General features: G+C 42.5%; 1 long non-coding RNA gene across 1 annotated transcript; it reads left to right on the top strand.

Moving 5' to 3' along the window:
* The first annotated feature begins 33,643 nt into the window (after nucleotides 1-33,643).
* LOC131705256 (uncharacterized) lies at nucleotides 33,644-36,217 on the top strand. Its single transcript, XR_009310267.1, has 3 exons — nucleotides 33,644-33,759; nucleotides 34,674-34,802; nucleotides 35,472-36,217. It is a non-coding gene; the product is annotated as an uncharacterized LOC131705256 (long non-coding RNA).
* Nucleotides 36,218-72,089: the final 35,872 nt, after the last annotated feature.

The following is a 72,089-nucleotide window of genomic DNA, read 5'->3' as shown; positions in this document are numbered from 1 at the left end:
CAATTGTGTTTATTACTTTAATAACATCTTCCTACTTACACTTTGACTTTTTGTAAAAAAAAACTTCCTTATGTCCATCTTTATTTTTTTGGTTGCTATTATGCTTTAGTCACCTAAAGCCAAATTGAAGTGATTAGCTAACGTTAGTTGAATGACGATATCAAAACATGCTCACGCACTCTCTCTCTCTCTCTCTCTCTCTCTCTCTCTCTCTCTCTCTCTCTCTCTCTCTCTCTCTCTCTCTCTCTCTCTCTCTCTCTCTCTCAAATTCAAATTCAAATTCAAATTGGCTTTATTGGCATGACAATAAAAATAATTGTGTTGCCAAAGCACATACATGGCATAACCAACTCAAATATACAGACAAAGAATTTTTCTTAATACTAACAGTATCCCTCCTCCCTCTATATTAATACAGTAAACAGAATCCCTCCCTTCCCCTCTATATCAAACAGTACCCCCTTCCCCCCTCTATATTAAACAGAATCCCCCTCCCTCCCTCTATTAAACAGAATCCCCCCTCCCTCAATTAAACAATACCCCCTCCCTCCCTCCCCTCCCTCTTTCTATATTAAACAGAATCCCTCCCTCCCTCCCTCTCTCTTTTCCCTCTCTAGTGTGACGTGTTCACGGTCTGTCCCTCAGGCTATGACAGGTCTCCACGTATTGACCGGCCAGTCTGGCTGTGTGTTTGTCTTCCCCCAGCAGGATTGACAGCTTCTGGGTATCACACATTTTTGGGAATTCTGGGACTAAATCACAGAATTTGGGGAAGAAAATGTCCCTTATGTTTTTATATTTTTCACAGTGTGTCAGGAAGTGAATCTCTGTCTCGACCTCTCCTGTCTCACAGTGACCACAGTGCCTGTTCTCCCTGGCCAGCCAGGTTTGCCTCTGTCGGCCTTTTTCAATGGCCAGGTTGTGGTCACTGAGCCGGTATTTGGTCAGGATCTGCCTCTGCTTTGTGTTTCTGACAGTTACCAGGTATTCTGCCAGGGTGTAATTTCTATTTAGGGTCCGATAGCACTCTAGTTTGTTTTGTGTTTTAGTGTTTGTATCCCAATGGTCCAGATAGGAGTGTTTCAGGTGTTTTATAATTTGGTTGACACTAATTGGAATTGTTTTTGCAGTGCTGTCCTGAAGCTGACTGATGTCAGTGTTGCTCAGCTCAGTGAGCTTCAGGACCAGCTGGCTGAGGGGACTCTTTTCTGGGCTGAGCTCTTGGTATTGCAGGGCTTTATGATGGAGTGAGTTTGGGTCACTAGTTTTTAGATGAATCCAGTATTTTAATGCTCTTTTTTGGATGTTAATAATCAATGGATAAAGGCCTAATTCAGCCCTGCATGCATTGTTTGGTGTTTTTCTTTGTAATCTCATGATGTTTTTACAGAACTCTGCATGCAGGGTTTCTGTGGGGTGTTTGTCCCATTTTGTGTAGTCCTGGTTGGTGATTGGACCCCACACTTCACTGCCATAGAGAGCAATTGGCTGAATTACACTTTCAAAAATTTTGAGCCAAATTTTGACGGGGGGATTTATATTGTAGAGCCTCCTCTTTATGGCATAAAAAGCCCTGCGTGCTTTCTCCTTTAGTGCATTCACTGCCAGGTTAAAGCTCCCTGACGCACTGATGGTCAGACCCAGGTATGTGTAGCTGCTGGTGTGCTCTAGGGTGGTGTTACCTAGAGTGAAGTGGTACTTATTTCCCTGAGATCTGGCTTTCTTCTGGAATATCATGACTCTGGTCTTGTTCATGTTTACTGCCAGGGCCCAGGTCTGACAGTACTGCTCTAGCAGTGCCAGGCTCTGCTGCAGCCCCTGCTCTGTGGGTGACAGCAGGACCAGGTCATCTGCATAGAGCAGAAACTTGACTTCAGTGTCATGTAGAGTGAGGCCAGGGGCTGCAGACTGCTCCAACACTGTGGCCAGCTCATTGATATAGATGTTGAACAGTGTTGGGCTCAGACTGCAGCCCTGTCTCACCCCACGCCCTTGTGTGAAGAATTCTGTTCTTTTGTTGCCAATTTTCACACCACACTTATTTTCTGAGTACATCGATTTTATGATGTCATAGACTTTACCCCCTACACCACTTTGAAGAAGTTTAAGAAATAGTCCTTTATGCCAAATTGAATCAAATGCCTTTTTAAAGTCTATAAAGCAAGCGAATATTTTTCCTTTATTAGTTTGATGGACGTGTTTATTGATTAGGGTGTGTAGGGTGTAAACATGATCAGAAGTGCGGTGTTTTGGTAGAAATCCAATCTGACTCTTACTCAGGACACTGTGTTCGGTAAGGAAGGCCAGTATCCGGGCGTTAATGATACTGCAGAACACCTTCCCCAGATTACTGCTCACACAGATGCCCCGGTAGTTATTGGGGTCGAATTTGTCTCCACTTTTATATATGGGTGTTATAAGCCCTTGGTTCCAGGTCTCAGGGAAATACCCAGCTCTCAGTACAAGATTGAGGAGTTTGAGCAGGGCCTCCTGCAGCTTGGGGCTGCTGTGTTTGAGCATCTCAGCGTTGATGCTGTCAGGTCCACTTGCTTTTTTTGATTTGAGGGCCTTGAGTTTATCACTCAGCTCCTCCACCGTGATTGGGGTGTCGAGGGGGTTCTGATTGTCCTTAATACAGGATTCTAAATTTTTTAGTTTTTCACAAATGGCATTTTGAGTTTTTTGTTCTTTGTTTTGTATTTCTTTGTAAAGGTTTTCAAAATGTTTTTTCCAAATGTTTCCATTTTGGATGGCCAATTCTTCTTTTTTTGTTGAATTTAGGTTGTTCCAGGTTTCCCAAAAATGATTTTGGTTTATTGACTCCTCAATTTCGCTGAGTTGTTTATTAATATGGTCTTGTTTTTTATTTCTTAGAGTGTGTTTGTATTGATTCAGTGCCTCACAGTATCTGAGGCGTAAATCTGGGCTGTCTGGATCTTTATGTTTTTGATTGGATAGCTGTCTTAGTTTTTCCCTTCTAGTTTTACATTCTTCATCAAACCACTTTTCTTTGAATTTATTCTTTTGGTTGTTTTTCCGATTTACTATTTTTAATTTAGATTTTTCTGCTGCTTTTCTAAATATGTTATTCAAATCTTTTACAGCCAGAGTTACTCCTGTTTTTGTGTGTTGATACTGTGTGTTTTGAAATGTGTGTATTAGGGTTTCTATTTCATTGGTGCCAATTGCTTCTTTGTATATTTCTGTGCTGTTTGGAGCCCATCTGTAGGAATGGTTTAGATTGTACAGCTTACAGGGCTGTGTCTGTGTGTTGTTGATCTGCTCTGTTCTTTTTATGAACACAGTGATTTGACTGTGATCTGACAGGGGGGTTTGTGGTCTGACAGTGAATGCATTAATAGAGGAGGGGTCCAGGTCAGTGATGGCATAGTCCACCACACTGTTACCAAGAGCTGAGCTGTATGTAAACCTACCTAAAGAGTCCCCTCTGATCCTGCCATTCATGATATAGAGGCCTAGGCCTTGACAGAGATTCAATAATTGTCTCCCATTTTTATTTACCACACTGTCATGGCTATTCCTGTTTGTGGTCATGTGCGTGTGGTATAGAGGGGATTGTCCGAATATGTGGCTGTTCCCCTGTGTGTTCATGAAGTCAGGCAGAGTGCCTGTTCTGGCATTAAAGTCACCGCAGAGCAGCACACTTCCCTGGGCCTGGAAGTGGCAGATCTCTGTCTGGAGATCATGGAAGGTGTCTTCCTTGTAATAAGGGGAGTCCGATGGGGGGATGTAGGCTGCACACAGGTAGATATCTGTTTGGCAGGTGACAATGCTATTACTCATTTTTAGCCACAGGTGGGTCTCTCCTGTTCTTATTGGTCTAATAGAGTCGGTGAGCTCCTCTCTGTACCACACAATGATCCCCCCTGAGTCTCTGCCACGTTTTACGTGTGAGTGTTTCAGGGAGGGCACTATAATCTCCCTGTAGCCTGAGGGACAGTGAGTGGACACATCAGCACGGCACCACGTCTCGTGGAGAATAATTATATCTATGTTATTTATATTTCTGATGAATTCAGGGTCTGTGCTCTTCAGCCCAAACACTGACGAACACAAACCCTGAATATTCCAGGAGCTAATTGTAAGCGATCTCATATTTATAATTTAAGCTATTTATAATTATTATCTAGAATAAAATATAATGTCAGAAACATTGAACATAAATCGGTAACATGTTTTACACTATTAAGTATTTTCTTATTATTTGTATTATTTTCTTATTCTAATTATTATTAGTTGTACATTTCTTTTCTAATACATTTAGAGTGGGGTGTACTTAGCTCATGATTTTGAAAATTAAGTTCAGGAGCTGCCGTATCTCCCCCATCTCAGAGCTGGCTAGGGTCCTTGGTTTGGAAGCAGCTGCTGCATAGCTGTGTTGCTGCTGCTCTGTCTGACTGCTGTGCTGGAGCTGCTGCTGTTCCTGGATCCCTCTGGGCTGGGCTCTGCTGGGCTGGGTCCCTCTGGGCTGGGCTCTGCTGGGCTGGGTCCCTCGGTGCTGGGCTCTGCTTGGCTGGGCTCTTCTGGTCTGTTGTAGTGTGTGCTGCCGGTGTCCAGGCTGCAGAGGCTGGTGTTCTTGGGGGGGTCTCCTCGTAAGCACAGGGCTGCGCTGTCCTTGGTGGTGGTCCGGTGTGCTCCTGTTTCGGGGGTGGCTGGCGGGGTCTCGGCCCATGGCAGTGTCCTTTAGGTTTTTGGCGAAGATCCTAACGCCTTCCTGGTCGAGGTGTACATGGTCGTACAGGTGCAGCGTGCTCAGGGTGGGGTGGTGTGCCAAGTGGACATTAGGCAGAAGGGCACAGCCTCTGGAGATGTCACTGTTGATCCTCTGAATAGTGTGCTGGGGGACGTCCTCTCTGGGCAGCAGGGTGGAGATCACTATCTTCGCACCAGGGAACTCCTTTGTGGCCTTCTCCGCTACTCTCCTTACCGACTCGGCCACATCTTCCCCCTGAGAGCCCAGGTCGTTGGTGCCAGTGTGGATGATAATGTGCTCGGGGTCTCTCAGGGTCGACTGGCACAGCAGCTGGAGCGCCCTTTCTGTAGTTGGGCACCAGAATTTTGCTACCCGGCTGCTGGGGAAGAGTCTTCGCTGGTTCAAGTACTTCCCGTTGGAGTCGATAAGAATGGCTACCTTGGAGCTGTATATTTTATTAGCCTGTCTACTCGAGGGAGTCTGTGTCTCTGGGGCAGTGTGTGTGATGTGGGAGGGAGGGGCAGTGTGTGTGGTGGGGGAGTGGGGGGTAGTGTGTGTGGTGGGGGGGAGTGTCTCACTGTCGGGGTGTGCTGGGGGAGTGGGGTGTGTGTTTGGATCAGTGTGTGTGGTGGGGGAGTGGGGGGTAGTGTGTGTGGTGGGGGGGAGTGTCTCACTGTCGGGGTGTGCTGGGGGAGTGGGGTGTGTGTTTGGATCAGTGTGTGTGTGGGATGATGTGGTGTGTGTATCGGTGTCGGTGTCAGTCAGACAGGCCCTGCTTGCTGGAGCTCCTGTGTTCTTGGGCTGGCTGTGGTGTTGCTGTTCTGGGTGGGGGGGAGGAGGTGTGACTCTGAGTAGCTGCTCTCTCAGGCTCTGTATGCTCCTCTCTTTGCGCTGCAGCTCCTCTCTCAGCTTGGCCAGCTCGTTTCTCAGGGCCTCGTTGTCCTGCCGCAACTCTCCCATCTCAGCTCCCAGCTCCCTGATGGAAGCCCTGGCCTCGTTCCTCACCTGCCTCACCTCGTCTCTTATCTGCTGCACGAGGTCGTTCTCTGTCAGCGTGGTCAGGGTGAGCTCCTTGAATTCTGCAAACTCCACCTCCAGCAGTGAGAGGCATTCCTTCAAGTGCTGCACTGTGCTGGGCAGTCTGGGGGTGAGCGGGGGGGTGCGGGGGGCTGCAGTGGGGGAGCTGCAGGGGGCTGTGTCTGCAGTGTGGGGGCTGCAGGGGGCTGTGTCTGCGGTGTGGGGAGCTGGCTGCTGTTCTGGGTCTAGTACCTCTGGATTTTTTTTCTCCTTCTCAGCCAGTTCTTTTAGAGCCTGGAAATCTTTCTCGAATAGTTCTAGGCTGGCCTCAGTTCCCTGAATCATAATAGTGCCATTATAAAACACATTGATGCTGAGCCTTGTGCTGTCAGGGTCAGTTTCATCTCCTATACGCAGTTGCCTTCCTTTGCAAATCCCTCCCAGCTTGATATTACTATGTGCTGTGCAGAGGGCTGTGTGCCAGGCAGTGGGGTGCTGTGTATAGAACAGCAGGTTGGTTTTGGTCCTCTTGCCCCCAGCCAGGCTGCAGTCTGTTATCAGTGTCTCTGGGGACTCCTTCATTAGCTTGTTCTTATACAGCTTCTTTGCCTTTGCACTGGTGACCTCATCAGGGTATCGGATTACACTGCTAGTCTGGCCCCTCCCACTCTGCAGGTCTAAATTGATACATTTATCCATTCCGACCAACTGCCAAAAACCAACCGGTTTCAGCTGCTTTCAGTGACTGAGAGTTTTTAGCTATTAGGTTTTAGTTAATTTGTTATATTAAAAAGGCTTACCTTTTATTTTCCTCTTCAGTTCTTTTCTTTTTCTTTCTTTCTGTTTATTTCAATTTGTCTGTTTCTTTCTATTTCTTTCTGTTTCTTTCTCTTTCTTTCTGTTTATTTCTCTTTCTTTCTGTTTCTTTCTTTCTTTCTCTTTCTTTCTTGTTTAATTTTCCTGGAGGTCTTATTTCTTTTCTTTTCCTCTTCAGTTCAGTTCTTTTCTTTTGCTTTCTTTCTATTTCTTTCTTTCTCTTTCTTTCTTTCTTTCTTTCTTTCTTTCTTTCTTTCTTTCTTGTTTAATTGTTTAATTTTTCCTGGATGTCTTATTTCTGTAGTAAAAGTTTTCCATTTGTTTTTTATTTGTTCTTACTGATTTATATTCTTAATTCTCACAATTAAATTTACTCTAGATTAACATTTTTTTAGTTTAAATTAAGAGCTCATCTTGCTGCTGCTGCCTCTCTCTCTCTCTCTCTCTCTCTCTCTCTCTCTCTCTCTCTCTCTCTCTCTCTCTCTCTCTCTCTCTCGCGCGCTGAGGATTGTGGGATTGTGGGAGGAGCTTGCGGAGAGGCGGTAGCGTTTGAACGCTGGTGCGGTAGGAGAGTGTTTTCGCTACTATATTTTTTGCAAATTTATATATTTAATTGTTAATTGTTTAGTTCGTTTATATATCTTTGTTTCGTTGCTTTGTTTGTACTTTCCCGTGTATAGAGTAGTGTGTGTGTGTGTGTGTGTGTGTAGGTCCCGTTATGGGATCTCACTCTGGAGGGCTGGGGGCTCTCAGCCGCCGACACGGGGTCAGCTGCTTGCCCGATGCCGGCGTGTCGGTGGAGGAGTGCCTGCTGGCAGTGGGAGAGGTGGTCGGGTGTGACAATATAATATCGGCATCCCGGATGAATAAAAGGTTTGTCGTGTTTTTAAAAGAGGTATCGCTGGTCAATCAGCTAGTGGAGGAAGGTTTTTCAGTGAAAGGAGATTTTATTCAAGTATCCCCCTTAGTAACCCCTGTTACCAAGGTAATCATGTCTAATGTGCCGCCGTTTTTAAAAAACGAGACCTTGGCAAATGAACTTGCCCGATATGGCAAACTGGTGTCCCCAATTAAAAATATACCATTAGGGTGCAGAAATACAAGTGTTAAGCACGTCCTGTCTTTTCGGAGACAGGCGTTTTTGCTGCTGAATAACCCGGGGGATGTGATTGATGTTGCTTGGAGCTTCAGTGTGGAAGGGACGGGCTGCGTAGTGTTTGTCAGCTCGGATACAATGCGGTGTTTTAACTGTGGGGAACAGGGACACCAGAGGAGAGCCTGCCCGAGAAAAAACAAAAATGAGGAAAGGCAGGAGCAGGGTACTGATGGCAGGGAGGAGGCTGGGGATGTTGGGGGTGAGCGGGAGGATGAGGCTGCTCCCCCATCGCAGCGCCAGCCGGAGTCTGCAGAGACCAGAGAGCCGCCGATCGGGATGAAGCCGCCCACACCACAGCCGAGGCTGAAGAGACTCAGCCACGGTCCGGCACAAAATAAAACTACCGAAAATGATGAGGGTTTTGTGATGGTAGCTAAAAAAAGACTTAAAAAACAAAAAAACAAAGAAGTTGCAGATCTGCCTAACAGCGAGCGGGGGACGGAGCAGTGCCCCGAGCCTGTGCTGGAGGGGAGCCTGCAGTCTCAGGCAGGGGGGTCTGTCCCTCCTGATATGGAGGGAGAGGGGAGCGGCACGGCGACGGGCTTACAACCCGGCGCGGTGCAGCGCTCTTCTCTCTCTGAACCCCAGCAAGCGGAGGCAGAGGCAGCGGTGACGGCTGTGGCTGTGCTGGGAGGAGGAGAGGAGAGCGGCGCGGGGGAGCTGGCAGCCGTGGACGGCGGAGCAGACAGCGAGGACGGAGCAGAGGAAATGGAGGGCGAGCTCTCTGACTCCTCGCTTATCTCTGACATCCCCGATAGCCAACCCGTTAACAGGGGGAAAAAAATCTATACCCTAGATGAATTTAAACAGTTTATGGAGAGTACAAAAGGGAAAAGGGGGGTTGAAATTGAAAACTTCTTCCCAGATCTGCGATTATTCCTCCACTCAGCACACATCGTCACACGAAAGGCAACATTAGAGGAGTTCGACCAGCAAAAAAGGTACCGTCTTAAAAAATATGTTCAAATAATTAAGAAAAAGATCGCTAATGTTGCCAAACAATAATTTTAAAAATGGATACTTCTTTTAAGAATTTTTTTATTGTTGCTTGTTTTACTCTGTCAGTTTTATTTTTTTTAGCCGCTATGGAAAAGTGCGTTTTTATTTCTTTTAACGTGAATGGCTGCAGACAGTCTTTTAAAAGAGCGCAGCTGTGTGAGTTTTTAGAGCAGAAGCGGGCGGGGGTCGCTCTGCTGCAGGAGACGCACTCAGACAGGGAGAATGAGGCGGCGTGGCTGGCAGAGTGGAGGGGGCCGTGTGTGCTGAGCCACGGCTCAAGCACCAGTGCAGGAGTGGCAATTTTATTTAAGCCCAGCCTAGGAGCAACAATTTTAGATATTGAAGAAATTGAAAAGGGGAGGTTATTAAAAGTGAGAGCAAGGTTGGGTGGTACTGTATTTGTTTTTATTAATATTTATGCACCAAATAAAGGAAGGGAACGCATTTTAATTTTTAATAAATTAAAGCAAGCTCTTTTAAATATTGATAATGATGATGTGGTGGTGGTGGGAGGAGATTTTAACTGCACTATTGATTTTACAATGGATAGAAATAATGAGGAACCCAATCCCCAATCCTCAAGTGAATTAGCTGCAGTTTTTCATTTCAGTGGCCTGGTTGATGTCTGGAGGTGTCTGCACCCCAATGCAAGACAGTACACCTGGTCTCATTGTCGCGCACAACAAATATATAGAGCCAGGTTAGACCGCTTCTACACAACACACACTCATTTGAATAAATTCATTAAAGCCAATATCATCCCCAGTAGCCTCTCTGACCACCACTGCCTGTTAGTTACAGTAATACTCACCACTGACTCTCACAGCACCTCCTACTGGCATTTTAATTTAAAGCTATTACAGGACACACTTTTTGTAAAACAATTTAATGACTTTTGGAACATTTGGAAAAAAGAAAAAACAAATTATAAAAATATTAGGCAGTGGTGGGACATTGGCAAAACGCAGATTAAAATCTTTTGCCAGCAGTACACACTCAATTCAACCGGGTCACTGAACGCAGCAGTGAGAGAGCTGGAGTTGAAAATTCTCCAGTTAGAGAGCAGCCTGGACACAGATCACCAGGAGCAGACCCTGCAAACGCTGAGGGAGCAGAAACACATGCTGGGCAGCCTGCTGAAGGAAAGAGTGAAGGGGGCGCTGGTGCGCTCTCGCTTCATGGGGCTTAAAGACATGGACACCCCCTCCAGTTTCTTTTTTGGCTTGGAGAGGAGGAGAGCAGACAGCCGGAAGATGCACTGCGTCCGGACGCCTTGCGGCAGGGAGCTGTACAGCCGGGAGGAGATCAGCAGGGAGGCAGTAAAATTCTATTCTGAACTATACAGCAAAGAGCCTTGTGAGCAGAAGGATACAGACCTGCTGCTCCAGGATTTGCCCACCCTGAGCGAGGAAGAACAGAACCAATTAGACAAGCCACTAACATACCAGGAGCTGACCACTGCTGTTACACAGCTTTCAAATGGAAAAGCTCCTGGCATTGATGGACTGCCCACTGAATTTTTTAAAAGTTTCTGGACTGTGATTGGTGAGGACTTTTTGCAGGTGCTGGGAGAGAGCCTCCGAGATAAAGAACTGCCCCTCAGCTGCAGGCGGGCAGTAATCACACTACTGCCCAAGAAAGGAGACCTGTGTTTACTCAAAAACTGGAGACCTGTTTCGCTTTTATGTTCTGATTTTAAAATTTTTTCAAAATGTCTGGCCAATAGACTAAAAATGTGTATAGGAGCTGTAATACACACGGACCAAACTTACTGCATACCGGGACGTTCCATTTTTGATAATTTGTTTTTAATTCGAGACTTTTTATCAATGGCTAAGACATGTGATTTGAATGTTGGGCTGGTTTCTTTAGATCAGGAGAAAGCGTTTGACAGGGTCGACCACACATACCTTTTTAAAACCCTGGAAGCCTTCGGGTTTGGCCCTGTTTTTATTTCTTATATCCAGCTTTTATATTGGAATGTTTTTAGCATTTTAAAGATTAACAATGGGCTGAGTCAGCCCTTCCCAGTGTGCAGGGGTATTAGGCAGGGCTGCTCCCTGTCTGGAATGATTTATTCACTGGCCATAGAGCCCCTGCTGCACCTGCTGAGGGGCCGGCTGGTTGGCTGGGCAGTGCCCTCCTCACCCTCCTCTGTCGCAGTGAAGGTGTCCGCTTATGCAGACGATGTGAACGTGTTTGTGTGCAGTGACGGAGACATCAAGGCACTACAGCAGAGCCTGCACACATTCCAAGGAGCCTCTACAGCAAGAGTTAACTGGGCAAAGTGTGACACCTTCCTGTCAGGCAGTTGGCATGATTGCACCCCCCCCTGTCCGGCCTGAGGCGCTGAGATGGGACAGGACAGGTATAAAAGTGCTGGGGGTGTTTTTTGGAGTGGAGATAAACATGCAGAAAAATTGGGAGGGCCTAGTGGACAGGGTGAGGGGGCGGCTGCAGAGATGGAGGGGACTGCTGGCCCAGCTGTCCTTTAGGGGAAGGGTCCTAGTGATTAATAATCTGGTGGCCTCCATGCTGTGGCACAGGCTGGTGTGTCTGAACCCTCCCCGGGGCATGGTGCAGGAGATCCAAAGAATACTGCTGGAGTTTTTCTGGAGCGGGAGACATTGGCTGAGGCCAGCGGTCCTGTATCTCCCCACTGATGAAGGGGGGCAGGGGTTGGTCTGCATTGCCAGCAGGGTGGCAGCCTTCAGACTGCAGGCGGTTCAGAGGCTCCTGTACGCTGGGGAGGAGGCTCATTGGAAGAGGCTAGCTTGTTTTTTCCTCAGCAGAGTAGGGGGGCTGGGGATAGACAAACACCTGTTTTTAATTGAGAGTGCCAGACTAGCTAAAGTAGGTCTCTCTTCTTTTTACTTGAGTGTTTTAGATGCCTGGAGGGCAGAGGGTGGCGAGAGTTGAGGGGTCCCTGACAGGCAGGGTCCTGTTGGAGGAGCCCCTATTTTTCAATCCGCTCTTCCCTGTACGGTTCTTTCAGTCAATGACGCTCTGTGCCAGCTTTGTGAGGGCAGGAGTGACCAGGCTGAGACATCTTATCAACTTTGAGCTCTCCTGCTGGCTGACTGCTACACAGCTGGCTGGGCGGCTGGGCTGGCACTCTGAGAGACTGGCAGAGAAAATGGTCAGTGAACTGAGAAGTTGTCTTTCCCCCGAGCTCAGGGAGGCTGTGAGAGAGGAGATGTCCAGCGGCACAGGGCAGAGACAAGACTTCATCTTTCCAGGACTGCTAGTGTGTCCAGCAGTAGGTGAAGGAGAGGAGGGTGTAGGAAACAAGGGAATGTTATTAAACCTAGACACAGTTAAAGATCTAACTCTTCATACAGCAGAGAGTAAGAAGATCTACCAAATTTGTGTGAAGGCATCACATTCCCACCAGTTGAGGGGGTTGGTGGATTCAAGATGGAGGGCATGTTAGGAGGTAAAGGAGGGGTGCAGGCCAGTATGGAGGGTGCTGTATAAACTGCCCCTCACCAAGAGAGCGGGGGACCTGCAGTGGAGGATCCTGCACTGTATTGTGTCCACCGGCAGGTTTCTCCACAGAGTTGATGCTAGCATTAGCTCAGAGTGCTGTTTCTGCTCTGCAGAGGAAACAGTGTTTCACATGTATAGTGAGTGTGTCAGGCTAGGACCACTCTTCCATCTTCTACAGGAGCTCCTGCAGGGCCTAGGCGAGGAGTTCACAAAAGAGCTTTTTATCTTTGGGGTTCCCTACAGTTTTAAAAAGAGAAACAGGTGTGTTTTAATTAATTTTATAATGGGTCAGGCAAAATTGGCCATTTTAAAATCCAGAAAGAACAGTATCTCTGGCGCCGGGCTGACTGATGTTGTGTTGCAGTTCAGGGTTTTGGTGGTCAGCCGGATAAGAGTGGATTTTGAATTTTTTAAACTAAATAATAACCCGGAGGACTTCCAGGAGAGGTGGTGTGTGGGAGACGCCTTGTGTGCTGTGAGTGAGGAGGGGGAGCTCCAGTTTTTGTTCTAGTTTTAATTTTATTTTTTATTGTTTTACAGTGTTTTTATTAATTTTGGCTTTAATCTGTTTTTAACAGAAAGAAAACACTGTGTTTTTTTAATTGATTTTTTATGATCCTTTTATTTTGGTAAAATCTATTTTTAAGGAGAACATGATGTATTTTAGGATTTTTTAATATTGCTAAATCTTAATTTTGTTAGGAATGTTAAATAAAGGATCTTAAAAGTCAAAGTCTCTCTCTCTCTCTCTCTCTCACACACACACACACACACACACACACACACACACACACACACACACACACACACACATAATGATTTAGCTGTGAAACAAGCTAGCTAGCCACCAAGGACGTTGGGTTAGCAGCTAGCAATGGGTCGCTAACGTAATAGGTAGGTAGGTAGGTAGCTTTATTCTTTCAAACTATGTTGCTGACGAGCTGACAATACCTTCAGCCGCGGCACCTGGCTTTCATTCAGTCAGTGGCTCACACTCATATCAGCCTGACCGGCAAGCGGCAACTTCAGATGAGCGTCTTTCCAGAGTCCAGCCTAAACCAGCGGTTCTCAACCTTTTTTTACTCACGCCGCACTGACATTTATTTGTATATCTGTCGTCGTCCCCCCCCCCATTAATTTGACTTTTTATATATTTTTTATTACTGCCTATATAATATAGTGCATTTATTTAGCCGCCTGGATAGTCACACTGTCCATTCAATCAAATACATATGTTCGTGTTCGCTTTTTACACACACGATACAAAAATATCAAGCAAGGAGTAAGTTAGTTACAAAGGGAGGAAGGAGGATTGAAATAATATGACAACGCATTAACCAACAAACACAAACATCGAATTAAACTGATTATATTTATTCTTATTTTTTAAAATAAATGTGAAAATTGTGGCACAATGTACACCGTTTAAGAATGACTAGAATTTTTTTTTTTATTATTTTAAACCCGGAGATTTACCTTTCACTCCCGAGTCCTTGTGCACTTTCGCACTTCAATGAAAACAACACACTCTGCTAGTCCCTGACGTCAGCCACGCACTGAGTCCGTGTTACAGTGATGCAGTATGGAAGGGCCAAAGTCAATCAAATTAGCGTTTTTTTTTTGTTTTGTTTTTTTTGGAGGAGGGAGGACTAACGAGCGGGAGGGGCGGGGGGCTTGAGAGAGTTAACCCTTTGTGGAGCAGATAAAATGACTTGACAAAAGACGTTTAAGATTTATCAAAATTATTGGTAGGGACAATTCAACGGTCCCTTGACATTGGTAGGGACATGTCCCTACCATCCCTAGCTAAATCTACGCCGGTGCCGGAGGTCCATTATTATTATTATTATTTATTTCTTAGCAGACGCCCTTATCCAGGGCGACTTACAATCGTAAGCAAAAACATTTCAAGCGTTACAATACAAGTAATACAATAAGAGCAAGCAATACAATAACTTTTGTTCAAGTAAAGTACAAGTTTGACAAACCACAATTCAATAATACAGCAGGTAATAGTGATAGTTACATCAGGATGTGAGTAAATACAAAGTACTACAGGTTAAAAACTTGGCAGATTACAGTATTCTGAAGTACAGGATTAAATGCAGTAAAATAGGGGCTGTTAAGAGCAAAATAAAGCACATTTACATGAAGGGTGATAGTGTCCCAGGATACAAACAGAGGAGTTCTACAGGTGCTCTTTGAAGAGGTGAGTCTTAAGGAGGCGCCGGAATGTGGTCAGGGACTGGGCAGTCCTGACATCTGTAGGAAGGTCATTCCAACACTGCGGAGCAAGGGTGGAGAAGGAGCGGGCTTTGGAGGCAGGGGAGCGTAGCGGTGGTAGAGCTAGTCTTCTAGTGCAGGCGGAGCGGAGAGGTCGAGTGGGGGTGTAGAGAGAGATGAGGGTCTGGAGGTAGCTGGGTGCAGACTGGTCAAGGCATCTGTCCATGCAATTTATATATAGGACAGTCTTAGGTCGCCTGCGGATACATTAGTCCAATCAATGCGTCTGAACCTGGTGTGTAATCCCAAGGTAACTGCTCACAGTTAACACGTTTTAATAGACAGATTTATATATATATATGTATTTGCATGCCCCGGTAGCTAAATGCTTAGTTACGGCGCTGGGCAAAACCAAAGCCCATGGCCAGTATACAATATTTTTCTGTATGCATTATTTTCTGTTGAGCACTACTGACACCGTTGAAACGGTCAGTCTTAGGTCGCCTGCAGATACATTAGTCCAATCAATGCGTCTGAACCTGGTGTGTAATCCCAAAGTAACTGCTCACAGTTAACACGTTTTAATACGTTAATTCACGTTTTAAGTAATACAGTGTCCCCTTCAGACATGTTAAAGGAGAAATTCGGAAATAACATACAAAACTATGCGCGAGTAAATACCATCCTAACTCCTAACATCCAAAAAAAAAAAAAAGAAAAAAAAAAAGAACAATTATATATATAGCTACCTAGATTGTATTGAATTAACAAAACAAATAATAATAATTAACTGAGAGGTATTGGAAGAAAAAATACACCTATTTTGTTTATAACTTTTAGAATGTTTGTATGCTGTAGCTGCAATATTGAGTCTTTCCATCCACCTCCGGTTGCTTCATTCCGGAGATCCATGCAATTTATATATATATATATATATTTGCATGCCCCGGTAGCTAAATGCTTAGTAGTTACGGCGCTGGGCAAAACCAAAGCCCATGGCCAGTATTCAATATTTTTCTGTATGCATTATTTTCTGTTGAGCACTACTGACACCGTTGAAACGGTCAGTCTTAGGTCGCCTGCGGATACATTAGTCCAATCAATGCGTCTGAACCTGGTGTGTAATCCCAAGGTAACTGCTCACAGTTAACACGTTTTAATACGTTAATTCACGTTTTATGTAATACAGTGTCCCCTTCAGACATGTTAAAGGAGAAATTCGGAAATAACATACAAAACTATGCGCGAGTAAATACCATCCTAACTCGTAACATCCAAAAAAAAAAAGAAAAAAAAAATAACAATTATATATATATATATATATATATATAATATATATATATATATATATATATAATTGCATGCCCGGTATCTACGGTATGGAGTCTTGCATGCCCCTGTAGCTGCAATATTGAGTCTTTCCATCCACCTCCGGTTGCTTCATTCCGGAGATCCATGCAATTTATATATATATATATATATATATATATATATATATATATATATATATATATATATATTTGCATACCCCGGTAGCTAAAAGCTTAGTTACGGCTCTGGGCAAAACCAACGCCCTTGGCCAGTATACAATATTTTTCTCTATGCATTCTTTTCTGTTGAGCACTCCTGACACCGTTGAAACGGTGAGTCTCAGGTCGCCTGCGGATACATAAGTCCAATCATTGCGTCTGAACCTGGTGTGCAATCCCAAGGTAACTGCTCACTTTTAACACGATTTAAGACGTTAATTCACGTTTTAAGTAATACAGTGTCCCCTTCAGACATGTTAAAGGAGAGATTCGGAAATAACATTCAAACCTATGCGCGAGTAAATACCATCCTAACTCCTAACATCCAAAAAAAAAGAAAAAAGAAAAAAAATAACAATAATTAGTTACGGCTCTGGGCAAAACCAACGCCCTTGGCCAGTATACTACTATGCATTCGTATCTAGGTGTATATGGTAGCTAGCGTTGTGTTGGAGCAGCAGGACAAGCTCGCCATACCGCCCGCTGCTTTCCTGCTCACCAAAACACAACGCACCCAGGGGAGAGATACCATGGTAAATAGGTAACCTATTTACCATGGTAGTAGGTAACCTATTTACCATGGTATCCCTCCCCTGCGGCGGCTGCTCTTGATCTCGGCTGCTCTTGATCTCCGTGAACGCACCCGCTGTCACATTGAAGCCCTTGAAAACACAGCACAACATTCCCTAATAACACTTGCAATGCATTATGACTTAAAAGGTATGACTTTAAGTCTATGACATTATTATTTATTGATTTTATTTTGTTTTATTTCTTTGATCACCAACTGCCACGACAACACACTCGTTTTTTTTTTTATGCAGTACTCCTGACGAACTTCACCCATTGACCGCATCGTACCGGCTCTTAAGGTAGCTTGTGTTGGAGCAGCAGGACAAGCTCGCCATCCCGCCCGCTGCTTTCCTGCTCACCAAAACACAACGCACCCAACGCAACCTATTTACCATGGTATCCCTCCCCTGCGGCGGCTGCTCTTGATCTCCGGCTGCTCTTGATCTACGTGAACGAACCCGCTGTCACATTGAAGTGCTTGAAAACACAGCACAACATTCCCTAATAACACTTGCAATGCATTATGACTTCAAAGGTATGACTTTAAGTCTATGACATTATTATTTATTGATTTTATTTTGTTTTATTTCTTTGATCACCAACTGCCACCACAACACACTCGTTTTTTTTTTATGCAGTACTCCTGACGAACTTCACCCATTGACCGCATCGTACCGGCTCTTAAGGTAGCTTGTGTTGGAGCAGCAGGACAAGCTCGCCATCCCGCCCGCTGCTTTCCTGCTCACCAAAACACAACGCACCCAGGGGAGAGATACCATGGTAAATAGGTAACCTATTTACCATGGTATCCCTCCCCTGCGGCGGCTGCTCTTCATCTCCGGCTGCTCTTGATCTCCGTGAACGCACCCGCTGTCACATTGAAGCGCTTGAAAACACAGCACAACATTCCCTAATAACACTTGCAATGCATTATGACTTCAAAGGTATGACTTTAAGTCTATGACATTATTATTTATTGATTTTATTTTGTTTTATTTCTTTGCTCACCAACTGCCACGACAACACACTCGTTTTTTTTTTTATGCAGTACTCCTGACGAACTTCACCCATTGACCGCATCGTACGGGCTCTTAAAGTAGCTTGTGTTGGAGCAGCAGGACAAGCTCGCCATCCCGCCCGCTGCTTTCCTGCTCACCAAAACACAACGCACCCAGGGGAGAGATACCATGGTAAATAGGTAACCTATTTACCATGGTATCCCTCCCCTGCGGCGGCTGCTCTTGATCTCCGGCTGCTCTTGATCTCCGTGAACGCACCCGCTGTCACATTGAAGCGCTTGAAAACACAGCACAACATTCCCTAATAACACTTGCAATGCATTATGACTTCAAAGGTATGACTTTAAGTCTATGACATTATTATTTATTGATTTTATTTTGTTTTATTTCTTTGCTCACCAACTGCCACGACAACACACTCGTTATTTTTTTATGCAGTACTCCTGACGAACTTCACCCATTGACCGCATCGTACCGGCTCTTAAGGTAGCTTGTGTTGGAGCAGCAGGACAAGCTCGCCATCCCGCCCGCTGCTTTCCTGCTCACCAAAACACAACGCACCCAGGGGAGAGATACCATGGTAAATAGGTAACCTATTTATCATGGTATCCCTCCCCTGCGGCGGCTGCTCTTCATCTCCGGCTGCTCTTGATCTCCGTGAACGCACCCGCTGTCACATTGAAGCGCTTGAAAACACAGCACAACATTCCCTAATAACACTTGCAATGCATTATGACTTCAAAGGTATGACTTTAAGTCTATGACATTATTATTTATTGATTTTATTTTGTTTTATTTCTTTGCTCACAAACTGCCACGACAACACACTCGTTATTTTTTTATGCAGTACTCCTGACGAACTTCACCCATTGACCGCATCGTACCGGCTCTTAAGGTAGCTTGTGTTGGAGCAGCAGGACAAGCTCGCCATCCCGCCCGCTGCTTTCCTGCTCACCAAAACACAACGCACCCAGGGGAGAGATACCATGGTAAATAGGTAACCTATTTACCATGGTATCCCTCCCCTGCGGCGGCTGCTCTTCATCTCCGGCTGCTCTTGATCTCCGTGAACGCACCCGCTGTCACATTGAAGCGCTTGAAAACACAGCACAACATTCCCTAATAACACTTGCAATGCATTATGACTTCAAAGGTATGACTTTAAGTCTATGACATTATTATTTATTGATTTTATTTTGTTTTATTTCTTTGATCACCAACTGCCACCACAACACACTCGTTTTTTTTTTTATGCAGTACTCCTGACGAACTTCACCCATTGACCGCATCGTACCGGCTCTTAAGGTAGCTTGTGTTGGAGCAGCAGGACAAGCTCGCCATCCCGCCCGCTGCTTTCCTGCTCACCAAAACACAACGCACCCAGGGGAGAGATACCATGGTAAATAGGTAACCTATTTACCATGGTATCCCTCCCCTGCGGCGGCTGCTCTTCATCTCCGGCTGCTCTTGATCTCCGTGAACGCACCCGCTGTCACATTGAAGCGCTTGAAAACACAGCACAACATTCCCTAATAACACTTGCAATGCATTATGACTTCAAAGGTATGACTTTAAGTCTATGACATTATTATTTATTGATTTTATTTTGTTTTATTTCTTTGATCACCAACTGCCACGACAACACACTCGTTTTTTTTTTATGCAGTACTCCTGACGAACTTCACCCATTGACCGCATCGTACCGGCTCTTAAGGTAGCTTGTGTTGGAGCAGCAGGACAAGCTCGCCATCCCGCCCGCTGCTTTCCTGCTCACCAAAACACAACGGACCCAGGGGAGAGATACCATGGTAAATAGGTAACCTATTTACCATGGTATCCCTCCCCTGCGGCGGCTGCTCTTCATCTCCGGCTGCTCTTGATCTCCGTGAACGCACCCGCTGTCACATTGAAGCGCTTGAAAACACAGCACAACATTCCCTAATAACACTTGCAATGCATTATGACTTCAAAGGTATGACTTTAAGTCTATGACATTATTATTTATTGATTTTATTTTGTTTTATTTCTTTGCTCACAAACTGCCACGACAACACACTCGTTTTTTTTTTTTTATGCAGTACTCCTGACGAACTTCACCCATTGACCGCATCGTACGGGCTCTTAAAGTAGCTTGTGTTGGAGCAGCAGGACAAGCTCGCCATCCCGCCCGCTGCTTTCCTGCTCACCAAAACACAACGCACCCAGGGGAGAGATACCATGGTAAATAGGTAACCTATTTACCATGGTATCCCTCCCCTGCGGCGGCTGCTCTTGATCTCCGGCTGCTCTTGATCTCCGTGAACGCACCCGCTGTCACATTGAAGCGCTTGAAAACACAGCACAACATTCCCTAATAACACTTGCAATGCATTATGACTTCAAAGGTATGACTTTAAGTCTATGACATTATTATTTATTGATTTTATTTTGTTTTATTTCTTTGCTCACAAACTGCCTCGACAACACACTCGTTATTTTTTTATGCAGTACTCCTGACGAACTTCACCCATTGACCGCATCGTACCGGCTCTTAAGGTAGCTTGTGTTGGAGCAGCAGGACAAGCTCGCCATCCCGCCCGCTGCTTTCCTGCTCACCAAAACACAACGCACCCAGGGGAGAGATACCATGGTAAATAGGTAACCTATTTACCATGGTATCCCTCCCCTGCGGCGGCTGCTCTTGATCTCCGGCTGCTCTTGATCTCCGTGAACGCACCCGCTGTCACATTGAAGCGCTTGAAAACACAGCACAACATTCCCTAATAACACTTGCAATGCATTATGACTTCAAAGGTATGACTTTAAGTCTATGACATTATTATTTATTGATTTTATTTTGTTTTATTTCTTTGATCACCATCTGCCACCACAACACACTCGTTTTTTTTTTTATGCAGTACTCCTGACGAACTTCACCCATTGACCGCATCGTACCGGCTCTTAAGGTAGCTTGTGTTGGAGCAGCAGGACAAGCTCGCCATCCCGCCCGCTGCTTTCCTGCTCACCAAAACACAACGCACCCAGGGGAGAGATACCATGGTAAATAGGTAACCTATTTACCATGGTATCCCTCCCCTGCGGCGGCTGCTCTTGATCTCCGGCTGCTCTTGATCTCCGTGAACGCACCCGCTGTCACATTGAAGCGCTTGAAAACACAGCACAACATTCCCTAATAACACTTGCAATGCATTATGACTTCAAAGGTATGACTTTAAGTCTATGACATTATTATTTATTGATTTTATTTTGTTTTATTTCTTTGCTCACCAACTGCCACGACAACACACTCGTTTTTTTTTTATGCAGTACTCCTGACGAACTTCACCCATTGACCGCATCGTACGGGCTCTTAAAGTAGCTTGTGTTGGAGCAGCAGGACAAGCTCGCCATCCCGCCCGCTGCTTTCCTGCTCACCAAAACACAACGCACCCAGGGGAGAGATACCATGGTAAATAGGTAACCTATTTACCATGGTATCCCTCCCCTGCGGCGGCTGCTCTTCATCTCCGGCTGCTCTTGATCTCCGTGAACGCACCCGCTGTCACATTGAAGCGCTTGAAAACACAGCACAACATTCCCTAATAACACTTGCAATGCATTATGACTTCAAAGGTATGACTTTAAGTCTATGACATTATTATTTATTGATTTTATTTTGTTTTATTTCTTTGCTCACAAACTGCCACGACAACACACTCGTTATTTTTTTATGCAGTACTCCTGACGAACTTCACCCATTGACCGCATCGTACCGGCTCTTAAGGTAGCTTGTGTTGGAGCAGCAGGACAAGCTCGCCATCCCGCCCGCTGCTTTCCTGCTCACCAAAACACAACGCACCCAGGGGAGAGATACCATGGTAAATAGGTAACCTATTTACCATGGTATCCCTCCCCTGCGGCGGCTGCTCTTCATCTCCGGCTGCTCTTGATCTCCGTGAACGCACCCGCTGTCACATTGAAGCGCTTGAAAACACAGCACAACATTCCCTAATAACACTTGCAATGCATTATGACTTCAAAGGTATGACTTTAAGTCTATGACATTATTATTTATTGATTTTATTTTGTTTTATTTCTTTGCTCACAAACTGCCACGACAACACACTCGTTTTTTTTTAATGCAGTACTCCTGACGAACTTCACCCATTGACCGCATCGTACCGGCTCTTAAGGTAGCTTGTGTTGGAGCAGCAGGACAAGCTCGCCATCCCGCCCGCTGCTTTCCTGCTCACCAAAACACAACGCACCCAGGGGAGAGATACCATGGTAAATAGGTAACCTATTTACCATGGTATCCCTCCCCTGCGGCGGCTGCTCTTCATCTCCGGCTGCTCTTGATCTCCGTGAACGCACCCGCTGTCACATTGAAGCGCTTGAAAACACAGCACAACATTCCCTAATAACACTTGCAATGCATTATGACTTCAAAGGTATGACTTTAAGTCTATGACATTATTATTTATTTATTTTATTTTGTTTTATTTCTTTGATCACCAACTGCCACGACAACACACTCGTTTTTTTTTTTATGCAGTACTCCTGACGAACTTCACCCATTGACCGCATCCTACCGGCTCTTAAGGTAGCTTGTGTTGGAGCAGCAGGACAAGCTCGCCATCCCGCCCGCTGCTTTCCTGCTCACCAAAACACAACGCACCCAGGGGAGAGATACCATGGTAAATAGGTAACCTATTTACCATGGTATCCCTCCCCTGCGGCGGCTGCTCTTGATCTCCGGCTGCTCTTGATCTCCGTGAACGCACCCGCTGTCACATTGAAGCGCTTGAAAACACAGCACAACATTCCCTAATAACACTTGCAATGCATTATGACTTCAAAGGTATGACTTTAAGTCTATGACATTATTATTTATTGATTTTATTTTGTTTTATTTCTTTGATCACCAACTGCCACGACAACACACTCGTTTTTTTTTTTTATGCAGTACTCCTGACGAACTTCACCCATTGCCCGCATCGTACCGGCTCTTAAGGTAGCTTGTGTTGGAGCAGCAGGACAAGCTCGCCATCCCGCCCGCTGCTTTCCTGCTCACCAAAACACAACGCACCCAGGGGAGAGATACCATGGTAAATAGGTAACCTATTTACCATGGTATCCCTCCCCTGCGGCGGTTGCTCTTGATCTCCGTGAACGCACCCGCTGTCACATTGAAGCGCTTGAAAACACAGCACAACATTCCCTAATAACACTTGCAATGCATTATGACTTAAAAGGTATGACTTTAAGTCTATGACATTATTATTTATTGATTTTATTTTGTTTTATTTCTTTGATCACCAACTGCCACGACAACACACTCGTTTTTTTTTTTTTATGCAGTACTCCTGACAAACTTCACCCATTGACCGCATCGTACCGGCTCTTAAGGTAGCTTGTGTTGGAGCAGCAGGACAAGCTCGCCATCCCGCCCGATAACCTATTTACCATGGTATCCCTCCCCTGCGGCGGCTGCTCTTGATCTCCGGCTGCTCTTGATCTCCGTGAACGCACCCGCTGTCACATTGAAGCGCTTGAAAACACAGCACAACATTCCCTAATAACACTTTCAATGCATTATGACTTCAAAGGTATGACTTTAAGTCTATGACATTATTATTTATTGATTTTATTTTGTTTTATTTCTTTGATCACCAACTGCCACGACAACACACTCGTTTTTTTTATGCAGTACACTCTTAGAAAAAAGGGTACAATATAGAACCCTAAAAGGTTCTATCTGCTGGTATAGATTTAGAACCATTTTTAAGTGCTATATGGAACCTTTTAAAATGGTTCTTTGGAAGAACCCTGCATTAGAGGTTTAATAAAGAACCACCACGGTTCTTATATTAATGGTATAATACAGAACCATATTGGTTCCTCTGAAGAACCTTCTTTTGAGGTTTAATATAGAACCATAAGAGTTACACTATTGAACCTTACAATTAACATTCTATGGAGGGTTGTTTGGTTCATCTGAGAAAAAACAAATGTATACCGTTAAGAGCTCTTCACATCCTTTAGAATCCACCAACCTCAGAAGTGTAAGTGCTTTGATAAATCACTCAATTCAGGATGCCAACAATTTATTTATTAAACATTTATATAACAATTTATTGTTTTTACAGGTTAAACCATTAGAGTAGTTTCAGGTTTAGTTATATACAGTTTTACACCGTTTTATTCAACCTGTGTGTTTTTAATAATTAAACCATATTATTTACACAGTGAAAAAAAGGGTCTCGCAGCAAACTGGAAAATAAATCTATGCATCCCACAGATTTTCCTGAAACTTACACAAAATACATTTTCAAGAACATGTAATAGACCTTGAAAAAGCTGAGATAAAATGTATATTGAAACTGATGAACGTGGGTTTCTTTTTTCTTATTCATTTTTTGGTGGCACAAATTAGAAGAGCTACAGTACAGTATTTAGATCAGAGCTTATTATGAGTTTATGATATCTATAAATTAAGACTGAATGTTTATTCGTTTTTTGAGATCAAAACTTCTATTAAAAACAATTTACATTTGTTATAAACAATTAATTTTCTAATCAGCCATTTACATTTAAAATAAATACTTTTTTTATATGTACAATTACATTTTTATATCAAATATTCTGTTTTTGTAATCAAATTAAATAGTTGACACAATAAATTCATTTAATTTCAGATTAAATGTTAAAATGGCATTCCATCAGATCAATATAATTATTCCCCAAGTAAAAGTGCAGTTATTTGACTGTACATCTTTAACACTGGCAAAGGTACTTTGTCAGAGATACTCAGCTTCATGAAGTACCTTTCCATGAAAGTCAGACCATTTTTTAGAGCTTTAGGATACTCAATGCCCAAGGAAAAATAAAGAGAAAAAATACATTCAACAGCAAGGGTGATATCCATTCCTGGATAATCACTGAGTATCTCAATTCCATCAACACAAACAGAGATGTCATCTGCTGCCAATGGGCTTGTTGTTCCCTTGAAAACGATAGTTGGCGTAGGTGATGGTGGTACCTGTATAGATTTTAAAATAATAATTAATAACTTTATTCAACAATAAATTATGTGAAATTGTACTTCAGCAGCATCTCACCATACCTACAAGCAGTGGCGGCTCGTGTGGTGGGGCTGCGGCTACTTTAAAGGGATTTCGTAATATTCCTCCCTTTAAAAACATTTTAACTGTCGGATCTCACTTAAAACAGCGAGGAACGTCTTAAACTCCTGTTAATTGCCTACAAGTCTCCCTCATAATTCATTAAGTACACATTTATGGCAAGCCAAATTAAGAGATACCTTTAAATATTTAACAGATATCTTTAAATATTTCAAAATATCCTTAAATCAGTTGAATATATCTTAAAATATTTTGAAATAATTAGAGATATCTTAACATATTTTAAGATATCTCAAAATGGTTTACAGATATCAGGAATTAATTTGGAGATATCTCAAACTCATTTTGAGATATCTCTAAATGATAATTTGACTTTGTATTTAACATTGAAAACATCAATTCAGTTAAGCTACATTTAAAAAGTAGAGCTCAATTAACTTACTTGGTCAACAACAAACAGATTTTCCCTCTCTCGAAACAAAGCTGGCAACAGCAACAATGCAGCATTCATTCTCAGTCCTACAAATAGGGTATCAGATCATATACAAAGTACAAAGCAAACGGAAGAATGTTGAGCAACCCTGGTCTGAGAGGTACAGGATCTTTGGCTTTGCATTCCACCAGTGCTCTCAGTTACATTCATGAATTCATTATTTGCTAAACTGCACAGATAAAGAATAGTTTAAATGATTTAAAGGTACCTAAAAAAAAACACACACACGACTGTAGCTCTCCAGGACCAGGACTGACCACCACTGATACAAACGTTATTGTGGATTGGAGCAAAAAAATGTTAAGAACAGTATCAACAAAGTTTCTAAAAATCTGTTCATGCAGGTTTTTCGCATTGGTTTTTATGCCCCTGTGAGAGTTAAATACCAGCTATCTTCCCCATGAAATATTATGCTCCAAGTGTATGAAATGAAGTTGCATCATTTTCTGTTTAATAGTTATTTATAGATCCTATTCTGAGATAGGTCAAAACAATTTGATGTACAATAAATATTTCTTATACATTACCATTTCCCTGTGTCTTATCTGAAGCATCTTCAATGTAGGACATCACAGTAGTTAGAAGATGCCCACTAGAAAGTCTGAAAATAGCATCTACCATTCTGGATAGGCCACTCATTAGGTTCCGTTCCAAGTTTACTCCAAAACGTAGTTCTACTTCGTGCAACAGCTAAAATACAGATGCTAAAGTTATTATTATATTTATTTATTTATCATATGCCTTTATCCAAGGCGATATACACAGCTGTAAAAAAGAGTTGAATACTTACAAATAATGTAGTAGTTAAAAAAATCAATAAATAAAACAAAATCAAACTAAACTGAATGAGAGCAGAAAGAAGTTGCATGGGAAAAACCAGGAGCAGTGGAGTTTTGTAAAAGCTGGAGCAGGTGGATTGCTGATGCAGAAAGGTCACCTAGGAGGACTAATTAAAGTGATTATACATGCTTATAACTAAAAATATTAATTTCTCATCAATCACCATAGTAGAATAAAAACTAGTACCTACCAGTTTAGGATGCTTTAGGAATGGAAACAGACCAAGGACTTCTTCAGTGGACTTCTTCTCCATCATTCTTTCCCGAGTGTGTACAGTTCTATTCATGCTGTCACATATGGCTTCAATGTTCGGCCTCAATTTCGTTATTTCTTTTCTTATGGAGTCCAAGTGTTTGGCAATACTATGCTCGTCTTCTCCTGGGAACTCCTCACTTTGCATCTGCAATATGTATCATAACGTTAAGTAATTCAATACTTATGATCAGGCATTTACTGCATGTATTCTCTGTGCTTTTCTTTACTCTGGAAAAATGCTAAAGATCAAGTACTCTCCATGAAAGCCAATTAGCTAATAAACTACACAATCGCATGTATGTACATATATAAAGTATGTAATTCTATTTCAATCTATTTCTGTCAATGCAGATCCAAGAGTTAGGCTTACAGATTCTCTTCTCTTTTTCATGAGCGGTTGCTGTTGCTCTGGTGCACGCTTCCTTCCTCGACCCACAGCACCAAACTTTTTTTTCATGTCTTCTACAGTCTCCACTGAAATAAGTGTCTTTCTCTCTTTTTTGAATTTATTTCTCAGTATTTCAAGTAGAGTAGCCTGAAACAATGATAGAAAGTTAAACCTATGTCCATTATCTGGCTATAAAAAATACATATCAACTAGTAAAAATATATTTAACGCTGCATAATTTTGACAAATTAATGTTTATTCGACTATTTCTTTTATGAATATAACTAACAAATGTATACTCACATATCCAGTTTGGCTGTCATCCCTTAGAAATCTGTACTTACAGCACAAAGTACTTAGCACAGTACTGTACATTATGTGGTCTGGATACCTAAATATACAGATTAGAAAATAATATAGGCATATGAATTGTAAGTGAATTGTAAGAAAAATATATATTTGAGAAATAATGTCATTTAATTTACAAAAAAAACATGCTGAAAAGCATTATCAAAACAATATTTGAGAAATAATGTCATTTAATTTACAAAAAAAACATGCTGAAAAGCATTATCAAAATGAATTTAATAAAACTTTTTCTCTTGAATAAAATATTGCTGTTATGATAGATTTAAAAAAAAAATAGTAATCATTTTAAAAATGAATATGCTATTTTATGTTATGTAATTATTCTAAAATTGGTTGCCTATGTATCTAAAACAAACACCGAAATCTCAGTTCTTACAGCGTATATTTGCTGAGGTCATCAAACAGAGTCTGTATTAGAGCTGCACGAAGGGCAGATTTGTCTTTTGATTTGAAACCAATGTCCTTTCTATCAAGGGCCATCTGTACAACTGGAGGAAATATAGGCAATGTATAACATGCGGTCCAAACATGAACACTTGTTGAGGTTTGTGGCACTTCTCTGCATTCTACTGGTAGCACCTTCTCTGAAACAATATGCTCATTTGCTTTTGTTCTATGAAAATACAAAAAACAACAAAAAAAACAATATTTCATAATTTTAATCACCTGAAAATATCTAAAGACTTGATATTTAAACAGAGCCTTATAATATAACAGCCATATTAATTTTCTACACAGAAGTTTAAAACCATACATTCCCAGTCCTCATTTTCAGGAATTAAACTAGTGAAAATACCTCTCTCTCTCTCTCTCTCTCTCTCTCTCTCTCTCTCTCTCTCTCTCTCTCTCTCTCTCTCTCTCTCTCTCTCTCTCTCTCTCTCTCTCTCTCTCTCTCTCTCTCTCTCTCTCTCTCTCTCTCTCTGTGTGTTTCCATAAAGAAATGTACTCCCATAATATACATCTTTCTTACAATACAACATTACAATACAAAAAGCGTACTGGTAGTAGTAATTTATACTTTTCAAAGTGATTCCTGTATAGTATGTGGTATTTAAATGTAAATACTAAAACACAACAATAGACTAACATAATGTATAATATATTTGTCATTACATACCTTTTAAGGTTCTCGAGAGCCTTTAAAAATTTGACTTGGTCCTTCATAGTTCGGAAGATCTTTCCAATCATATGTTCTGTCAGACCTAAAAGAGTCTCACCATCTATTTCTTCACCTAATGAACAAAAAAACATAAAATTAATCAGAAAAATAAGCACCAATGTTAACCTGCCATTGTAATTAATATCACAGTTTTAAATGCAAGCAGTACCTTATACACAGTATGATGAGGTGCAATATATAAACATCCATCACTGTCTTCATAAGCATCTAGTGCATGGTAGTCAACTTCATTGCCAGGTGTTAATGTACACCACTCATGCAAAGCCTCTATTTTGAAGGCATGAAGGTGAGAATTAAATTCCAGAGCAAAATACAGTTTCCCACACAAAATCCATGTACACCTAAACTGAATGATATGCAAGATTTTGAAAAAAATGGGTAAATCCTCATGGACTACATCGACAATGAAGTAATCCTTGACTTCGTATTTCACGTGATCCACAGTTAGTTTCTTTACTTTCAGTATGGTTTCATCAGCTTCAAGTTCACTGGCTTGAATATTGCATTTTTCAAGAATAATGTCTTTCAAAGATGTAGATGATAGCTGAACAACACAAGACCCTTCTTGCTCATATGACTGATGCAAAGCATCTGCACAACAAAAATCCCAACACTGTCTTTGTTGATGTCTTTTTGCTAAAGTAAAGCAGATGTTCCGGAAGTTCCACACATTTCTTGCAAGCCGCTTAAAGTACTGGTGCTTTCCTTCAAAACGTAAGCACCAAAGTGATCAAAGTGGTCCAAATTCAGCTAGCAATCTGGGGTAGTGTACCAAGTAATGCAATTTTGGTATAAAATTACCAGGATACAGTCTATTAAATTCGCTGAGAAATTCTCCAATTAAAATCTGCAAATGTGAAAGTGACGACTTTTTCACAACAGGAGACATTACAAAGTCTACTATTTCACGCACCGGCGTAGATTTAGCTAGGGACGGTAGGGACATGTCCCTACCAATGTCAAGGGACCGTTGAATTGTCCCTACCAATAATTTTGATAAATCTTAAACGTCTTTTGTCAAGTCATTTTATCTGCTCCACAAAGGGTTAACTCTCTCAAGCCCCCCGCCCCTCCCGGGGACGGGGGACAACGACAGATATACAAATAAATTTCAGTGTGGCGTGAGTAAAAAAAAGGTTGAGAACCGCTGGTTTAGGCTGGACTCTGGAAAGACGCTCATCTGAAGTTGCCGCTTGCCGGTCAGGCTGATATGAGTGTGAGCCACTGACTGAATGAAAGCCAGGTGCCGCGGCTGAAGGTATTGTCAGCTCGTCAGCAACATAGTTTGAGAGAATAAAGCTACCTACCTACCTACCTATTACGTTAGCGACCCATTGCTAGCTGCTAACCCAACGTCCTTGGTGGCTAGCTAGCTTGTTTCACAGCTAAATCATTATGTGTGTGTGTGTGTGTGTGAGAGAGAGAGAGAGAGAGAGAGAGAGAGAGAGAGAGAGAGAGAGAGTGTGCGTGAGCATGTTTTGATATCGTCATTCAACTAACGTTAGCTAATCACTTCAATTTGGCTTTAGGTGATTAAAGCATAATAGCAACCAAAAAAATAAAGATGGACATAAGGAAGTTTTTTTTACAAAAAGTCAAAGTGTAAGTAGGAAGATGTTATTAAAGTAATAAACACAATTGATAATGATTCTCATAGCAAATGAAAAAATAATTTACTAATGAAGTTAACAGAGTCATACTTTCTCTCTAAACAGCATGCATCAATTTATCATTTTATCAGGCGAGTGAAGCAGTGCAGCCTGGTAAAAGCAGTACAGAGGCAGGTGGAGCAACAGGGTCGCAGGTGGGGTCTGTAATGGCTTAGTGATTATAACAGTGAAAGTGTTAGACTCAGTTTTGAGATATATTATTGTTTGAGGCACATTGTGATATAATAGTAGGCTAATGCTGTATAGTAATACTCAGCAAATAAAGTTAGCATAGCCATATATTTTCTCTCTATATGGCATGCATCAATTTATTATTTTATCAGGTGAATGAAGCAATGCACCCAGGTACGAGCAGCAGCACAGACACAGGAGTGGCAGGCAGAGCACGTGAGCGTGCATGTGCTCATGCTTGTAGCGCCAGGGGTATTGGTAGCTTACAGTAAGGCTGGGATAGGTTATAATTCAGGTTATTAGTAATTCTACAGCAGGGATGTCAAACCAGCTTCCAGGAGGGACACTTTATCATAGTGTTTTAAGTGTATACCAGCCAACTTCATGTCAATCAAACTGTCCTCGATTCATGTCCAGCATTCATTTCAAGCCACCAGAAGTTACCATTTAATAGCTGTCTACTAAAAAATTTCTTCCCGGGAGGGCATGCCCCCGAACCCCACTAGCGACCGTGACTCCGCCCCCCTACAAAATTGTGTCCCCACCAATGTTCAAACCAAACCTACGCCCTTGACCTCCGGAATGAAGCAACCGGAGGTGGATGGAAAGACTCAATATTGCAGCTACCGGGGCATGCAAGACTCCATATCGTAGATACCGGGCATGCAATTATATATATATATATATATATATATATATATATATATATATATATATATATATATATATATGATGGAGAGGCATATTCCCATTCCCTTAATAGTTAGGATGGTATTTACTCGCGCATACACTCTAAATCTGGGGTTGATACTGTGGAGGAAGCTTTTAAGGTGCTTCGAAGAACCTTTTTACTAGGGTTCCATGAGGAACCTTACAAATAAGGATCTTTTCAGAACCTCAAGGTTCTACTTGGAACCTTTTATGTTTATTTACAAACTTACATGCATAATATTATATATATATATATATATATATATATATATATATATATATATATATATATATATATATATATATATATATATAATATGCGTGTCTGCATAATTTGTCTGGTTAAATAACATGCTAGGAATTACTGGTTTGCAATATCAATAAAAACAAAGAAATACTTTTTATAGAAACCCTTTATTACGGTTAGAGCAATAAAATAAATAAATACAGTATAGGAGTTATACTTTTAATTATAACACATAAATGCATACAAATAAAACAGTCTGTATATGTTTCATTACCCTTAGAATAACAACATATATATATTAATGTTATTTTTTTTTTATTTTTTTTTTTGGATGTTTGGAGTTTTACTCGCGCATAGTTTTGTATGTTATTTCCGAATTTCTCCTTAGACATGTCTGAAGGGGACACTGTATTACTTAAAACGTGAATTAACGTATTAAAACGTGTTAACTGTGAGCAGTTACCTTGGGATTACACACCAGGTTCAGACGCATTGAATGGACTAATGTATCCGCAGGCGACCTAAGACTCACCGTTTCCACGGTGTCAGTAGTGCTCAACAGAAAATAATGCATACAGAAAAATATTGTATACTGGCCATGGGCTTTGGTTAGCATACAGTGTCCCCTTCAGACACTAAACAGTGGCCTACAGTTTTATGTTTGTCTGAAAAAAACAACTACAATTGGTATTTTTAATAATCATTAACATGTTCATTATTTCAATATACAAACATGCAGTATTTTGCAATTATTTAAATCCAATCTTCTCCACTGCAGTTAAACTATGGTTGTTTTTCCTATGCACTTGACAGTGGTGGTGGGTGTTTTTGCCAAAAACTGCTTTAAGTGTGTGATGCAGTTTTGTAAGATTTATTGACATTATGTTGATAATCAGAACAACAGGGTTCACTAACCTCGACTAGGTCAGGGTTAACACAGTTGAGCTCAGATGAAACAGCCCATTTGCAATGTACAGTACTGGGTGGCTATTGGTCATTCAGCAGTGTGATGCAAATACCTGCAGTTACCACAAAGCGCTGACCTGAGCACACTTGCTCATTTGCTATTCTAGTTTTCTCCCTGGGATGCTCGTACTTAAATATTTAATATAAATGGACTTTAGTTGGTATATAGGGGGCTGGTGTCTATAGAGTTAACACAAACTGTTTTACAATTTCTGAAAATGAAATTAATAAGTTGTGAGCGATGGGGATATAAATAGGCCCAATTAATCCCACACCTGCCGCACACCTTCTGTGAATGATGCAATTGTCAGCAAATGATTTACTGACCATCCCAATATAATTTAGGAGCAAAAGAAACATCTGTAATTGGCGTAATTACAGGGATTAATTATAGCATTGTTTCTTTACCGAATATCTCAATCGTCCTGCCTGGGGACAGACGTGAAGTTGTGTATATATACATTTAGTGTGCCCAATTATTTTACCCCCGATTTTCTCCCCAATTTGGAATGTCCAATTATTTTTTCTCCTCATCGCAGCAATTCCTTACACAGCTCAGGAGATCCAAAGGTTCAGTGGGCGTCCTCCGATCCCACAACCAAACTATTATCCTCTTTTACACCCAGGAACTCGAGAGCGGATGTCAGCGAGCTACTGACCTCTGGAGGACAAAGGCCAGCCCTGCAGGTGTCCGCTTTTGAGCTCACAGGGCGCCTGGCCAGCAGGGTTCACTGTAGCGCAATGAGGAGAAACAGTCCCTTTTGTTTTTGCTTCCCTAACCCACGGGAGTGCCAGAGCCAATGTTACGCTCCCTTTGGAATTCACAGCGAAGACCGACAACTTTGTACAGCCAGGACGCGAACCTGTGCTGTATGACCACACAACCACGCTTTTACCAGGTGAGCCACTCGAGGACCCCCTGATAGTGTTTTTGAGGTTAAGATTCATTTAAAAGTTATAACTAGCTCTTTATTTTATATATATATATATATATATATATATATATATTGCACCAGGATTAGTGAACAAAAGGAAAAGTGAAACGAAGAAACTGTAAAAAGTGACGACTGGACACCAACCACTAAAAGCTGGTAATTTTAAACTTTAAAGAGATAGTTTATACCCTCTAAGCGGGCAATTTCTAATCTCTTTATTCATGCCACTGTCTGGTGCTCCAAGGGAGACTACAGTTGGATTTTTATACCAGCTCTGTTATCCCCAGCTGGGGATGAAATCCATTGCGAAGGGGATGAAGTGGAGGTGGCTGTACACACACACACACACAATTTGTTACAAACTGTTTATCCAATTGACAGGAAACTTAGCATCAACATTATAGAGTATACATTAATGATAATATACAAGATTGTGAATGTCACACAGTTTTACATACATCTGGATAATCCCTCATCAGACTGTGATTAAACATTTCATTGCTAATTCTTATTCTATCCTGTACATACTGTTGATATGTCATGTTCATCGTTTAGAGTTTACGTGGCAGGAGATGTATATGTATACATAAGCATAGGCAAATTGTAAGCATGGCAAATTCTTTGTTGAGATTTAGTAATGTCTTTCTCAAAGAGACCCAAGTGTAAATGTTTGTCGTAAGCACCATGGATAATAGCATTTACATAATGTCCCGTGACAAGAAATTACATCTAAAATACAAATGTATTTTTTTCAGATTTGTAAAAAAAGACCTGCTTCTCCTGGTGTTGTATCCTTGCTGGACGGAGATGGTGAAGATGCTGGAGGCGGCCAAGCCAGCACAGTATGGGGTAGATTTGACAAGGGACAAGAAAAGGTAATTAGAATTACAACGTGATGTTTAGGAACCCGCATTAGAGAGACAGATAGATTCAAATTATTTTTTTTCTCTGTCCCCTTACATTTCTATGCTGTTTGAAATCATATTTTTGTAATAATCTGTTTTCAGGATATGCCATAGACCTAGGTTAGATGAGCCAAAATGTCTTTATATCAGTAGTAACTGTGTATAGCCAGGTATACAATCGGAAACTTAATTCACTTTTGAGTTATTGTCTATGTTTGGTACACAGCTTATCTTCCTGATTTTATTTTTATTTTTTTTAACTTAGGTTCCATTACCAGTGCTGTCCCATAAAAATGAACCATTTTCCTGCCACATTGTTTCACCCTCTGGACATATCAATGATTCAGATCTTTTACACATATCCATCTTATATGGATGTTTTGTGTTTTGTTTATAAAAAATGTGTAAATGTGTAAAGGACTAGGGGTTGTGGTGTTTGTCTGAAGTAAGAGAGTGGTGGTGTAACATCAAATCATTTGCAGCACGAATAAGTCACAGTCACTGGCCATGTCATGCACACTTATTTCTAACTCATTGGTTGATCGAAAATAAGTTTAACATGCAATGGAGTAGTTCATTGGTTTTATACGCTCCCTTTAAAGATGTAATAAACAATCTCATCCAGTGGGATCTCTTTTCAGAGTGTGCAGTAGCAGAAGGGGATTGTGGGAATGTGTGGAGCTAAGGAAGGTAGAAGGAGATGCGCAGTAGAAACCCTGGGATATGTTTACACAATGAACTAATTTGTGGATGAATATCGTTGGTGTTAATTAAAGTTAATAACACAAAATATTTTAGTGTAAAATTATTCTTGATGGTGGGGTACTGCCTTTTTTAATTTTTACAGAGATGTCATTTTTTAAATCTTATTGCTATCTTACCAGAAGGCCACCTCCCCTCCAGACATTCCGATCAGAGAAAAGAGACAATTTGAAGCCAACCCAAAGAGACGTCCAAGACCTTGTCTGGGCTGCCTATCTGTAATATCAGCTAAAAAGGAGGCTCCTGTAACAGTAAGTTATCTTTCCTGTAGCCATTCCCTAGACTGCAGTGTTATGTGGCACTTCATTACCAAATCAATCAGAAAACATGTCACCTTCAGTTAGTCCATTTTTTTAATTTGTTTTTTAAAAATCAATTAAAAGATATTTAAACTTGTCAGTTTTTGTTTACATTGCATTATTTTGGAACTCTTAATACAATTATTGATAATAGAAACAACTTTGCAAATGCCATTACTATTTTTCAGATTCCTAGGATGAAACCGGACAGCGTGTGTTTGTCTTCGCCCTCCAGAGTCAGCCCTGGGGTGGTAGCGGTGAGCTGAGCATAATAAAATAATTGGCCATTCCAAATTGGGGAGAAAATAATAAAAAATAATTGGCAACGACTAAATTTATAAAAAAAAAAAAAAAAAGTGAAATGCTTCAGTTTTTACAAGCTTGATTAATATGCCCCTATTTACCAGATAGAGGGGTCTACTATTCAATGGTTCTATAGAATGTTGACACACGCTGATGAAAAAATAGCACCATCTAGATTTCTTCCTTATCAAGCAACTAAATCAGACACCATATATCTTGTGATCGTAGCAGATTTTGCCCATTTTGAGGATAAGTGATACCAAACATTAAACAAACTACATGGGAAGTTTTATTAAAAGGATTCTCACCTTTCCCCAGCATACAGCTGATCCTGTCCTAATGTGAAGGTGGATCCAACAAGTGACGTCGTGATCCTGCCAGTCGAAGTGCAGAAAAATCACAGTCAAATGCATGTTGGCCTGATAACCAAATATTGTTCTTTTTTTTTTTTTTTTTTTAATCCTGCGCTAGTAAATCATGTATCTGTGTCAGGATAGCATATACAGCATGCTCATGCCTAAGTAAACAAACATTTTAAGAACATAAGAAAGTTTACAAACGAGAGGAGGCCATTCGGCCCATCTTGCTCTTTTGGTTGTTAGTAGCTTATTGATCCCAGAATCTCATCAAGCAGCTTCTTGAAGGATCCCAGGGTGTCGGCTTCAACAACATTACTGGGGAGCGGGTTCCAGACCCTCACAATTCTCTGTGTAGAAAAGTGCCTCCTATTTTCTGTTCTGAATGCCCCTTTATCTAATCTCCATTTGTGACTCCTGGTCCTTGTCGAAAAAGTCCCCTGGGTCGACATTGTCAATACCTTTTAGCATTTTGAATGCTTGAATCAGATCACCGCGTAGTCTTCTTTGTTCGAGACTGAATAGATTCAATTCTTTTAGCCTGTCTGCATACGACATGCCTTTTAAACCCGGGATAATTCTGGTCGCTCTTCTTTGCACTCTTTCTTGAGCAGCAATATCCTTTTTGTAACGAGGTGACCAGAACTGAACACAATATTCTAGATGAGGTCTTACTAATGCATTGTAAAGTTTTAACATTACTTCCCTTGATTTAAATTCAACACTTATCACAATATATCCGAGCATCTTGTTGGCCTTTTTTTATAGCTTCCCCACATTGTCTAGATGAAGACATTTTAATAAAGAACAAAAATAAAAATCACTTTGTTCTTGAGTTTATTTTGGTATCTTTTGAAATTGATATTCTTCTTGTGTGTGTTTGTGTATATGCATGTGTGTGAAGGATGTGGGTTGGTGGGAGGGTGTTCATTTTAATGGATTTATGTCTTTTTAAGACAGAATGCTTTTGACAGCTGTTTTGTTGTGTTCACAAAGCTTTAACACTTGAATAAGTCCTTGAGAATTTCATGCAATCTTTTAAAGGTTTTCTGACCTGTAAATTAGTCCTACAACCACACAATGTCAGTGGAGTACACCTAATATGTGTAATTAACAATAATTAAACATTACCAATTTTGACATGATGAATTAACACACAGAAAGGGCTAATGACTAATCAAGCTTTAAATCCAATTTCTTAAAGGCTTAAAAAAATTAGAGTGGTTATCTTCTTTCTTGGATTTGGGATTTCTATTATAATATTTTTATTTAAGTATTTCTTCAAGATATAGGCAGTGCCATTTACAGTGTGGCCCTGAATCTTGGATTACTAGCCTCCTTGAGGATCTTTAAAATACATATTCCTGCTCGAGCAATATTTTAAAAAAAATATATCTCTGGTTGCAATTTGGTTTTTAACATCAGGGAAATGATTCATCTATATGCTAAGGGTTGCAACTTTAAGATCTCTTTTTTCAGTAATTTCAAATGTCTGTCTACTAAAGCCTTTCTATAATGTTCTAAAGATAAATGTCAGATTATGAAAAATATATTGTCGTCACAGTGCATGACTGCAAATGGGTACTGATGTACATTTTGTAATCTGGCACAGTCATGTTTTTTTTCTTTTTCTAAAACCAAAAGCCTTGATTGCCTCAATTTCTATAGCTATAATTACTCATTAGCCAATAGTTAATGTGTTAATAACTTATTTATTCTTTAGATCAGTTTATGGGGAATTTGAATTTGGTCATGTGGACATCTGGAGGTTATAGGACGGACTGACTTATCATTATATATATATATATATATATATATATATATATATATATATATATATATATATATATATATATATATATATATATATATATATATATATATATATATATATATATATATATATACACACAGTGACACTCAAAAGTATTCACCCCCCTTGGACTTTTCCACATTTTATTGTGTTACAAATGGAATCAAAATGGATTTAATTAGGAGTTTTTGCTACTGATCAACACAAAAAGTGAAAAGTGAACAATAAAATCTACAAATTGTTCTAAATTAATTACAAATATAAAACTGAAAATAATTGATTGCATAAGTTTTCACTCCCTTTGCTATGACACACCTAAATAAGCTCTGGTGCAACCAATTGTCTTTAGAAGTCACATAATTAGTTGAATGGTGTCCACCTGTGTGCAATTAAGGTGTTTCACATGATTTCAGGTTAAATACACCTGTCTCTGGGAGGTCCCACAGTTGGTTAGTACATTTCCTAACAAAAACTACATCATGAAGATGAAGGAACATTCAAAGCAAATCCGGAATAAGGTTCTTCAAAAGCACCAATCGGGTAGGATATAAGAACATTTCCAAGGCATTGAATATCCCCCGGAGCACAGTAAAGTCCATTATTAAGAAATGGAGAAAATATGGCACAACTGTGAATCTGTCTAGAAAAGGCTGTCCTCAAAAACTGAGTATCTGGGCGAGAAGGGCACTAGCCAGGGAGGCCACCAAGAGGCCTATGGCAACTCTAAAGGAGTTACAGTCTTCCACGGCTGAGCTGGGAGACACTGTGCATACGGCAACAATAGCCCGGGTGCTTTACAAAACTGGCCTTTATGGGAGAGTGGCAAAAAGAAAGCCATTGTTGAAAAAAACTTGCATCAAATCTCGGCTAGAGTTTGCCAGAAGGCATGTGGGAGACTCTGAGACCAAGTGGAAGAAGATTCTATGGTGTGATGAGACCAAAATAGAGCTTTTTGGCCACAACGCTAAGCGCTATGTCTGGCGCAAGCCTAACACCGCACATCATCCTGAGAACACCATCCCTACCGTGAAGCATGGTGGTGGCAGCATCATGCTATGGGGATGCTTCTCTGCGTCAGGGCCTGGAAAGCTCGTGAAGATGCAAAAATTGCAGTGTCCAGATGTGCAAAGCTGGTAGAGACTTATACAAATAGACTCGTGGCTGTAATTGCTGCCAAAGGTGCCTCTACCAAATATTGACTCAAGGGGGTGAATACTTATGCAATCAATTATTTTCTGTTTTGTATTTGTAATTAATTTAGAACAATTTGTAGATTTTATTTTTCACTTTGACATTATGGACTTTTTTGTGTTGTTCAGTGGCAAAAACTCATAATTAAATCCATTATGCAGCTGATGCATAGTTCACTCACCCTAGTCTCTGTAAGTCCAGAAGTTACATAAATATTAAGTATTATTTAATCCATCAATACTTCAACATTCGTAAAAGATCTTCACTCCAAATCTCACTTTATAGGCTTTACAGTACACCAAACTGCTATATCATTCTCTTGCTGTTTTGTGAGGTTTTTGAAATTGAGAGGAGCCCTAAGCTAAACTGCTATATAACATCCTGCAACATGCTTGTGGTTCAGTGTTGAGCTCTGAAGATGAGTTCACTGCTGCTTGTCTGCCTGCTTGTGGTCACACTGACTGTGGCTATTCCTGCCCCTATGTAGAGGGGTCTGAAACAGACAAAACAATGAAGGTTGGTAGAAATAGATAAAATTGTATTCTTAAAACTATGTATTTATTTGCATTACTTATTATTTAAACTGAACAAAATTAACTCTAATGAAACTCGTATTTCTAACTTGAGACATAGTATCCATTGAAAGTTAATTTCTGCAAATATATGGTAGTTCCATTCAAGGTGAAACAACTTCTAACGTAAGAAAGAAAAACATTTTACTCACTTGCAGGCAATATTCCCATATTCTAGATATTTATCTTCTAGGGTAAAACCACAAGAAACTAATCCAGGTAGACCAGAATTTTAACTGAAGTCCTTATCAACCTTGCCTATATGTTGCTGCAGGTCTTCAAAGGATGTTGGGTAATGATTACTGTGAAAAACGTTTTCTCATTTCACAGGAAGAGCAATTCCATTCTACCCAGTGTAGGGACTGTGAGCATATGTTAATGCCATTCATGCAATCTTATTAGGTGTGGCTGAAACACTGAAATAATAAGGAACTTGCAGCACTCTCCTCTCCCAGATCACCAAAGATGTTTTACTTTCTTTTTTTGTGTGTGTGCTGAAAGTCAATTTCAATTTCTTATGTATATTATACTGTATCTGGATAATCATTTAAACAAATCTTGTTATATCATGATATTTTAATATATTTTATATAAATGTTGTATTAGGCTGTGTGGTCCAGTGGTTAAAGAACAGGGCTTGTAACCAGGTTCCCGGTTCAAATCCCACCTCAGCCACTGACTCATTGTGTGATCCTGAGCAAGTCACTTAACCTCCTTGTGCTCTGTCTTTTGGGTGAGACGTAATTGTAAGTGACTCTGCAGCTGATGCATAGTTCACACACCCTAGTCTCTGTAAGTCGCCTTGGATAAAGGCGTCTGCTAAAATAAACAAATAATAATACTATTCTTTTCTTACCCAAGTGTGAACTATTTAAATAATATCCCTGATACCGATATAGTAAATGGAAGTGCACAACAAGTAAGGTTTATGAAATGATGTGGTTAGCCCCACCCACTTTAAATTATTTGGTTAACCCCGCCCATTGGCGACTCATGGCTTGAAAAACTGGTGGGGCACAGCACCCCCAATTTCACATTATGATAATAAGTAACTATATATAATTTCATTCGTACTTATGGTTGTTCATTTCACATTTGGTGTTCAAAGCAAAGCAAACCATTTTATTTAATTTCACAAATCCTGACTAATGTAATTACTCTTTGACTGACGCAGGACTGCCGATGGTACCTAATCTTCTGGAGGTTCGGGGGAGGAGGGACTTGTGTACACAGTTGCATTAACTACATTGTATAACTACAGCGCCTTTAAACACAAAAACATGTACAAACAGCTGATCCAACAAAAAACTTGGTTGATTGACAGCAAATCCAACCACTCATTTTTTTTTGGTATCACACTGCACTTACATTCGCTGACGGACACGTTGTAGCCTAAACAAATAATCAGAATGAAAACAAGTAGGTAATCGAACTCAGGAATTGAAACAGTTTTGCCGGTTTTCTCTCAGCAGCGTCCAGAACTGTTTTCATTCTGATTTATTTCTTTAGTTATTCAATTAATAACAGGTTGTACATTTACCACTCCATCTCCAAGACCTGGATGGACTTGGTTACCGTCCCTTGATGAAGCTGGCTGCACAATCCGTGAAAAATAATAATCTTATTAGTAGGCTGGCTGCTGGAGAGGTCAGCTGGCAATAAGATATGTCATGAGGCGAGTGCATTCTATGTAAATACATAGGCTACTCATTACATAGTAGATGTCCTCTACCACATCTATGTGTGTAGTAGCTAGGCTACATAGCATATACAGTAATGATAGCATATATGTTTCATGCATCTGTGTTTGGGGTTGAGCAAGTACAGCTTGCTTATGTATTCTCATTGGTTGATAGCAACGCGGTAAATAAAAAAGTTCTTTCCGTGAGCGAAAAGAAAAATCAGCGCCGCCCATGCCACGTCCGCCCCGCTATAATGGGAAGCGAAAAATATAACAATATTGCAATTTCTTACACATGTTTCAGTGTGAACGACCCTAACACAGTGGCTAAGCCACTGCCTGGCAGAAATCTGGGGGGGGGGGAAACGGTGTCAGTAGTGCTCAACAGAAAAGAATGCATACAGAAAAATATTGTATACTGGCCATAGGCTTTGGTTTTGCCCAGCGCCGTAACTAAGCATTTAGCTACCGGGGCATATATATATATCCCGGGCATGCAAGACTCCATATCGTAGCTACCGGGGCATGCAATTATATATATATATATATATATATATATATATATATATATATATATATATATATATATATATATATATATATATATATATATATATTATTACTATTATTATTATTTATTTCTTAGCAGACGCCCTTATCCAGGGCGACTTACAATTGTTACAAGATATCACAGTATTTTTACTACAATTACCCATTTATACAGTTGGGTTTTTACTGGAGCAATCTAGGTAATGTACCTTGCTCAATTGTACAGCAGCAATGTCCTACACCAGTGATTGAACCCATGACCCTCCGGTCAAGAGTCCAGAGCTCTAACCACTACTCCACTACTTGTTATTTTATTTTTTTTGGATGTTAGGAGTTAGGATGGTATTTACTCGCGCATGCAGGTTCAGACGCATTGATTGGACTAATGTATCCACAGGCGACCTAAGACTCACCCTTTCAACGGTGTCAGTAGTGCTCAACAGAAAAGAATGCATACAGAAAAATATTGTATACTGGCCATGGGCTTTGGTTTTGCCCTGAGCCGTAACTAAGCATTTAGTCTTGCATGCCCCGGTAGCTGCGATATGGAGTCTTTCCTTCCACCTTCGTTTGCTTCAACCGGAGGTGCATGCAATTTATATATATATATATATATATATATATATATATATATATATATATATATATATATATATATATATATATATATATATATATATATATATATATTTGCATGCACCTCCGGTTGAAGCAAACGGAGGTGGAAGGAAAGACTCCATATCGCAGCTACCGGGGCATGCAAGACTCCATATCGCAGCTACCGGGGCATAAAATGTTATTTTTTTTTTCTTTTTTGGGGGATATTAGGAGTTAGGATGGTATTTACTCGCGCATAGTTTTGAATGTTATTTCCGAATCTCTCCTTTAACATGTCTGAAGGGGCCACTGTATTACTAAAACGTGAATTAACGTCTTCAAACCTGTTAAGAGTGAGCACTTACCTTGGGATTACACCCCAGGTTCAGACGCATTGATTGGACTAATGTATCCGCAGGCGACCTAAGACTCACCGTTTCAACGGTGTCAGTAGTGCTCAACAGAAAAGAATGCATACAGAAAAATATTGTATACTGGCCATGGGCTTTGGTTTTGCCCAGAGCCGTAACTAAGCATTTAGCTACCGGGGCATGCAAATATATATATATATATATATATATATATATATATATATATATATATATATATATATATATATATATATATATATATATATATATATATATATATATATATATATATATATATATATATATATATATATATATATATATATATATAAATTGCATGCACCTCCGGTTGAAGCAAACGGAGGTGGAAGGAAAGACTCCATATCGCAGCTACCGGGGCATGCAAGACTCCATATCGCAGCTACCGGGGCATAAAATGTTATTTTTTTTTCTTTTTTTGGGGATATTAGGAGTTAGGATGGTATTTACTCGCGCATAGTTTTGAATGTTATTTCCGAATCTCTCCTTTAACATGTCTGAAGGGGCCACTGTATTACTAAAACGTGAATTAACGTCTTCAAACCTGTTAACAGTGAGCACTTACCTTGGGATTACACCCCAGGTTCAGACGCATTGATTGGACTAATGTATCCGCAGGCGACCTAAGACTCACCGTTTCAACGGTGTCAGTAGTGCTCAACAGAAAAGAATGCATACAGAAAAATATTGTATACTGGCCATGGGCTTTGGTTTTGCCCAGAGCCGTAACTAAGCATTTAGCTACCAGAGCCGTAACTAAGCATTTAGCTACCGGGTCATGCAAATACATATATATATATATATATATATATATATATATATATATATATATATATATATATATATATATAAATTGCATGCGCCTCCGGTTGAAGCAAACGGAGGTGGATTGAAAGACACAATATCGCAGCTACCGGGGCATAAAATGTTATTTTTTTTTCTTTTTTTTTTTTTGGATGTTATGATTTAGGATGGTATTTACTCGCGCATAGTTTTGAATGTTATTTCCGAATCTCTCCTTTAACATGTCTGAAGGGACACTGTATTACTTAAAACGTGAATTAACATCTTCAAACGTGTTAACAGTGAGCAGTTACTTTGGGATTACACACCAGATTCAGACGCATTGATTGGACTAATGTATCCGCAGGCGACCTAAGACTCACCGTTTCAACGGTGTCAGTAGTGCTCAACAGAAAAGAATGCATACAGAAAAATATTTTTATACTGGCCATGGGCTTTGGTTTTGCCCTGAGCCGTAACTAAGCATTTAGCTACCGGGGCATGCAAATATATATGTATATGTATATATATATAAATTGCATGCACCTCTGGTTGAAGCAACCGGAGGTGGATGGAAAGACTCCATATCGCAGCGACAGGTGTCATGGCAAATTTCGCCCCCCAGCCAAATTTGTCCCCCCCCTGAGTCATGTGACATATTAGCGTACGAGTCACGTGACGATTAAGTTTCGCGATGCGAAGGGAGGATAGGGTAAAACATCTCGGCATTTTACTTACTGAAAGTTACGTTTGCTTTTTATTGGCATTTATTCGTATTATATTTATTTTTTTATATTTATCAATGTTTTTTGTATCATAAATGGTTGTATTTAATTTGATTGCTTTTGTTTTACTTACTGAAAATTACGTTTGCGTGTTTTTTTTTACATTTATTCGTATTATTATTATAATTATTTTTAATATTTAACAATGTTTTTGTTTCATAAATGGTTGTATTTTATTTGATTGCTCTTCACGTGATTACATAAGAGCTTTTACAGTAAATATAACATACATTAAATATTGTTTAATTACATATATATATGCTAATAAATAATAATAATAAAGTAGAGCAGCTTAAATGATCACAACTGTAACGCAAACGTTATATTAAAATTGTAACTTTTCAAATAAAATGTTTATAACAAACAATAAGTTAGAAGTATAGACTGGTAATAATTTCTACACATTAGTGGGTAGTCATGTTGATGTTTAGTCTTGCTATACTTATGGATCACAATCAGGGAGTTGTCATGATTACATACAGTTGCAGACAAAATTATTGACACCCTTAACTAAAGATCATTCAAGAAGCTTTTTATTTTTTTATTTTTTTTATTTGAATTGTTGTCAAATGTGGTTACCATTAAGGTCGCGTATAAGCCTTTTGTGTTTAGATGACTTTGTATAGTTATTTCATACACTGCTATACCAGATGTTTCTTCAAATCCTTGGCTGTTAATGGTGGATTTTTGCGAGCTGCTCGAACAATTCTTTATGCTATAGTCGTAATTTTCCTGGGACGTCCACTTCTTTCCATCGTTTCAGTTGAATTAGTCTTCAAATAATTCTTGATTATTGTGGATTTTTGTATTACGATTTTTTTTATCCACAACGCTCTTTATCGATTCCCCTTCTGCTGTAGTAGTTACTGTAACAAGTGCTTTTCTCACATCTAGATCCAGCTCCTTTGTTTTGACCATGCTGTGCTAAGTGCACAAACTATTTTGCTTCAGTTTCTGTGCGTGTTTTACAGCTAATGTTTTTTTTTTTTTTTTTATAATATTGCTAAATTGATAAGTAGTGGTTTCTAATTGATGCATTGTGTTAATAGTGACTAACTCAATTAAGACTAACCTTAACTTACAGACTTTAATTGAAAATGTGCCAATAAGTTTGTGATCAACAAATATTGTTATTTACTCCAATAAGGCAGTATGATTAATATAGGTTATACAGTAGCTTCAGTGTATATTGTGAGAAATATTTAGGGGATGTTAAAAATTAAAGGAATTAACAGGTCAAAAGGTTTAATATTTAGCATTATTCATGCATGGTCTTGCACTAAATCTGCAAACAAATTTCTCTTAGTTTAACCATATAACTTGTCATAAAAAAATGAAGTAATACACCCTCATTGTATGTGTTGCCACTTCCTACAGTGTTTGTCAGATCATTGGCATCATCCTGGAATGGAGCCTATCATTTCTCAAAGCAGGTCTGCAGATTGGTTGTTGTTCCTTTGTTATGAGTAATACTGTATATGCATTTGTTAAATATGTATGAAGCCAAATTATATCATATGCTATAAAATAAGAATGTTTCTTCCATAACTTCGAACACTCAAAAGTACAAATTTGGAACTAGAAGCAATGTGATTGTTAACCACTACATATTGTCCCTGACTTTAGTGTCTATAATTCAGGCTCTTAACTAATGAAGCATAGAGGATGTCAGATTTGTGTAAATGCTAGAGTAGAAGTCAATCTAGATCCGAGTTGTCCAGTCTTAGTGCTGGTGAACCCTTAACAGAGCACTGCATGGCGAGCAGAAATCTGAACTCAATCATTTAGTGAGTTGTGTATCAGTTGTAGTAGTCAGAACCAGAAAGACATTCACAAAAAAAGGCACAACATGTTGAAAAATGTAACAAACTTTATTTTCTGTATTCTTCACAATAAAACATGATCAGTACATGATCAGATTGCATATTTCCATTGTAAAGTGCTATCCAGGACTTAATGCGTAAGCAGTGGTGAAAAAAAAAAAAAAAAAGCTATACTGTAGGTCAGCTTTGGTAAAAAGCCCACTCACCACTTCAAGGTCCTGACCTATGGAGTGGGGTGTTAGGAGCAGGTTTAACAGAACTTTAAAATGCCTTCTCACATAATACACAAAAAAAGAAGGACTTTAAAGAGGCTGTCTGTCTAAAAATGATATTTCATACTGTTAACTTGTATAGTATGTAATTGTCTAATATCATTTAATAGGAATGGAAATTGAATTTGAAATTGAAGCATTACATGTACTGTCTGAAACATGTACATGTAAAATGTGAAATTGTTTATTACTTCAGAATTACATTTACTGTACTTTTATATCATGTTACACCCACCTTATTTGGCACAATTTCACTTCAATACAGTGAATCAACCCCTCCCCAGCTAGTTCACAATAACTACATTAAACAAGGTGGGTGTTAGAACTGACATCCAGTTTACTTTGGATATCTCTGCCCTGGAAATACTCAAGTCAGGCAATAATTCAGTAGCTCAGAAACGATAGGTTGCGGATGCAACCCCGGTTCCCTGAAAGAGAAAATAACCATCAAGGTATGGGACATTGCCGTCAGGCAGTAGGGATTGGCTGAGCTTTATGTCAAAGCTGCCGATAGGCCTCCGCGCAAGCTGCCGTGTAAGCCCGCCCCCTTGGGAGCTTACTATACGCAGCGCGCGGAGAGTCACTTCCTCTTTTGCCCTTCAGGCCGTGAAGGCCTCCAGAGCGACCTCGCGGCTTGATGGTTATTTTCTCTTTCAGGGAACCGGGGTTGCATCCGCAACCTATCGTTCCCTTTCAAGTCGAAAATAACCATTAAGGTATGGGAACAGTGTACCCAAGCCGTCGCGAGGGAGGATTCTCGGCAGTAGGACAGACTTACGTCATAACGCAACTGCGTAGGCAGTACATCTACACATATGCGGAGCTGCGCCTCAGCGTCTATGCTCGCAATGACACCTGTCCCAAGGTGGAATAGTCACACCATATTGTACCTACTCTAGACGTCCGCAACCTGAGGCGTCATAGAGTGCAACACAGATGCTCCAAATGACGGAGCAGAGGATTCCAGCACATTTAGCCTGTAAAACCTCATGAAAGTATGCGGCGTAGCCCAACTGGCTACCGCGCAAATATCAGACACCGGCACCCCTCGAAAGAGGGCCCAGGATGTCGCCATACCCCTGGTAGAATGCGCCTTCAACTGCCCTGGTGGAGGAAGGCCTGCAGATTCATACGCTAATTTAATAGCATCCACTATCCAGTGGGAAAGGCGCTGTTTAGACAGCGGCTGACCCAAAGATCTAGAACCATGGCATATGAACAACTGTTCTGTCTGCCTCACAGTCCTTGTGCGGTCAATATAACACCTCAATGCCCACACAGGGCAGAGCATGTGTAACCGCTCTTCCTCTGGGGAAGAAAAAGGAGGAGGATGGAACGCCATCAACTCGACTGACTGGTTCATGTGGAACGGGGATATAACCTTTGGTAAAAAGGCCGGATTAGGGCGCATGGAGACCTTAGAACCGTCTCCTGCAAAACGAGTACAAGAAGGATGCACTGACAGTGCATGTAACTCGCTCACGCGTTTTGCTGATACCACAGCCAGCAAAAACGCAGTCTTAATAGATATGAGCTTCATATCCACGCTGTGGAGAGGCTCAAACGGCGCCTTGGCAAGGGCTTCCAGCACCACATCAAGGCTCCACGACGGTAAACTGGTCGTTCTTGGAGGCCGCAAGCGTCTTGCGCCTTTCAGAAACTGAGATGCCAAAAAATGGCAACCAGGTGATAACCCGTCAATGCGTACGTGGCAAGCCGAAATAGCGGCCAAATACACTTTAAGTGTAGAGGGAGACTTACCCTCGTCTAACAGCTTCTGCAGAAACTGTAATATCACTGCCATAGGGCAGGAGACCGGGTCATGGCCCTCAGCCAGACACCAACTCTGAAATAATTGCCACTTATACGTATATTGCGACCGAGTGGAGGGCGCCCTCGCACTTTGAATGGTCGATATAACCGCCGTCGAAAGCCCTAAGGCTGACAGGCGCTCCCGCTCAGGGGCCAAGCCCATAGCTGCATGAGCTTGGGGTTCGGATGCCATAGCCCTCCTTGGGCTTGGGACAACAGGTCCGCTCGCAGAGGGAGCTCCCTTGGGCGACCGTGCAACAACTGCACCAGACTCGGGAACCAAATCCTCCGAGGCCACAGAGGAGCGATCAGAATCACTGTCGCTTGCTCTACCCTGACCTTCTCCAAGAAGGCGGGGAGCATCGAAATCGGTGGAAATGCGTACAGGAGCCCTGGCGGCCATTCGTGAGCCAGTGCATCGACTCCTAGGGGGCTGTCGAGGTCCTTCACCGAGAACCATAGGGGGCAGTGCGTGGTCTCTCGCGAAGCGAAGAGATCAACTTGCGCTGTGCCGAACCAGTCCCAAATGCGCTCTACCACCCGAGGGTGAAGACGCCATTCGCCCGCAAGAGGACCTCCTCTGGACAGGAGATCCGCTGCGTAATTGACTCTGCCCGGCAGATGAACTGCACACAGAGAGGCTAACCGCGGTTGAGCCCAGAGCAACAGCCGCGTTACCATCCGGTGAAGACCTGGGGACCGCAATCCGCCCTGGCGATTGATATACGCCACTACTGTGGTGTTGTCTGACCGCACTAACACGTGCTTGTCTAGAAGCACTGGCAAGAAGTGCCGAAGGGCGAGGTCCACTGCTCTGAGTTCCAGAGCGTTGATGTGGGCTGACCTCCAGGGTCCTGACCACACTCCACGGGTCCCTGTCCCGTTCCAGACTGCTCCCCAACCTTGGTTGGAAGCGTCGGTTGTGATAACTTCCCTTCGGAAGATGGGACCCAAGCGCACGCCCTGGCGGATGTTCGACTGAACTCTCCACCAGCGTAATGCTTCCCAGCAGGTTCGGGATACCCTCAGCCTGCGGTGCTTGTCTCTCCGCGGGTGCAACGCGAAGGCATTGAACCAGGCCTGCAGAGGTCTCTGGTGTAGTAAGCCCAAAGGAAGGGCTTGCGAGGCGGCAGCCATCAAACCCAGCATGCGCTGACAGAGCTCCATGCTGACTGTTTCTCTCAACCTGAATAGGGAGAGACACCGCTCTAATGAGGCAACTCTTTGTGTCGATAGGGTCGCTTCCATGGACACTGAGTCCAGATGCAGACCCAAAAACTCGGTCTGTTGGCTGGGCACGAGGCGGCTCTTGTCTGGATTGACCTTCAGACCTAGCCGCTGAAGATGGTCTGTAACCATCACTGTGTGCTGTGCCAACTGCTCCTTTGACTGCGCGCAGACGAGCCAGTCGCAGTCGAACGCCTTGAACCCGCAAGGGGGCTAAAATGGCGTCCATACACTTCGAAAAGGTTCGAGGAGCTAGAGACAGGCCGAATGGCAGGACACAAAACTCGTAGACCCTGCTCTGAAATGCGAAACGTAGGTACTTCCTGTGACCCGGACAGATGGGAACGTGAAAGTACGCATCTGTGAGGTCTACGGTGGTAAACCAGTCGCCCTGCCGGACAGACTGGACAATGTGCCTGTGCGTAAGCATCTTGAACGACAACACCCGTAGGTATTTGTTCAGTACACGCAGGTCTAGAATAGGGCGGAGCCCGCCGTCCTTCTTTGGCACAAGGAAGTATTTGGAGTAGAACCCCTGGTCGGTCAGAGCAGGGTCTACTAGTTGAATGGCACGCTTCTTGAGCAATGCCTGTATTTCTGCATTTAGAGCTGAGGACTGAACCGAGTCCTTCACTGCAGTTACCACCACTCCCCTGAAGGGGGGGGGGGTTTAACCGGAATTGAAGGGTGTACCCGGTGATTATAGTTTTAGGCACCCAGATGTCGTTGGTGCATTGTTGCCAGAACAGGAGCTGTGGAACAGTGTAGGGGTGGGTTAACAGCTGCCGGGGTTTCTCAGGGCTGCTTAGGCTGCGCTCGCTCACGAGGGGCCTGAGCAGAGCCACGAGGACGTGGTCTGCTACCTCCTCTGGGGCGCCACCCTCCGCGCTGCGGTCTCGCAAATGCGGGTTGGCTGCGTGCTGCAACCCCCGAGGGGGCGGTTTTACTGCCCTGTGGGTGCGCCTGCTGCTGCGGCGGCGCCCTGCGCCATTGGCGCTCCTGTGGCCGCCTTGGCTGGAAAGGCTTGCTTGGCCACATCTTAGCCAACTGCTGCGACGCCTCACGCGCCTTGACGGAGCGTTGCAGCATCTCCTCCACCGCTGGGCCAAACGTGTGCCCCGGGGATATAGGAGCATCTAACAACGGGGCCTTATCAGGCTCCTGTACCCTGGCCTGTGAGAGCCATAGCTGCCTCCTTGCTACTACTAGGGAAGCAATGCTCCTGCCCTGTGCTCGCGCATTTAGCTGAGCCAGCCTGACCAAAAGCTGTGCAACTGCACCCAGCTCGGTCCTGAGCCCGACGGGTGGGGACTCAGGCAGGTCGCGAATCAGCGCCGCCTGGTAGACTGTCAGGAGGCTGGCCACGTTGGACAGTCTAACTGCCTCTGTAGCCGCGGCATAACCCTTTTTTAGGTGGGCCTCCGTAATCCTACACTGCCTGTTAGGGCAGGAAGGGTCCTTAGCCAGCCCCGAAAGTGTCGGCGTCTTTACTAGCGCGGCGAACGCGGCGCCCACTGGCGGAAACAACGCCAGCCCAGCTTCGCTCGCCCCGTGCATGGTGAAGGCCGAAGCCTTGCGAGAAGTCGCAGGGGCGGAGGCCGGTGCTCCCCAGGTGGACTGCACCTCCTTAATAAAATCCGGGAATGCCGGGAGCATCCTGGACTGAAGGGGCGGAGCCGATGGCAATTCAAACAGAGAGCGACGTGTTGGCTCTGATGCGGGCCAGTCCACGCCTAGATGGCGGGCTGCCCTCTCCACCACTGACCAGATAGGGTCATTAGTATCCAGCACTTCGGGGTCGTCCTGCCCAGAGTGCTGGGATGCCACCTCAGGCTCTGTGTCTTCAAAGAGCGGGTCTGCATCAGATGCGTCCCTTGAGACAGCATCGGCGTCCCACTCTACTTCCTGGGGAACTGGTGGAGGAACCATCGGCTGACTAGCGCTGGGTCCGGTAACCATCTCTGGGGCCCGAGGCGCCACGTTCGCTAGAGTCATGAGGAGGGATTGTTGTCCCATCATGAGCTCCATGAACTGCGACATCTTGGAGGTGAGCTCAGCCACCCCAGATGTGTCTTGATGCCGTCTACCCCTTCGAGGGGAGCGGGAGTGTCTTCTCCGGCGAGGCGATCGAGATCTGGATCGCGACTCTCGACGGGGGCGAGCCCCACGAGAGGAGGGGCTGCGGGAACGTTCCCGAGCACGCCTAATTGGAGACCTTTGACCAGCTGTAAGCTGGGAAGATGGGCTCATAGGCTGAGACGTCGCCGGCAGCGACACGATAGACGATGGTGGGGCCGAGACGGTGTGGGACGAGCCCGAAGATGGGGAACGACCTCCCACCGCCTTCCTAGCTCTCTGGCGTAGGGTGCGTGTTTGAAACCCCGCACATAGCTGGCAGTATGCCCTGTCTGCCAGGGCAGATGCTGCATGGTCCGGCCCTAAACATGCGACACAGTCCTCATGAGGGTCGCTGGCAGGCAACTTGGCCTGACAGGTCACACAACGGTGGAACCCAGACATATTGACGTCAAAGACGAGAGCGAGGTGCGCGTCGTCGAGCGCCGAAGCGCTGGGCACCAAGCGTCAAGCACCTGATGTGCGTGCGTCGAGCGCCGCCGCATCGAGCGCCGAGGCGTCGAGGGTGCGTGCGTCGAGCACCGAGCGCCGAAGCGCCAAGCACCGAGGTGCGTGCGTCGACGTCAAGGGTGCGCGCGTTGAGGCGTCGAGCGCCGAAGCGTCGAGCACCGAGCGTCGAGCGTCGAGCGTCGAGCGTCGAGCGTCGAGCACTGAGCCCCAAGTGCAGAAGCACTAAGCACCAAGCGCAGAAGCGCTGCACAAAGCGCCGAAGCGCTGCACCAAGCGCACAAGCGCTGACACCAAAAGCGCCGGAGCGCGAGCGCCGAAGCGCGAGTACCGAGCGTGGAACGCAAGCACAGACGCCTAAGCGTCAGCTGACCCGCCAAGCGGAGACGCAAAGTGCTGGTACAGTGTCTGGTGCTGTGCAATACCTACCTGAAGGTGCTGGGGATTTTGCACGTTGGTGGTTGTCTTCCTCTGTATAGTGAAGGGAAAAACTTTTTTTTTTTTTTTTTTTTTTTTCTTGTGGACGCTGCAAAGGGAAAGGGAGTGTAGTGCAATACCACGTGGCGGGAACGCGCCGCGGGGGGGGGGGGGGGGGACGACGACTGCAGAGCAGACTACCCGCACACACACACGGTATAGCCTAAGCTTGACCGAGGATGCAATTGCGCGTGGCCAAGGCCAACGCAACACGCGTCCGACACACAATGTAATATATAATAAATATATAATTACACAATAATACAATATATATAGAATATATATATAAAAAAAACCCACACAGTAAATAATAAAAGAACAGAGGAAAGACGGGGAGACCACGAAGAACGCAATGCCGAAGCAAAGCGAAAAGGAATATATAATGTAAACACAAAATATATCCTAAAATAATACAAATACACAATAATAACAATAATAACTGAAATAAACTCGGAGAAGGGGATAAACCAGCTTCTCAAGCCTAAGCTTAGTGAGTACAATCAGTTAAATTAGCTCTAAGTCCTACCGCTACTGATGCTGAAGGCAAAAGAGGAAGTGACTCTCCGCGCGCTGCGTATAGTAAGCTCCCAAGGGGGCGGGCTTACACGGCAGCTTGCGCGGAGGCCTATCGGCAGCTTTGACATAAAGCTCAGCCAATCCCTACTGCCTGACGGCAATGTCCCATACCTTGATGGTTATTTTCGACTTGAAAGGGAACTAAGACTACCATACCAATTAAAAATGAAAGTGCAAAAGCATCTGCAATATTTCTCCAAATAAAAACGTCTCAATATAGAATCAAGGTCTCCTGAAAAAAAAAAGTCTTCAAAATAAGTAGTTGTGTGCTCATGAAAAATAAACACTGAAGACAATGAGCCTTATTAACAATGCCCTACTGTACATATGTAAATAGCTATAAATTATGACAGGCATTACCAAATTTTAGTGTTAGTATAATATACTAAGCTGGAATGCTTAGTATAAAATGTTCAAAAAAACATATAGTAAAAAACAAAATAATAAATCTGTTTCACCTTTACTTACCATGCTTACCCATGTGTGTAACTCTGCAAATGGAGCACATATACTCCTCCATACTGATGAGGTCATCTCGCTGTAGATCTTCACACTGGCCATGGAACCATTCGCCACACCTCCCGCATTCCACCAGCAGCTCCAGTCCAATCCTGTATGGTCTCCTGCATGTGCAGTAGACCTCCACATCACAGAAATGTACCTCTGGGAGGGGAGTTCTCTCACAGCTCGGGAAAGGAGTAAGAGATCCAGCTACAAAACAAGAAAAAAGATGATCACGAATTTGCTTTTGATCATAACATAACTTACCTGGCTCTTCACCCATGCAGAGTGCGAGGCTGTTTGCGATGGTAAACAGTCCACAGTCACTACATCCCTGCTGCTGCTGTACATGTGGCCACACGATCCAAACTGTCTTTCCACTGTACTGCAGCAGTGATACAACCTGGGAACAGAAATCATGGTTATTATTAATTCCCAAAGAGTCAAACACATTTAAATGGGGCACCCTTTTTTTTGGGGGGGGGGGGGGGGGGGGGGCAGTCATTGTTGTCAATGGGTGTTGCATCTTTTTGTACTGGAAATTGTCCTGATGCACCTATCTGTACAAAACATAGCAGATTTCCACCCCCTGTGGATGACACATTAATCACATTACAGATGGATGTCATGTGACAATGTGACACTAGCTCTAATTAGTCTGTAAACTGCAACCTGTTGTCAAATGATGTTTTGAGAGCACGTGCTTACAATCTGTTTAACTGGCTATCAAGAAAGTTTGTTACCAGACTAAGCTCTTAGTTTTCTACATATTACAGACTGTGTTTAAATTCTGTTTGTTCTTCCATTCTTTGTCTGACCTCACTATAAAAGTTTAATGATGTAATACTCACCAATCATGTACCATGGAGAAACAACTTTGATTGGCTTCAGTTCTGGGGCAACAGTCTTCACCCTCTCAAATCTCTGGCATGCTTCACAATTCAGGATCTTAAGGGAAACAGTAATGATGAAACAAGTAATACTTAAATCATGAATGGAAAAGCGACAAAAAGCAAAAAAAATAAGGTTTTTAAAAAATAAAAAAGTACCCATTGCTCCACGTCCTTTACAATCCCTTTCCAGTAAAATCGTTGAATGATTTTCCCCATCATTCTCTTCATCCCAAAGTGTCCTGTGTGAACTTCATTGCGAATGGCAGTCTTCTCCTCTTCATCGGTCACAACCCTACGGAAACACTCTCCATTCTTCTCAGGGACATACAGGTACTTACCTGACAGATGAAACATAAGTAAAGATAATACTACAATAAATACTTCAATGAGTGGAGGTTTTTAAATGAATGTTTTTAAAAAGAATGAGCCAAAACCTATTCAAAAGAATCAGAACCACTGACAATACTGACATGTGGAAAACTGTCTCTGCCCTTTATAATGGTCATTTCTTAGACTCTTAAGTTACATATATATATATATTCTTATTTAATGCAAATTCTGTTTTCTGGTACTCACATTTCTGCTATTAGTTATATAGAGAGATGTTTTAATCTTTTAAACCTTTTTCTTTCATATATATATATATATATATATAATGTTACACACACACGTTTATCATTTATTTAAATGTCTATGTACATCTTCAAAAATACAGGACGGCTTCAATAACTTATAATGTATTAATATTAATTTTCGATATTTATTTCTTTTTTTTTACCTTTCAAAAACGAATGTACTGGCTTTCTTTCTGATACCCCTCTTCTCTTCTTTGGTGGCTTTTTCAGGATACTCACCTGTGCTGAGGTAGCGATATACCGCTCTCAAGTTATCCATATCGATTGATAAATGTAGTTTTCTGAGGGGGAAAAAACACAGTATTACAAATTTGTACTGTAAAAAGAAAAATGATTTGATTACAATTGTATGATGGCGCCAACGAACTCCAACTGTCAGTGTCAAGATCTGTGGAGCAAAAGCAGTTTTTTTATTTTTTTTGGGGATATTAGGAGTTAGGATGGTATTTACTCGCGCATAGTTTTGAATGTTATTTCCGAATCTCTCCTTTAACATGTATGAAGGGGACACTATTACTTAAAACGTGAGTTAACGTCTTCAAACCTGTTAACAGTGAGCAGTTACCTTGGGATTACACCCCAGGTTTAGACGCACTGATTGGACTAATGTATCCGCAGGCGACCTGACTCACCGTTTCAACGGTGTCAGTAGTGCTCAACAGAAAATAATGTATACAGAAAAATATTGTATACTGGCCATGGGCTTTGGTTTTGCCCAGAGCCATAACTAAGCATTTAGCTAACGGGGCATGCAAATATAGATATATATATATATATATATAAATTGCATGCACCTCTGGTTGAAGCAACCGGAGGTGGATGGAAAGACTCCATATCGCAGCTACCGGGGCATGTGTCGCGCCCCCGAAATAAATATAGCCAGACTACGCCACCTTATGTTTAAAGAAAATAAGGAATTCTGTTCTATTATAAATTACCTTCTACTTTCATTGACACAGGTTCGAATTATCAACAAAGGGGGACAGCAACTAGCCCACATCAAAGAACACAGAGAAGTAGCAATATGCAATTCTTTATTAAAAACAGGAAATAGTCAAAACTTGGCATTAATATAGCACACCTCGTCACCAACAAGAAAAGTCAAAGTAATACAGTAAAATGTGCATGACCAGTCCTTATTCAATATTGCACTTGCCCTGGCTGGATTGTCGGTAGGGGACGTGGTTCCAATCTCCTGCCACCCCAAATTTCAAAACTGCTCAATTATCCCTTTCCCAACAGGGGGCGCCACTCCACCACCGAGTCCAAGCCAACAGACTAATAGCACCAAGCCTTCCCCAGAATCAATTGAATGGAGAAAGAACGTTTCAATCTGCAACCGAGCAAGGCCTCCAGTCTCGATCTAAAAGATATTGCACACGACACAGGTTTCCTAATAAAAATAAAGCAAAAGATCAGTGCACTTCAAGACATTCCAATTCATCTACTGCTTTATCCAACAAATTAAAATAGTATAATAAAACCAGAGAGATTACTATTAAACAAATTACTAGTTAAAATTAATCACAAACACATATCTATAACCATATGCCAATACACAGATATCTAGATCTATATATAAATGCACAGTATAATCTAGCAACAGATATAACCTAATAGCATATACAACCTAGCAGCTTTATGTAGTTTAGCAACAGATACAGTCCTGAAACGTTATATATTTTTAGCAGCAGATACAATTTAGCAGCATTGTCTAGTGTAGCAGCCAAGTATAATCTACCAGCATTTGTAGCAGTAAAATACAGCCCTGCATCAGTTTAATTCTGGCTGTAATGTAAAGCAGGGAACAGGGAAAAGACTCCGCTGATAAGTTATAATAAAAAGTAACAATAACTCAATGAGAAGGTGTGTAACTACTATAGTTCAAGCATAATGCACCACAACAAAACACTTAGCTGATGGATGACGACCCACAACTCCCAATCCAGCGTCTCGGGCAGCTCTCTCTCTCTCAAAGTGCTCGTGCTTTTCACTTCTCTCCAACCAACGCCGCTCAGCTGGTCGTCTTCAACTCCTCACGTCCCGATTTCTCTTCAGTCTCGTTCCCAGTACCAGTGGCGACGCATAGGGGGGGCACGCCTGGTCACGTGCCCCCCCAGATTTCTGCCAGGCAGTGGCTTAGCCACTGTGTTAGGATCGTTCACACTGAAACATGTGTAAGAAATTCCAATATTGTTATATTTTTCGCTTCCCATTATAGCGGGGCGGACGTGGCATGGGCGGCGCTGATTTTTCTTTTCGCTCACGGAAAGAACTTTTTATTTACCGCGTTGCTATCAACCAATGAGAATACATAAGCAAGCTGTACTTGCTCAACCCCAAACACAGATGCATGAAACATATAGGCTATGATTACTGTATATGCTATGTAGCCTAGCTACTACACATATAGATGTGGTAGAGGACATCTACTTTGTAATGAGTAGCCTATGTATTTACATAGAATGCACTCGCCTCATGACATATCTTATTGCCAGCTGACCTCTCCAGCAGCCAGCCTACTAATAAGATTATCATTTTTCACGGATTATGCAGCCAGCTTCATCAAGGGACGGTAACCAAGTCCATCCAGGTCTTGGAGATGGAGTGGTGGTAAATGTACAACCTGTTATTAATTGAATAACTAAAGAAATAAATCAGAATGAAAACAGTTCTGGACGCTGCTGAGAGAAAACCGGCAAAACTGTTTCAATTCCTGAGTTCGGTTACCTACTTGTTTTCATTCTGATTATTTGTTTAGGCTACAACGTGTCCGTCAGCGAATGTCAGTGCAGTGTGATACCAAAAAAAAAATGAGTGGTTGGATTTGCTGTCAATCAACCCAAGTTTTTTTGTTGGATCAGCTGTTTGTACATTTTTTTTTTTGTGTTTAAAGGCGCTGTAGTTATACAATGTAGTTAATGCAACTGTGTGCACAAGTCCCTCCTCTCCCGAACCTCCAGAAGATTAGGTACCATCGGCAGTCCTGCGTCAGTCAAAGAGTAATTACATTAGTCAGGATTTGTGAAATTAAATAAAATGGGTTGCTTTGCTTTGAACACCAAATGTGAAATAAACAACCATAAGTACGAATGAAATTATATATAGTTACTTATTATCAAAATGTGAAATTGAAATCTGATGCGCATGTTAAAAGTTCAAGTCCTTTGCTTCGTATTTCCTTTTTTGTTTTTAAACGGAAGTGTTCTGAACTGAATCTCTCTTTTTAACTATTTTGCACAACAGTGTATTTGGTTATTGGATCTTCTTTTTTTTAAAAAAAAGTTCTTTAGTTTTCGACAATAAAACGTCAATGCACTAATAAGAAATCAGGTTGCCAATTTCACCACTGTGACTATTCACCTTAAAAAAGTTACCATTGCCACCCTCTCCCGAAAAAAAATCCTGTCTACGCCACTGTTGCCAGGGTTTATTATTTAAAAATGCGCAGTTTATTTCAAACTTTCAAAACATAATAACATAACAAAGAGTGTCTAAGACCCTTCACCGTTATATTTGTTCTCGTGTGAGACTTTCACTTTTTCAGTCAGCGAAAATATGTGCTAAAACGGAGTGAATTTGAGCCCTGTTAAAATGGCAAAAAGACAGCTACGTTTGGAGTTTTTCTACAACAAAAAAGCTAAACCTCCAACGCCAGAGACATCAACAGAAACCGAACCTGACTCTTCTGTAGTTCAGAATGTTACGAACAACACATATATGTATTTGCATGCCCCGGTAGCTAAATGCTTAGTTACGGCTCTGGGCAAAACCAAAGCCCATGGCCAGTATACAATATTTTTCTGTATGCATTCTTTTCTGTTGAGCACTACTGACACCGTTGAAACGGTGAGTCTTAGGTCGCCTGAGGATACATTAATCCAATCAATGCGTCTGAACCTAGTGTGTAATCCCAAGGTAACTGCTCACTGTTAACACGTTTTAAGACGTTAATTCACGTTTTTATTAATACAGTGTCCCCTTCAGACATGTTAAAGGAGAGATTTGGAAATAACATACAAAACTATGCGCGAGTATACTGGCCATGGGCTTTGGTTTTGCCCAGCGCCGTAACTAAGCATTTAGCTACCGGGGCATCAAAATATATATATATATATATATATCCAAATATATATATATATATATATATATATATATATATATATATATATATATATATATATATATATATATATATATATATATATATATATAAATTGCATGGACCTCCGGAATGAAGCAACCGGAGGTGGATGGAAAGACTCAATATTGCAGCTACAGGGGCATGCAAGACTCCATATCGTAGATACCGGGCATGCAATTTTATATATATATATATATATATATATATATATATATATATATATATATATATATATATATATATATATATATATATATATATATATTATTGTTTTTTTTTTCTTTTTTTTTTTTTTTTTGGATGTTAGGAGTTAGGATGGTATTTACTCGCGCATAGTTTTGTATGTTATTTCCGAATTTCTCCTTTAACATGTCTGAAGGGGACACTGTATTACTTAAAACGTGAATTAACGTATTAAAACGTGTTAACTGTGAGCAGTTACTTTGGGATTACACACCAGGTTCAGACGCATTGATTGGATTAATGTATCTGCAGGCGACCTAAGACTCACCGTTTCAACGGTGTCAGTAGTGCTCAACAGAAAATAATGCATACAGAAAAATATTGTATACTGGCCATGGGCTTTGGTTTTGCCCAGCGCCGTAACTAAGCATTTAGCTACCGGGGCATGCAAATATATATATATATATATATATATATATATATATATATATATATATATATACATATATATATATATATATATATATATATATATATATATATATATAAATCTGTCTATTAAAACGTGTTAACTGTGAGCAGTTACCTTGGGATTACACACCAGGTTCAGACGCATTGATTGGACTAATGTATCCGCAGGCGACCTAAGACTGTCCTATATATAAATTGCATGGACAGATGCCTTGACCAGTCTGCACCCAGCTACCTCCAGACCCTCATCTCTCCCTACACCCCCACTCGACCTCTCCGCTCCGCCTGCACTAGAAGACTAGCTCTACCACCGCTACGCTCCCCTGCCTCCAAAGCCCGCTCCTTCTCCACCCTTGCTCCGCAGTGGTGGAATGACCTTCCTACAGATGTCAGGACTGCCCAGTCCCTGACCACATTCCCGCGCCTCCTTAAGACTCACCTCTTCAAAGAGCACCTGTAGAACTCCTCTGTTTGTATCCTGGGACACTATCACCCTTCATGTAAATGTGCTTTATTTTGCTCTTATCAGCCCCTATTTTACTGCATTTAATCCTGTACTTCAGAATACTGTAATCTGCCAAGTTTTTAACCTGTAGTACTTTGTATTTACTCACATCCTGATGTAACTATCACTATTACCTGCTGTATTATTGAATTGTGGTTTGTCAAACTTGTACTTTACTTGAACAAAAGTTATTGTATTGCTTGCTCTTATTGTATTACTTGTATTGTAACGCTTGAAATGTTTTTGCTTACGATTGTAAGTCGCCCTGGATAAGGGCGTCTGCTAAGAAATAAATAATAATAATAATAATGGACCTCCGGCACCGGCGTAGATTTAGCTAGGGATGGTAGGGACATGTCCCTACCAATGTCAAGGGACCGTTGAATTGTCCCTACCAATAATTTTGATAAATCTTAAACGTCTTTTGTCAAGTCATTTTATCTGCTCCACAAAGGGTTAACTCTCTCAAGCCCCCCGCCCCTCCCGCTCGTTAGTCCTCCCTCCTCCAAAAAAAACAAAACAAAAAAAAAACGCTAATTTGATTGACTTTGGCCCTTCCATACTGCATCACTGTAACACGGACTCAGTGCGTGGCTGACGTCAGGGACCAGCGAGTGTGTTGTTTTCATTGAAGTGCGAAAGTGCACAAGGACTCGGGAGTGAAAGGTAAATCTCCGGGTTTAAAATAATAAAAAAAAATTCTAGTCATTCTTAAACGGTGTACATTGTGCCACAATTTTCACATTTATTTTAAAAAATAAGAATAAATATAATCAGTTTAATTCGATGTTTGTGTTTGTTGGTTAATGCGTTGTCATATTATTTCAATCCTCCTTCCTCCCTTTGTAACTAACTTACTCCTTGCTTGATATTTTTGTATCGTGTGTGTAAAAAGCGAACACGAACATATGTATTTGATTGAATGGACAGTGTGACTATCCAGGCGGCTAAATAAATGCACTATATTATATAGGCAGTAATAAAAAATATATAAAAAGTCAAATTAATGGTGGGGGGGGGGACGACAGATATACAAATAAATGTCAGTGCGGCGTGAGTAAAAAAAGGTTGAGAACCGCTGGTTTAGGCTGGACTCTGGAAAGACGCTCATCTGAAGTTGCCGCTTGCCGGTCAGGCTGATGAGTGTGAGCCACTGACTGAATGAAAGCCAGGTGCCGCGGCTGAAGGTATTGTCAGCTCGTCAGCAACACAGTTTGAAAGAATAAAGCTACCTACCTACCTACCTATTACGTTAGCGACCCATTGCTAGCTGCTAACCCAACGTCCTTGGTGGCTAGCTAGCTTGTTTCACAGCTAAATCATTATGTGTGTGTGTGTGTGTGTGTGTGTGTGTGTGTGTGTGTGTGAGAGAGAGAGAGAGAGAGAGAGAGAGAGAGAGAGAGAGAGAGAGAGACTTTTGACTTTTAACAATCCTTTATTAAATAATATAACAGTACTACATTTTCGTTAGAATGCTAAAGGAAAAAGAAAGTCTAAAAAACTATTAAAAAGCAGACTATGATTAAAAAATAAATAAATAATAAATAAATTATTTGTTTTTATAAAATCACAATGAGCTCTCCCTCCTCACTGAGCGAGCAGACAGCCTCTCCCACACACCACCTCTCCTGGAAGCTCTGTAGGTCATTAAAAAGTTTAAAATAGGCAAAATCAACCTTTAACCTGCTAACCACTAGTACTCTGAAGAGTCTGACCACATCTGTCTGCCCTATGCCTGTCCGCTTATTCCTTCTGGATATTAAAATGGCCAACTTTGCCAAACCTAAAAGGAAATTTATCAGCACACAAGTATGCTTGTGTTTTTGCCTATAGGGGACCCCAAAAATAAAAAGTGTCAGAGTAAAAACTGCTCCCAGCTGTTGCAGTCTCTCTTGCAGGAGGCTGAAGAGGGGCTTCAGTCTCCTACACTCGCTGTACATATGGAAAATTGTGTCTTCCTGCTGACAGAAGTCACAGACCGAGCTGATTTCATAGTTGATTCTGTGCAGAAACCGGCCTGTGGCCAGGATACCATGCAGGAGCCTCCACTGGAGATCTCCTGCTCTCTTGTCTAAGGGGGGTTTGTACAGCACCCTCCATTCTGGGGTCCCCTCATCTCCCAGAGACAGATGAATCCTCCATTTGGTATCAACCATCCCTCTCAGTTTGCTGCAATGGGTTGCCTTAATACACAGTTTATACATCTCTTTACTATTTAAATTTACAAAATCTATATTTTTAAGTTTTTGTAGTTTTAAGAGCTTTCCTTTCTCTTCCTCCTCCCCCTCATCTTCTTTAATCTCTACTGGAGTTACCAATAACACAGGAAAAGCAGCACCCTGTCTCTGATCCCCCTGTTCTTGAGCCATCTCCTCTCTCAGAGCCTCACTGATCTCCGGGGAGAGACAGCTCCTAACCTGACTCACCATCCTTTCCACCTGCCTCTCGCTGCGCCAGCCCAGCCTGGCAGCCAGCTCAGCCGCACTGAGCCAGCGAGAGAGTTCAGGGGTCATCAGGTGAGCCAGCCTGACTATTCCAGCCCTCACAAAGCTGGTCTGCAGAGCCTGTGAATGAAGGCACTGCACTGAGAAGAGGGGATTGAAAAGAATGGGCTCCTCTAGCAGCCTCTGGGCTGTCATTGAAGCTTCCTCTCTTCCCACCCTCACTGTTCTCCAAGTCTGTAAAACACTTTGATAAAAAGACGGCATTACAGAACTGTCCAGAGCACCGTGGTCAATTAAAAACAGGTCATATTTAAACCCCAGCCCTCCTACTTTACTTAAAAAAAAACAGGCAAGCTGCTTCCAGTGAGCCCCCTCCCCAGTGTACAAGAGTCTCTGTACTGTTAATAAACGAAAAGCTGCCACCCTGCCTGCGATACTGACCAACCCCTGCCCCCCCTCATCCCGGGGGAGATAGAGCACAGCCGGCTTCAGCCAGTGATTCCCACCCCAGAAAAACTCTACAAGGAGCCTCTGCAGACTGGTCACCAAGTCTCTAGGAGGATCCAGACAAACCAACCTATGCCATAGCATTGAGGCCACAAGATTGTTAATGACCAGGACCCTCCCTCTATAGGACAGCTGAGCCAGCAGCCCCCGCCACTGACCCAGTCGGCCTTTCACCTTCTCAATCAACCCCTCCCAATTCCGCTCCATGTAAGTATCAGTACCAAGGAACACGCCCAGCACCTTCATCCCTGTCCTACCCCACCTCAAAACCTGGGGCAAAACAGGAGGGCCACCCTCCTGCCAGCTCCCTGACAGAAAGGTGTCACTCTTGGCCCAGTTAATTCTTGCGGATGATGCTCTCTGAAACACACTTAAACTCTGATGCAGTTCCTGGACGTCTCTTTTATTACTAATAAAAACAGTGATATCATCAGCATATGCTGACACCCTCACTATAGCAGGAGGGGCTGAGAAAGGCACCGTCCAGCCCGCCAGCTTGCTTCTCAACAGAGCCAGCAGGGGCTCAATGGAGATGGAGTACAGCATCCCAGACAGGGGGCAGCCCTGCCTGATTCCCCTGCACACTGAGAAGGGTTGACTCAGCCCACCGTTTATTTTTAAAACGCTAAAAACATTACTATATAAAAGTTTAATAAATTTAATAAACTGAGGGCCGAACCCAAAGGCTTCCAGGGTCTCAAAAAGGTAGTGGTGGTCGACGCGATCAAAAGCTTTCTCTTGATCCAAAGAGACCAGTCCCACATTAAAATCACCCTTCTTAGCTATCGATAAAAAATCCCGGATTAAAAAAATATTATCGAATATTGTTCTCCCAGGTACACAATAAGTCTGATCAGGGTGAATTATTTTATCCAAACAGTTCCTCAGTCTCATCGCTAAACTTCTAGAAAATATTTTTAAATCAGTACATAACATTGAGACAGGTCTCCAGTTTTTAAGCACGCACAAGTCCCCTTTCTTGGGCAGCAGTGTGATGACGGCCCTGCGGCAGCTTAGAGGCAGCTTTTGACCAGCGGCAGCTTCCTATTTGCTCTCTTCTTCTCTAAACCAAAGAAGAAGCTTGTAGGAGCATCCATATCTCTCAGCTCAATAAATCGAGATCGCACTTGTGCCCCCCGCACCTTCTCCTCCAGCATGCTACCCAAAGCTTGTCTCCGCTCCACCAGGGTCTCCTTTGCAGCTGTGCTCTGCTCAGTCTCTAACTGTAGGATCTCTCTCTCTAGCTCTCTTATGACTGAGTTCAGTGACTTGGTTATATCTAAAGTGTACTGCTGACAAAATAATTTAATTTGTGTTTTTCCTATATCCCACCACTGCCTCAGATTCTTAAATTGGCTTTTTTGCTCTTGCCATTTTAACCAAAAATCCTTAAACTGTTTTGTAAAATTAGTATTTTGCAATAATTTGGTGTTAAAATACCACTGAGATGCCCTGTGTATTTCTTTACCTGTAATTGCTGTGATCAGAGTGCAATGATGGTCAGACAAGCTGTTCGGTATTATTGTTGCTTGTGTGAATTTATTGAGGTGGTGTTTGAGTGCATATATCCTATCCAATCTTGCTCTAACTGTATACTGAGAAAGGCGGTGTGACCAGGTATACTGGCGAGTGGTGGGATGCAGACACCTCCAAACATCAACCAAGCCACTGAACTTTAAAATAGCAGCCAATTCTCTCGCTGAAGGAGGATGAGGTTCAATACTATTCCTATCCTTATTAAAATCTACTGTACAGTTAAAATCCCCTCCCACTATTAATATATCATCATCATGTACTGTTAAAAGAGTCTGCTTTAAAACATTCAGGAATGCAATTCTATCCCTTCCTATATTCGGAGCATAAACATTAATAAAATCATAAACTATCTGTCCTATCTTAGTCCTCACTTTTACAAGCCTCCCTCTAATTATCTCTTTAAAATCTAAAATGTCAACTTCTAACCCTGGTTGAAAAAGCACAGCCACCCCTGTGCTGTTATTTGTTCCGTGGCTCAGCACACACTGCCCTCTCCATTCAGCAAGCCATCCTGCCTCATTCTCTCTGTCTGTGTGTGTCTCCTGTAAAAAAGCCACTCCCACCCTCTTCTGTTCTAAAAATTCAAATAACTGTGCTCTCTTAAAATCCTGCCTACAACCATTGACATTAAAAGAGATAAAATTAATTATATCCATGATGACTAAAAAGTTTAAAAAGACTAAGAAAAAGCAAACAGTAAAAGATGTAAAATTCCTGTAAAACCTATCCATTTTTCAATAAATAAATAAATAAATAAATAAATAAATATTTATACTTTGGTTTTCTGATGTAACGTTTTCCTAACTGTTTGCATGAATTTTTTCAGTCTATACCGTTTTGGTTGATCTAATTCCTGTGCTGTGGCTTTCTTAAGGGCTATATGTGCAGAATTCAAAAACAATTTCAGATCTGGAAACGACTGTTTTATATCTACGCCTCTCCTACCTTTTGTTAGATCCAAAAACTCTCTTATTTTGTTGACGGAATACAGTTTTTTCCTGGTAGTTTGGCTGTCAGTAATGTAATGTCGGAGAACAGCGAAGAGTCCGAAACCTCGCCGCCGTCTGCACCTCCCATCTCCCCCTCCTCATACTCCTCATCGCTGTCATTGACCGCCGCCGCTGATGTTTTCAGCTGCTCCTCTCCCTTTAACTCAGCTACTACCTGTTGCGAGTCAGACAGAGATGGATTCACAGCAGCGCCAAGTAGAGACTCAGCGCTGCGCTCCTCTCCCTCTGAACAGGGAGGCACGGCAGCTCCAGGTAGAGACCCAGAGCCACCGTCACTCCTCCCCGGGTTCAAGTCAGGAGCCCCCGCGGCACGAGATTCCACTCCCGCAGCGCCGTGGCTCCCAGACTCGAACCTCAGTCTCTTATCAGACCTGAGCCCAATCCCCTCACCATCCGCTCCTTCAGAGCTGACGGGCTGAGAGAGCCCCTGGTCCAATGAGACCGCTCCAGAGCTCCGCTCCGGCACACTTTCATTTTCCTTAGGGTCTGTAGCTAATGTTTTTATACTTTTTTTCCTTTTTCTTTCCACCACAGTGAATTCATAATTTCCAGCGGTCTCAGCTGTCTGTTCTATTAGCTCAGTTGGTTCTCCTGGCCCTGCCAGTGGCTCTGGCTGGCTCGGATCTTCCTCCCGCTCTCCCCGATCATCCCTGACTTCCTCCCCACCAGTTTCACCCTGTTCTTCCTCAGGCACCAGTCTCGGACAGTTTTTGCGCTGATGCCCCTGCGCTCCACATTTAAAACAGCGCATTGTGTTAGTGCTAGCAAAGACAACACATTTGCTTCCTTCCACAGTAAACGTCCAAGCTACATCAATATCTACATTAGGATTATTTAATAAAATGAATACCTGTCTTCTAAATGACATGACATGCTTTAGTTTGGGATCTTTGCATCCTAACGGTATTGATCTAATCGGGGATGTTAATTTTCCATACCTTGAAAGCTCCCTTTCCAGCAACTCATTTTTAAGGAAAGGTGGCACATTTGACAGAATCACCTTAGTTACAGGTGTAGCTAGCGGAGACACCATCACCAAACTTCCTTTGACCACAAAACCTTCCTGCACCAGCACATCTACAGCTTGTGTTTCACTGAAAAAAATAACTAACCCTTTATTCATACGTGACGCTGATTTAATTTGACCTTCTCCTACCACCTCACTGATAGCGAGCAGGCATTCCTCCACCGACACTGCGCTGTCAGGATCACAACGACAGCCGTGCCGGCGAGTCAAACCTGCCGTCGCCATAGCTGAGTCTGAGCTGACCCAAAGTCAGCACAAACACAGCTATGGACAAAAAACAAAACAAAACAAACAAAACAAAACAAACAAACAAACAAATAAATAAATAAATAGACTATTTACTATAAAACTAAAACAGTAAAATAATAAATAATCCACAAACGCACTCCTACCCCAAACGCTTCCTCCAGCACCTCCCGTAATCCCACAATCCTCCGCGAGAGAGAGAGAGAGAGAGAGAGAGAGAGAGAGAGAGAGAGAGAGAGAGAGAGAGACTTTTGACTTTTAAGATCCTTTATTTAACATTCCAAATAAAATCCATTAAAACTCAATAAAGGTAAAACATAACAAAATTAAGAATTAGCAATATTAAAAAATCCTAAAATACATCATGTTCTCCTTAAAAATAGATTTTATCAAAATAAAAGGATCATAAAAAATCAATTAAAAAAACCACAGTGTTTTCTTTCTGTTAAAAACAGATTAAAGCCAAAATTAATAAAAACACTGTAAAACAATAAAAAATAAAATTAAAACTAGAACAAAAACTGGAGCTCCCCCTCCTCACTCACAGCACACAAGGCGTCTCCCACACACCACCTCTCCTGGAAGTCCTCCGGGTTATTATTTAGTTTAAAAAATTCAAAATCCACTCTTATCCGGCTGACCACCAAAACCCTGAACTGCAACACAACATCAGTCAGCCCGGCGCCAGAGATACTGTTCTTTCTGGATTTTAAAATGGCCAATTTTGCCTGACCCATTATAAAATTAATTAAAACACACCTGTTTCTCTTTTTAAAACTGTAGGGAACCCCAAAGATAAAAAGCTCTTTTGTGAACTCCTCGCCTAGGCCCTGCAGGAGCTCCTGTAGGAGATGGAAGAGTGGTCCTAGCCTGACACACTCACTATACATGTGAAACACTGTTTCCTCTGCAGAGCAGAAACAGCACTCTGAGCTAATGCTAGCATCAACTCTATGGAGAAACCTGCCGGTGGACACAATACAGTGCAGGATCCTCCACTGCAGGTCCCCCGCTCTCTTGGTGAGGGGCAGTTTATACAGAACCCTCCATACTGGCCTGCACCCCTCCTTTACCTCCAGACATGCCCTCCACCTTGAATCCACCAACCCCCTCAACTGGTGGGAATGTGATGCCTTCACACAAATTTGGTAGATCTTCTTACTCTCTGCTGTATGAAGAGTTAGATCTTTAACTGTGTCTAGGTTTAATAACATTCCCTCGTTTCCTACACCCTCCTCTCCTTCACATACTGCTGGACACACTAGCAGCCCTGGAAAGATGAAGTCTTGTCTCTGCCCTGTGCCGCTGGACATCTCCTCTCTCACAGCCTCCCTGAGCTTGGGGGAAAGACAACTTCTCAGTTCACTGACCATTTTCTCTGCCAGTCTCTCAGAGTGCCAGCCCAGCCGCCCAGCCAGCTGTGTAGCAGTCAGCCAGCAGGAGAGCTCAAAGTTGATAAGATGTCTCAGCCTGGTCACTCCTGCCCTCACAAAGCTGGCACAGAGCGTCATTGACTGAAAGAAACGTACAGGGAAGAGCGGATTGAAAAATAGGGGCTCCTCCAACAGGACCCTGCCTGTCAGGGACCCCTCATCTCTCGCCACCCTCACTGCCCTCCAGGCATCTAAAGCACTCAAGTAAAAAGAAGAGAGACCTACTTTAGCTAGTCTGGCACTCTCAATTAAAAACAGGTGTTTGTCTATCCCCAGCCCCCCTACTCTGCTGAGGAAAAAACAAGCTAGCCTCTTCCAATGAGCCTCCTCCCCAGCGTACAGGAGCCTCTGAACCGCCTGCAGTCTGAAGGCTGCCACCCTGCTGGCAATGCAGACCAACCCCTGCCCCCCTTCATCAGTGGGGAGATACAGGACCGCTGGCCTCAGCCAATGTCTCCCGCTCCAGAAAAACTCCAGCAGTATTCTTTGGATCTCCTGCACCATGCCCCGGGGAGGGTCCAGACACACCAGCCTGTGCCACAGCATGGAGGCCACCAGATTATTAATCACCAGGACCCTTCCCCTAAAGGACAGCTGGGCCAGCAGTCCCCTCCATCTCTGCAGCCGCCCCCTCACCCTGTCCACTAGGCCCTCCCAATTTTTCTGCATGTATATCTCCACTCCAAAAAACACCCCCAGCACTTTTATACCTGTCCTGTCCCATCTCAGCGCCTCAGGCAGGACAGGGGGGGTGCAATCATGCCAACTGCCTGACAGGAAGGTGTCACACTTTGCCCAGTTAACTCTTGCTGTAGAGGCTCCTTGGAATGTGTGCAGGCTCTGCTGTAGTGCCTTGATGTCTCCGTCACTGCACACAAACACGTTCACATCGTCTGCATAAGCGGACACCTTCACTGCGACAGAGGAGGGTGAGGAGGGCACTGCCCAGCCAACCAGCCGGCCCCTCAGCAGGTGCAGCAGGGGCTCTATGGCCAGTGAATAAAGCATTCCAGACAGGGAGCAGCCCTGCCTAATACCCCTGCACACTGGGAAGGGCTGACTCAGCCCATTGTTAATCTTTAAAATGCTAAAAACATTCCAATATAAAAGCTGGATATAAGAAATAAAAACAGGGCCAAACCCGAAGGCTTCCAGGGTTTTAAAAAGGTATGTGTGGTCGACCCTGTCAAACGCTTTCTCCTGATCTAAAGAAACCAGCCCAACATTCAAATCACATGTCTTAGCCATTGATAAAAAGTCTCGAATTAAAAACAAATTATCAAAAATGGAACGTCCCGGTATGCAGTAAGTTTGGTCCGTGTGTATTACAGCTCCTATACACATTTTTAGTCTATTGGCCAGACATTTTGAAATAATTTTAAAATCAGAACATAAAAGCGAAACAGGTCTCCAGTTTTTGAGTAAACACAGGTCTCCTTTCTTGGGCAGTAGTGTGATTACTGCCCGCCTGCAGCTGAGGGGCAGTTCTTTATCTCGGAGGCTCTCTCCCAGCACCTGCAAAAAGTCCTCACCAATCACAGTCCAGAAACTTTTAAAAAATTCAGTGGGCAGTCCATCAATGCCAGGAGCTTTTCCATTTGAAAGCTGTGTAACAGCAGTGGTCAGCTCCTGGTATGTTAGTGGCTTGTCTAATTGGTTCTGTTCTTCCTCGCTCAGGGTGGGCAAATCCTGGAGCAGCAGGTCTGTATCCTTCTGCTCACAAGGCTCTTTGCTGTATAGTTCAGAATAGAATTTTACTGCCTCCCTGCTGATCTCCTCCCGGCTGTACAGCTCCCTGCCGCAAGGCGTCCGGACGCAGTGCATCTTCCGGCTGTCTGCTCTCCTCCTCTCCAAGCCAAAAAAGAAACTGGAGGGGGTGTCCATGTCTTTAAGCCCCATGAAGCGAGAGCGCACCAGCGCCCCCTTCACTCTTTCCTTCAGCAGGCTGCCCAGCATGTGTTTCTGCTCCCTCAGCGTTTGCAGGGTCTGCTCCTGGTGATCTGTGTCCAGGCTGCTCTCTAACTGGAGAATTTTCAACTCCAGCTCTCTCACTGCTGCGTTCAGTGACCCGGTTGAATTGAGTGTGTACTGCTGGCAAAAGATTTTAATCTGCGTTTTGCCAATGTCCCACCACTGCCTAATATTTTTATAATTTGTTTTTTCTTTTTTCCAAATGTTCCAAAAATCATTAAATTGTTTTACAAAAAGTGTGTCCTGTAATAGCTTTAAATTAAAATGCCAGTAGGAGGTGCTGTGAGAGTCAGTGGTGAGTATTACTGTAACTAACAGGCAGTGGTGGTCAGAGAGGCTACTGGGGATGATATTGGCTTTAATGAATTTATTCAAATGAGTGTGTGTTGTGTAGAAGCGGTCTAACCTGGCTCTATATATTTGTTGTGCGCGACAATGAGACCAGGTGTACTGTCTTGCATTGGGGTGCAGACACCTCCAGACATCAACCAGGCCACTGAACTGAAAAACTGCAGCTAATTCACTTGAGGATTGGGGATTGGGTTCCTCATTATTTCTATCCATTGTAAAATCAATAGTGCAGTTAAAATCTCCTCCCACCACCACCACATCATCATTATCAATATTTAAAAGAGCTTGCTTTAATTTATTAAAAATTAAAATGCGTTCCCTTCCTTTATTTGGTGCATAAATATTAATAAAAACAAATACAGTACCACCCAACCTTGCTCTCACTTTTAATAACCTCCCCTTTTCAATTTCTTCAATTTCTAAAATTGTTGCTCCTAGGCTGGGCTTAAATAAAATTGCCACTCCTGCACTGGTGCTTGAGCCGTGGCTCAGCACACACGGCCCCCTCCACTCTGCCAGCCACGCCGCCTCATTCTCCCTGTCTGAGTGCGTCTCCTGCAGCAGAGCGACCCCCGCCCGCTTCTGCTCTAAAAACTCACACAGCTGCGCTCTTTTAAAAGACTGTCTGCAGCCATTCACGTTAAAAGAAATAAAAACGCACTTTTCCATAGCGGCTAAAAAAAATAAAACTGACAGAGTAAAACAAGCAACAATAAAAAAATTCTTAAAAGAAGTATCCATTTTTAAAATTATTGTTTGGCAACATTAGCGATCTTTTTCTTAATTATTTGAACATATTTTTTAAGACGGTACCTTTTTTGCTGGTCGAACTCCTCTAATGTTGCCTTTCGTGTGACGATGTGTGCTGAGTGGAGGAATAATCGCAGATCTGGGAAGAAGTTTTCAATTTCAACCCCCCTTTTCCCTTTTGTACTCTCCATAAACTGTTTAAATTCATCTAGGGTATAGATTTTTTTCCCCCTGTTAACGGGTTGGCTATCGGGGATGTCAGAGATAAGCGAGGAGTCAGAGAGCTCCCCCTCCATTTCCTCTGCTCCGTCCTCGCTGTCTGCTCCGCCGTCCACGGCTGCCAGCTCCCCCGCGCCGCTCTCCTCTCCTCCTCCCAGCACAGCCACAGCCGTCACCGCTGCCTCTGCCTCCGCTTGCTGGGGTTCAGAGCCCGTCAGTAAGCCCGTCGCCGTGCTGCTCCCCTCTCCCTCCATATCAGGAGGGACAGACCCCCCTGCCTGAGACTGCAGGCTCCCCTCCAGCACAGGCTCGGGGCTCTGCTCCGTCCCCCGCTCACTGTTAGGCAGATCTGCAACTTCTTTGTTTTTTTGTTTTTTAAGTCTTTTTTTAGCTACCATCACAAAACCCTCATCATTTTCGGTAGTTTTATTTTGTGCCGGACCGTGGCTGAGTCTCTTCAGCCTCGGCTGTGGTGTGGGCGGCTTCATCCCGATCGGCGGCTCTCTGGTCTCTGCAGACTCCGGCTGGCGCTGCGATGGGGGAGCAGCCTCATCCTCCCGCTCACCCCCAACATCCCCAGCCTCCTCCCTGCCATCAGTACCC

Source organism: Acipenser ruthenus, chromosome 2, assembly GCF_902713425.1.
Source record: "Acipenser ruthenus chromosome 2, fAciRut3.2 maternal haplotype, whole genome shotgun sequence".
NCBI classification, from domain to species: domain Eukaryota; kingdom Metazoa; phylum Chordata; class Actinopteri; order Acipenseriformes; family Acipenseridae; genus Acipenser; species Acipenser ruthenus.
The sequence above is the reverse complement of the archived record's forward strand: the minus strand, read 5'-3'. Positions and strand labels throughout refer to the sequence as shown.